The sequence below is a fragment of the Canis lupus genome, chromosome 21, assembly GCF_011100685.1.
Source record: "Canis lupus familiaris isolate Mischka breed German Shepherd chromosome 21, alternate assembly UU_Cfam_GSD_1.0, whole genome shotgun sequence".
Lineage (NCBI taxonomy): Eukaryota > Metazoa > Chordata > Mammalia > Carnivora > Canidae > Canis > Canis lupus.
Window position 1 is genome coordinate 16,900,942 of NC_049242.1, and position 72,089 is coordinate 16,973,030.

A 72,089-nucleotide genomic window follows, 5' to 3' on the forward strand; every position below is an offset into this window, starting at 1 on the left:
TAATGCAAACTTAAAAGCTTCTGCAATAACAAAGGAAACAACGGAGTGAAAAGACAGTGTATGGAATGGAAGAAAATATTTGTAAACCACATCAGATAAGGGGTTAATTTCCAAAAGGTGTAAGAAACTATTAAAACTCAAAAGAAAAGAAGACAAAAAAACAAAACAAAACAAAACACTAATAACCTGATTTAAAAATGGGCTAAAGACTTGAGTACACATTTATCCAAAGAAGGAATACAAATAGTGAACAGATATATTGGAAGGATGCTCAATCAGTACTCATCAGAGAAGTGCAAATCAAAATTTTATACCTGTCAAGATGGTGATCATCTATAAAACCCCGAATGTACAACAAAGTACAACTACTGTTGGTGAGGATTTGGGGAAATTGGGATTCTTAAATACTGTTAGGAAAGCAAAATGGTCCAGTCATGGTGGAAAACAATGACAGATTCCTCAAAATAGTAAAAATAGAACTACCATATTATTTGGGCTTTTTTAAACTAATATTTTTATTTTGAGATAATTACAGATTCATATGCAGTTGCACAAAATAATGCAGTTTTTATATACTCTTTACCCAATTTCTTCCAATGGTAACAGCTTGCAGAACTATATTATAACATCACAACCAATGTATTGTTAATGATGCAATAAAGAAACGGAATATTTTTACCACCATAAGGATTTCTCATTCTGTTGTTTTATGGCTACACTTATTTCTCTCCAGTCCTTCACACTTTCACATACTGGTAACAATTGTTCATCATTTCTGAAATTTTGTCTTTTCAATAATTATAGAATAATATGTAATACAATATATAACCTTTTGGGATTGGATTTTTCACTCAGCTTGATTCTTCCGGGTTGTGGGTGTCAGTAGTTTATTTTATTTTATTGCTGAATAGTATTCCATGGTGTGAATATACAACTGTTTAACACTCATTTGAATGAAGGATATCTGAATTGTTTCCAGTTTTGAGCAATTATGGATAAATATGCTAAAAACATTTATGTACAAGTTGTTGTGTGAAGGTAATTTTTTTTTGTATTGATGTGTAGTTGATGAATAATGTTACATTAGTTTCACTTGTACAGCATAGTGATTTGACAATTCTATACCTTATACTGTGCTCACCACAAGTGTAGCTACTGGAGATAATTCTTAATTTCTATGGAATGAATATGCAAGAGTATAATTTCTGAGTTACCTGGTAGTTACATATTTAGATTTTTAAGAAAATGTTAAACTGTTTTCAAGAGTGGCTGTACCATTTCATATTCTCAAAAGCAATGTCTTATTGGTCTAGTTTCTCTGCATCCTCACCAGTGTTGGTTGTTGACATTTTTTATTCTAGCTATTCTGACATTTACATAGTAACATCTCATTGTGGCTTTAATTTGCATTTCCCTAATTGCTAATCATGTTGCATATTTTTCATATGCTTCTTTACTACATATGTCCTCTCTATTGAAATGTCTATAGATATCTTTTGCCCATTCTCTAATCTTTTTTTGATAAGTTTTGAGTGTTATTTGTATATTCTAGACCCTACTCCTTTTTAAATATGTGATTTTCAAGTATTATCTCATAGTCTAAGCTTGTTTTTTAAGCTTTTAACAATCTTTCACAGAGCAGAAGTTTTTAACTTTTATGATGTACAGTTATCATTTCCTTTTATAGATTGTGCTTTTAGTGTCAAGTATAAGAATTCTTTGCCTAGTACTTAGCACTAGATTCTGAAGATATTCTCTTATTATTTTTTTCTAAAAGTCCTTCATTTTTACATTTTCTATTTGTGTTCATGACCCATTTCGAGTTAATTTTTGGATAAAGCTTGAGATTTATACAAAGGCCTATTTTATCTTCCCAAAAGTAGAACTTACACTCAGACTTTTGAGAATGTATGGACAGAGAAAAAGCAGATGAGAGTGCTTACTTAGGAAACACGTCATCATGCAGAAAATGTAAGATCTTGATTTTGAAGGGCATTATCTGTGTCTGATGACTTTAAGTTCAATGGTTAAAGTAAAATTCATATAAAATTCCTTACTTTGCTTTCTTTTTCAGGGTAATTTTGAGAATAAAATAATGTAATTGATGAAAGATTTGTAAATTGCAAATTCAGTGTTACTTAAAATTATTTTTTGATTGAGTGCAGCAGATCATAGGAAAGAAAGCTGCAATAGGTTAAGGAGTACAGATTTTATCGCAGTTACAGTTATGTTGCATACTTGCCCATCTGTCTATATTGCAGGAGTCTATGTTTCTCATTCCACCTAATATCTGGCTCTGTGTATATCTGAAAAAATACTGAGTAAAATTTTTTACGAAATTTTTTTATATCTTGATCTGGCAATGTCCTGATCTTTGACACCTAGAATATATTACATTACATGGCTAGGGAGTTGAAGGTTGCTAATCAGTTGACCTTAAGGTAAAGTGATTAGCTTGAAATGTTCAGGTGTGACCAATGTAATTGCAAACATCTTTTAAAGTGAAAGAAGGAACCGGAAGAAGAAGTGGATTCACAGAGACATTTATTTAAAGATGTTATATTGCTTGATGGATGAAGGAGCAATTAATGCAATGCAAGCAATGAAGATACTTCCAAAAAGGCAAGTAATAGATTCTCTCCTTGGATCTTGAGAAGAAATTCAGCCTTCCTAATGTGGGACCCAGGAAATTTAACAAAAATCCCCTACCCCTGGACAAGCAGAGCAGGACTAACTCCATTTTGTGCTGCACCCGCCACCTCCTGTATGACCCCCACATGACCTGCTTATTGCTTAAGGCGCTACCCCACCCTAGTCAAGCTGCTGGGCATACCCTTATCGGAAATCGGCTCATAATAATGTAACCCCGCCTTGTGCCCGCCAAAACTGCCCGCCAATTCTGACCAAAGTAATAGGCCAGCTCAAATGGATACTATAGGGTAAAATGTGATTCAATCGGCCACCTGCATGTGGAACGACTTGACTGCAACTTTCTGTGTATGTTACAATCCCATTGGCCACTGGCCCCTATAAAGCTGGTACGCCTCTTAGTCTCGGGGTCCAAGTCCCTGCTCCGCCGTTTGGGGTATACTTGGACCCAAGCTCGAGCTTGTAAATAAACCCTTGTGTGTTTGCATCGGTGTAGGCTCCTTGGTGGTTTCTCGGATTTGCAATCTTGGGCACAACACCTAACACCTTGATTTTAGCCCAGTGAGACCCATTTTTTACTTCTTACTGCCAGAACTATAAGATAATGAATGTGTGCTGCTTTATGTAACTATGTTCGTGGTAATTTTTTATGATAACAATAGGAAACCAACTCAGTGCTGAATTGTTACTTAACTAAATCAAGTTAATAGGTTATATTTTTTTATTTCCGTGAACTCCCAGAGTACTTTATCTATCCATGTTTCTATCTTTTGTCTCTTGTTTAATGCTGGGTCTCCAACACTTGGTAGGATGCATAGAACATAGTATGTGCTCAAAAGTATGTTGATTGAGTGTATAGATAAATGAACATCTTTCTCATCTTAATTAAGTTCAACATGTTTATTGGGTATCTATTATGTGCCAACCACTGCAGTTTGGGGGTACTGGAGGATTAGAACATGGAATAAGGTACATAACATTCTAGTAAGGGGGATGGATATCAATGACTCTATAATGCAGAGTGGTGAGAAATATGACCAGAACTTTGAAAAATATGTATTGGGTAAATTAAATAGCTGATGATATTTTTTGCTGTCCAGAAGAGAGGAGTTGTATGAAGTTTTCAAGTAGAAAGGACATATGAAATGAATCCTGAAGGATAATTATGTGGCTTTCATAAAGCAGCAGAGGCTTGTTTAGGTAGAGGACACAGCATTTGCAAAGGCACAAAGATGTGAAACTTCAAGGCATATTCAGGAAAGGGTTGGTTGTTCTATGTGGGAGTGTGCGTATATATGTGGGGGAGAAAGACACTATGAAAGAGTTTTGTAAATAAGGTTGAATGCCATTCTGCATAATTTTGATTTTATTCTGAAGACCGTATAGAGAAAGTAATTGCAACATCAAGAGTGATGTAGACAGATTATCATTTTAGAAATATACCACTGACCGCTATGTGGAGGATGAATTGGAGGGGGGACAAGAGGCAGTTAGGGGGCTGTCACGGCAGTCAGGACTCCATGTGATGATGGCTGAATTACAGCAGGTGCAAGATTGTCAGCGTTCTGCAAGTCCTTTTATTTTTTTATTTTTTTGCAAGTCCTTTTAGCAGTAAGTGTGAGAATTGAATTGAGGGCTGACTGGTTTGGGAGGAGGGTGGTGAGGGAAATGGAGATGTCAAATATGTTTTGAGTTGGGGTGGCTGGGCAGATAATAGAATTGTGATCTGTGATACACATAGTAGAAAGTATAGTTTAAAGGATCAGTAGAAATTAATGCTGGAGATATTGAGGTTAACAGCAAGACATGCAGATAAAATATGAAATAGCTATATCTTAGGAATGATATTAAATCTAGGAATATTGATATGAAAATCTCAGATGTTATTATATTATTGTCTTCTAAGTCCATGGTAGTATGTAGAAAGTAAATAGCCTCTGAAACTAGATAGACTCAAACTTAGATACCACATTTACCTCTCATTACTTGGATAAACATAGGCAAATCAACCAACATTTTTATCTATGGAATAAGTACAACAATACTTATTTCAAATAATTTTTTAAATTAAAGCATGTAACATACTACATCAAGTGTATTATATACTCAGATATACTTACTTACTTCTTTTATTTAAAGTGTATTATATACTCAGATATACTTATTTACTTCTTTTACTTAAAGTGTATTATATACTCAGATATACTTATTTACTTCATTTCTAACCCCTTATCTCTTTTACTTAATGTTGAAGTTCTCGTTTAATGGGGTTAATATTTTTATTAACCTTTATATAAGATGAATTGCAGGTGCTCAATAAATGACAGTTGGACTTAATTATTTAAAATATTTTAAACTGGAAAAATCCATATTCACGAAAAATATTTTAAAAATCGAATTGTAAAAATTAGAAGTTAAAGTTTCATCTTCTCTAATCCCACTTCCTATAGGTGAAAATTGTCAATATTTTAGTATAAAAGCGTGCAGATTTTTACTCTGTATATATAAATAGATAATAGATACTTGGATTAGTAAAATGATATTATATTAAAAGGTTTCATCAATTTGCTTTTGTCAGTTAACAATGTATGTATGGTAGAGTTCATGTCAGTATACGCCCCATTCTTTTCATGGCTGGATGTGTTTTACTGTTTGAACATACTATCATTTTTTTTAAAACTATTCCCCTTCTGATGGACATTTGCATTGTTTCTGATTTTTGGATATTACAATGTTGCAATGTGTGGTCTTAAATATATTTCTTTAAACATCTGTGAAAATATTTTTATAGAATATTTTGTCACTTGTACTTATATAACAGTACATGTTCATGGGGTATGCATATAATTTATTTTAATAGAGACTGCTCACATTTCAGGATGGTGATATGAATACTCATTCTTCAATCTTATAATATAGTGCCTAGCTTTCCTCTTTCTTGCCAACAGTTTTATTTAAGAATTGGCCAAAATGTGAGGGACAAACTTGTTCAAATGAAATTTTAATTTACATATTTAAGATACCAGTGAGATTGGGCCTACTTTTCTATTTATTGGCAATTTGAATTTTTTTTTAATCTCTGAGCTTTTTCTTTTAGTTCTTGGTCTGTAATTCATGATTTCATGTTTATTGCTTTCTTAATGTGGCATAAGAGAAAGATTGAGAACGTCTGAGTGTTTCTTTAAAAGAATAGCTTACAACTGTTCTATGTGAAAATGAGCAACCTACTTTGTGATGTCCCATGTCAAGACCCTGAAAATCACCATTAATAGTGGCATATGTGGCAGTCATTGGTCACTGCACAGAAAATAACCCTGTTGAGTTAAGAATATGCACTTGATTTCCGCTCTTTCTTCTTCACAAAATATTAAGACAAAAGGAAGAGTGATCTTACTGAGCAATTACTTAGTTCCATATTATTGTACACTTTATCTCATTAATATTCTCCTAACCTCATTATTCATAGCATTTTTTTCAGATGAATGGTCAGAGGTGCAGCAGGAGGTTAATTAAGTTTCTCAAATTCACGCATTTTTAATGGTATCTTTGAGCTTAAGTTCTAGGTATTGCCAAAGTCCATATTCTTTCCACCATGACATAGTGCTTCTTAATTAGACAAATTCTAATAATTCTTAGTAGCAATCTCCCTGTATATATATAGTATTGTGGAAACTGCTTAAAGGACAGTTTGATATTTAGCAAAATAAAGGCAGCATGTGGCAGTGAATGCTGCAAATAAGCAGTGCTGTTGTAGCTCAAAAGAGGAAGAGAAAGATTTTAGCAAAGTAGGGCTTTAGCTGAGCCTTGTTGTAGCTCAAAAGAGGAAGAGAAAGATTTTAGCAAAGGTAGGTCTTTAGCTGAGCCTTGGAGAAAGGGCAGGAGCTGGATATATGAAAAGGGGAGGCAAGGCCTTCTAGAGGGGAGTATTGGTTTAGGCAAATATGAGGTGGATCTTATATTATGGTTCCAGCAGTGGACAATGATGCTTTGCAGCTAGTTTTGACCAAAGAAAGCCATGGATGACAAGATCATTATTTTGTGGGTTTTCCTCAGGCATATGAGATATGTTGTGTGTTTAAGCATGCAGTGCTAGCTTTTACCTAGTTCTCAGAAATTCCCAGATGGTGATATTAAATATTACAAGTAGAAGGGGCATTACAAGTAAAACAAATAATTTTTCATGTAGTATCCAACAGAATGAAGAAAGGAAAAGATTTGCCCTACTGCTTTTTCATGTAACTGCCTGGAGGACAAACTTAAATATTTGACAGAAAAGCTGATGGGAAAAAAAAAGAAATTATTCAAAAGTAAATTGAGGACAATAAAACCAAGGTTGCTTCCTGTAGTCATTAGAAATGTGTGTAGAGAAAAGACTATTTCACAGAGATAAGAAAATGGCATTAATGTTTTCTGATACAGAGTCATCAAAATCTATTTAGTTTTTATGGCTAGATAAGTTTCTGACCTTTCAGGAGACTTCAAAGACAGATAAGTGGGTAGATAAAACACCCCAATGGAATTTAATTAAAACTATAATGAACATTGGTTTTGAGTTGTCTGGATGAATTCTCAGCCTCTTGCAGTTTGTGTAACATTGAGAGATTTTGCTTGAGGCAAGTTTGTACATTTGGCTGTGAGATATGTGCTGATTGTGTATTAAAGAAACAAAGTAAATATTCAGGTCTGTTTAGAAGTGAAGGCCCTCTATGTTCTTTGAGACCATAGTGGTAGAAAATGAACTAAAGACAAAGTTGACAGAGTTTCAAAGGTTAAAAATCATAAGATAGTAGTACTTTCATAATAGCTATAATTTTATTGTGTTTATTATGTGTCAGGGATATTATTTATATTCCTTAACTCATTTATCCTTCATAATAACATTATGAGGTAGATAGAGCTTATTATTAACTCTATTTTATAAATGGAGAAACTGAGGTCTAAAATAGTAAAAAGTTTATATAAGTAGTTCATATAAGTTCATATAAGTAGGTGGCCCTGCTGGGATTCCTTTCCAAGTTTGTGTGACTTTGTCATGTCACCCAAATCTTAACTACTTGCTATACTGGTCTTAAACTATGCTAGACATCATCTAGTTCCATTTGGTAGGAGCAGTGGTGTGGAAGATAGAGGACTGGACATAGAGTCATAAGACTTGCGTTTAAATTCTAGTTTGATACTTACTAGTTGTATAACTATCAGCCGAACTGGAATACATGTCCAAGATGATTCAAATATGTGTCTGGTGGTTGATACTGACTCTTAGCTAGGAACTCAACTAGAGCTTATTCATATAACTTTGAATTTAAACAGTTTGTTCCTGAAATGTCAATTACTTCTGTTTGCTTGACAAACTTCTTTTTTTCCCCCTTAAACCCTATATCCTAAGCCTTCATTCCAGAACTATCAGATTGACTTGATCTGATCATCCTTGTAGTCTTTGAATAAATTGTTCATCTCTCTGTTAGAATTCTCATTCTCTGATATTGTAGGTATTGAATTAGAAGTTAATCTATACCAATAGACTGCAATCCCAAGTGTTAAAGTCAAAACTTTCTATTTTTTTTTCTTCGGATAATAGACATTGTCTCCATAATAGGTGTCTGATGAGTGCTGATTTATTAGATCAATCTTCCACTACAGTATTACGAATGGTCAGAAGATTGTTTGTATAGCAGTTACCCTATTTATCCAAGTGAAATAACTGGGTGAAGTCAGAGGGTGAATCACAACATCACACAATTTCCTCATTAAAACAGGATAGAATTTTATACATCTCTATATTTTACTTTTTTCATTAAAGATACACTGACAATAACACTATTTGCTTGCATAAACTGTGAGGGCTTAAGAATTATTTCAAGTACACATTATTTGCTTTATCACACAGATGCAGCTCTATGAATAATGTAGGCAATTCAGTAGAATTTGCTATACCTAATATTGAATAGGAGGACTTCCAGGGAAAGTGGCAGGGTAAGAGGACATTAGGCTTACCTTGTCCCCCAGGTATGCCTAGATAATACCCACATCAGTGTAATATCAAATAGAAGTTGTAAGAATTATTATATCCAGCTAAGTATTTTAGAGGCTATAGTGTTCCTTTTTATGTCCCAAATATTTACTTAAATATACACCTAATGATTAATTCACCATTCATTCATCACAAAAATACCTGTTTAAGTACTCAATGTTTAGGTTAGAGATTAAAATTGAATAACACTATTTTAGAAAGCTCATTTGATAATAATTACCAAATAGGTAAACAGTATAAAAATAGGAGATAAGTGAAATAATGGAGGTAGCAGCATAAATAAAGTATATGACACACAGGTGGCATGATTCTGTTTGAATGTTTAAGGTGATGTGCCACAGAGGATGAGATAATTGAAGTGTGTTTTGAAAAATGAGAGCAAACTAGTAGAAAGAATGAGTTGGTGAGTGAAAAGAGCATTGCAAGCAGAGTAGACAGTAAGGACAGACATGGAGTCACAGACATCAGAGACAATCTACTCATGACGCCACTTCTTTAACTTGGGAAGCCATAGAAAGTTTGGGAGAAGGAGATTGCCATGATCAAAAGGTGATCTTGAAGGCAAACATAGATATATTATGGGAAAATGATGACAGGGAGGAGAAAGCAGGGGAAAGCGTTGGGAAGTTATTGCAACATTTTGGGCTGATGGAACTGGGGGAATGATGACATAAGTGTGGGTAATAGACACAGCAAAGCATAGGATTTGCTCTCAGATTGTAAAGTGAGATGAGAGGTACTGAGAGAAGAAGCACACTGTGCTAAACTATAGATCTTGGTGATTGAGCAGGTAATAGTAATATTAGCATAGATTAAATGGGAAGAACAGAGAGAAAGTTCCCTTTTAGAAAATACATTTGGAATACACATTCATACCCATGATTCTACTGCTGCCAGAGATGTTCCACAGCTTTGCTGAGAGGCCAAGGCTTCCTACCTCCAGCATGTAAGCAGGCAACATCTTTGGAAGCTGATCCATGAATTTTAGGTAAGCCCAGATGTTATGCCAGTAGGAGCATATTGCAATAGGAATTCACATTTTATCTTTAATTGACACACAATGGCAGCAAATAACATAATTTGCATTCTGGTAGTGAAGCCAAGCCAGTACTTGATTTGGAGACAATAGTTTGGGATCTCTATCTGGACATGCAGAGGCTCTTCGCCCATACAAATGAGCACAAATATAGCAGGCAATCTTTAGTGACTAATAATGTCTCCTTTCAGATTCTGAGCAGAGTTTGTTTGCTTGTTCATTGTTTGTTTCTTTTCTGATTTTGGCATGCTGTGTGGCATCACAACCCCTATTCTGCCTGGCTGCAAGAGAATCAAAGCACAGTTAATCAAGTAGAAAATTTACAGATTCACAAAATAAATCTAAATAGACAAACAAACAAAAACAGTGTCTTGTATATATACGGAGATTTGAAGAAAATGTTTTTCTTCTAGGCTGGAATAAAGTGGCATTGTCTTCTCTTAAGTTACTCTATTAAAAAGCGATCATAGCAACACTAACAGCCAAGCAAAACAAAACAAAAAAACATAACACTACAATGATATTTCTTAGTATTGTAGTTTTATGATTCAGTCTTATTTGTTGGAACTGATAATAGCTGTTATAATTAAAATGTATAAACATCTGTCCTTATGACACATTAGGAAAAGGCTGATGCTTTTCCCAGTGGTCCCCATCTGAAATCACGGGTAACTCTCCCTGAAGATCCAGCTTATATTGCTCTTGAAGTGGTCCTGATTAGTATGAAGTACTGTTTTAGTCTCTTAGAAGCCTTAGGCCATTCTTATGGTAGGATATGCAATTATCATCCTGCCCAGATTTTTGATAACCTGAGTTTCAAGGGATAAGGACAGAGTGACAAGGAAAGTTGGTTTTCCTAAATCACCTGATGAGTCCCTCTTCTGTCTCCTGCCCCATGTGTATTATTTCTATCTTAGCTTCTCTGCCTAGCATTCCTCAGTGTCTTCCCCACATGTGCATGTCTATGGCTATGGAAACCAGGGCTAAGCCCCAGAAGCTGCCATTGATTCACCTCCAGAATCAGCCCTGGGTTTCTCCCCACATTCTACTTTCAACTTCCTCTCATGTGGATCCCTATAACTACTGTTATAGGCCTGCCCTAGTTGGGATAATGGCTCAAATTTAGCCACCCTTGGAAGTGATGCCTGTCTCTTAACTCCAATATTGCTACCAAGGACACTCTCCTGACCTAGACACCACCTGGCCCGTTTGCTAATCATCACTCCCTGGTTTTCAAAAAGGAGGAGCATCTATATATTATCCCTCCTCTCAAAATCCAGACAGGATGCCTACCTTCCCCTTGAGATCTCTGTCCTTCAGGACCTTGGACTCTGCTTTCAAATCATGACCTCTCTCCCCCAAGTCTGAGTAAGGAATGTTCCATATCCTGTTAACAAGAGCATACTACCTATTTGACTTCCATCATCAGTTCTGGTTTTCTCTTTTTTTAAGTTTAATTTTAATTCTAATTAGTTAGAGCGTTACATTAATTTTAGGTATGCAATATAGTGATTCAACCCTTTCATACATCACCCTGTGCTCATCATAGTAATGTACTACTTAATTTGTCTCATCTATTTAACCTCTCCTCCCCATCACTCTCTCCTCTGGTAACCATCATTTTGTTCTCTATAATTAAGAGTCTCTTTCTTCATTTTTCTCTTTTTTCCCTTTATTCATTTGTTTTTGTCGCTGGAAAGTTTTACTTCTTCCTTACCTATTTATATGCCTTTTATTTCTTTTTATTGCTTGATTTGTGTGGTTAGGATTTCCAGTACTATGTTGAATAAAAGTGGTGAGAATGGACATCCTTGTGTTTTCCTGACCTTAGAGGAAAAGCTCTCAATTCTTTCCCATTGAAGATGATGTTAGCTGTGGATTTTTCATAGATGGCCTTTATTATGTTGAGGTATGTTCCCTCTAACCCTGCTTTGTTCAGGGGTTTTATCATTTTTTTGTACTTTCTGCATGTATTGAAAAGATACTATGGTTCTTATCCTTTCTTATTGATGTGTCACATTGATTTGCAAATATTGAACCGCCTTTGCATCCCAAGAATAAATGCCACTTATTCTTTATTTAAATAATAAATAAATAATGGTGCATGATTTTTTAAATGTATTGTTGAATTTGGTTTCTTAGTATTTTATTTTTAAAAAGATTTTTTATTTGACAGAAAGAGAGCAAGAGAAAGAGAGAACATGAGGCAGGGGAGGGTCAGGAGGAGGAGTAATGGGCTCCTGCTCAGTAGGTACAGAACTTGAACCCAGGAGCCTGAGAACATGATGTGAGCCTAAGGCAGACGCATAACCTACTGAGAGCCACACTGGTGCCTGGTTTGCTGATATTTTATTGAGAATTTTTGCATCTATATTCATCAGGATATTGGCGTGTAGGTTTTTTTTTTTTTAGTGTTTCTTTTTTTTGTAGATGTTTGTTTTATTGGAGTTCAATTTGCCAACATATAGCATAACACCCAGTGCTCACCCCGTCAAGTGCCCCCTCAATGCCCGTCACCCAGTCACCAAACCCCCTGCCCACTTCCCTTTCCACTACTCCTTGTTTGTTTCCCAGAGTTAGGAGTCTCTCATGTTCTGTCACCCTCACTGATATTTCCCACTCATTTTCTCTCCATTCCCCTTTATTCCCTTTCACTATTTTTTATATTCCCCAAATGAATGAGAACATATAATGTTTGTCCTTCTCCGATTTACTTATTTCACTCACCATAATACCATCTAGTTCTATCCACGTTGAAGCAAATAGTAGGTATTTGTCATTTCTAATAGCTGAGTAATATTCCTTTGTATACATAGACACAGCTTCTTTATCCATTCATCTTTTGATGGACACAGAGGCTCCTTCCACAATTTGGCTATTGTGGACATTGCTGCTATGAACATCGGGGTGCAGGTGTCCCGGCGTTTCACTGCATCTGTATCTTTGGGGTAAACCTCCAGCAGTGCAATTGCTGGGTCCTAGGGCAGATCTATTTTTAATTCTTTGAGGAACCTCCACACAGTTTTCCAGAGTGGCTGCACCAGTTCACATTCCCACCAACAGTGCAAGACGGTTCCCCTTTCTCCATATCGTCTCCAACAGTTTTTGTTTCCTGTCTTGTTAATTTTCCCCATTCTCACTGGTGTGAGGTGGTATCTCATTGTGGTTTTGATTTGTATTTCCCTGATGGCAAGTGAGGCGGAGCATTTTCTCATGTGCTTGTTGGCCATGTCTATGTCTTTCTCTGTGAAATTTCTGTTCATGTCTTTTGCCCATTTCATGATTGGATTGTTTGTTTCTTTGCTGTTGAGTTTAATAAGTGCTTTATAGATCTTGGGTACTAGCCCTTTCTCTGATGTGTCATTTGCAAATATCTTCTCCCATTCTATAAGTTGTCTTTTAGTTTGTTGACTGTTTCTTTTGCTGTGCAGAAGTTTTTTTTATCTTGATGAAGTCCCAATAAGTCTTTTCTGCTTTTGTTTCTCTTGCCTTCATGGATGTAACTTGCAAGAAGTTGCTGTGGCCAAGTTCAAAAAGGATGTTGTTGCCTGTTTTCTCTTCTAGTATTTTGATGGATTCTTGTCTCACATTGAGATCTTTCATCCATTTTGAGTTTATCTTTGTGTATGGTGTAAGAGAATGGTCTAGTTTCATTCTTCTGCACGTGGCTGTCCAATTTTCCCCACACCATTTATTGAAGAGAATGTCCTTTTTTTCCAGTGGATAGTCTTTCCTGCTTTGTCAAATATTAGTTGACCATAGAGTTGAGGGGCCATTTCTGGGTTCTCTATTCTGTTCCACTGATCTATGTGTCTGTTTGTGTGCCACTACCATACCATCTTGATGATCACAGCTTTGTAGTACAACTTGAAATCCGGCTCTGATGCCTTCATCTCTGGTTTTCTTTTTCAAATTTCCCATGGTTATTTGGGGTCTTTTCTGATTCCACACAAATCTTAAGATGATTTGTTCCAACTCTCTGAAGAAAGTCCATGGTATCTTGATAGGGATTGCATTAAATGTGTAAATTGCCTAGGTAGCATTGACATTTTCACAATATTAATTCCTCCAGTCCATGAGCTTCGAATATTTTTCCAGCTCCTTGTGTTTTCCTCAATTTCTTTCAAAAGTATTCTGTAGTTTTTAGTTTTAGTATTTAGTTTTAGATCCTTTACCTCTTTCGTTAGGTTTATCCCTAGGTATCTTATACTTTTGGGTGCAATTGTAAATGGGATTGACTCCTTAATCTCTTTCTTCAGTCTCATTGTTAGTGTATAGAAATGCCACTGATTTCTGGGCATTGATTTTGTATCCTGCCACACTGCCGAATTGCTATATAAGTTCTAGCAATCTTGGGGTGGAGTCTTTTGGGTTTTCTAAGTACAGTATCATGTCTTCTGTGAAGAGGGAGAGTTTGACTTCTTCTTTGTCAATTTGAATGCCTTTTATTTCTTTTTGTTGCCTGATTGCTGAGGTTAGGACTTCTAGTATTATGTTGAATAGCAGTGGTGAGAGTGGACATCCCTGTCGTGTTCCTGATTTTAGGGGAAAGGCTCCCAGAGTTTCCCCATTGAGAATGATATTTGCTGTGGGCTTTTCATAGATGGCTTTAAGCTGCTGAGGAAAATTCCCTCTATCCCTACACTCTTCAGAGTTTTGATCAGGAATGGATGCTGTATTTTGTCAAATGCTTTGTATGCATCTACTGAGAGGATCATATGGTTCTTTTCTTTTCTCTTGTTGATAGGATCTATCACATTGATTGCTTTATGAGTGTTGAACCAGCCTTGCATCCCGGGGATAAATCCCACTTGGTCATGGTGAATAATCTTGTTAATGTACTGTTGGATCCTATGGGTTAGTATCTTGTTGAGAATTTTTGCATCTGTGTTCATCAGGGACATTGGTCTATAATTCCCCTTTTTGGTGGTGTCTTTGCCTGGTTTTAGAATTAAGGTGATGCTGGCCTCATAGAACAAGTGTGGAAGTATTCCATCTCTTTCTGTCTTTCCGAACAGCTTTAGTAGAATAGGTATGGCTTCTTCTTTAAACATTTGATAGAATTCCCCTGGGAAGCCATCTGGCCCTGGACTTTTGTGTCTTGGGAGGTTTTTGATGACTGCTTCAATTTCCTCGCTGGTTATTGGCCTGTCCAGATTTTCTATTTCTTCCTGTTCCAGTTTTGGTAGTTTGTGATTTTCCAGAAATGTGTCCATTTCTTCTAGATTGCCTAATTTATTGGCATTTAGCTGCTCATAATAAGTTTTTAAAATCCTTTGTATTTCCTTAGTATTGGTTATGATCTTTCCTTTTTCATTCATGATTTTATTAATTTGAGTGTTTTCTCTTTTGTTTTTAATAAGGCTGGCTAATGGTTTATCTATCTTATTAATTTTTTCAAAGAACCAACTCCTGGTTTTGTTGATTTGTTCCACAGTCTTCTGGTCTCTATTTCATTAAGTTCTGCTCGAATCTTTATTAACTGTCTTTTCTGCTGGGTGTAGTTTTTATTTGCTGTTCTTTCTCCAGTCCCTTTAGGTGCAAGGTTAGCTTGTGTATTTGAGTTCTTTCCAGTTTTTTGAGGGATGCTTGTATTGCAATGTATTTCCCTCTTAGGACCACTTTTGCTGTATCCCAAAGATTTTGAACAGTTGTATCTTCATTCTCATTAGTTTCCACAAATCTTTTTAATTCTTCTCTAATTTTCTGATTGACCTTTTCATCTTTTAGCAGGATGTTCTTTAACCTCCACGTGTTTGAGTTTCTTTGGAATTTCTTCTTGTGATTTAGTTCTAGTTTCAAAGTATTGTGGCCTAAAAATATGCAGGGAACAATCCCAATCTTTTGGTATCCTATACGTTGAGACCTGATTTGTGATCCAGTATGTGGTCCATTGTCAAGAAAGTTCTTGAGAAGAATGTGTATTCAGTTGTGTTTGGATGTAAAGTTCTGTAAATACCTGTGAAATCCATCTGGTCTAGTGTATCACTTAAAGCTCCTGTTTCTTTGGAGATGTTGTGCTTAGCAAATCTGTCACTTGCAGAAAGCGCTGTGTTGAAGTCTCCCAGTATAAGTGTATTATTATCTAAGTATGTCTTTACTTTGGTTATTAATTGTTTTATATACTTGGCAGCTCCAACATTTGGAGCATAGATATTCATGATCATTAGATCCTCTTGTTGGATAGATCCTTTAAGTATGATATAGTATCCCTCTTCATCTCTTACTTCAGTCTTTGGGATAAACTTTAATTTATCTGATATGAGGATTGCTACCCCTCCTTTCTTTTGAGGACCATTTGAATGGTAGATGGTTCTCCAACCTTTTATTTTCAGGCTGGAGTTTCCTTAGGTTTAAAATTAGTCTCTTGTAGACAGCAAATAGATGGGTCTTGCTTTTTTATCCAGTCTGAATCCCTGTGCCTTTTGATGGGATCATTAAGCCCATTCATGTTCAGAGTTACGATGGAAAGATATGAATTTAGTGTATTCATGACACCTATTCAGTCCCTGTTTTAGTGGATTATTTCTTTGGGCTTCTTCTTTCTTTTACATGATCCCCCTTAATATTTCTTGCAGAGCTGGTTTGGTGGTCACATATTCTTTCAGTTTCTGTCTATCTTGGAAGCTCTTGATCTCTCCTTCTATTCTGAATGAGAGCCTTGCTAGATAAAGTATTCTTGGCTGCATGTTCTTCTCATTTAGGACCCTGAATATATCCTTCCAGCCCTTTCTGGCCTGCCAGGTCTCTGTAGAGAGGTCTGCTGTTAATCTTATTTTTTTTCCCCATATAAGTTAGGGATATCTTGTCTCTTGCTGCTTTAAGGATCTTCTCTTTATCTTTGGAATTTGCAAGTTTCACTATTAAATGTTGGGGTATTGAGTGGTTTTTATTGATTTTAGGGGGGACCTTTCTATCTCCTGGATCTGAATGCCTCTTTCCCTTCCCAAATTAGGGAAGTTCTCAGCTATGATTTGTTCAAATATGCTTTTTGGCCCTCTGTCTCTCTTGGCACCCTCTGGAACCCCAATTAAACATAGATTTTTCCTTTTGACGCTGTCATTTATTTCCCTTATCCTTTCCTCGTGATCTTTTAATTGTTTTTCTCTTTTATCCTCACCTTCCTTCCTTGCCATCAACTTGTCTTCTATGTCACTCAGTCTTTCTTCTACCTCATTAACTCTCATCATTTGGACCTCCAGTTTGGGTTACATCTCATTTAGTTGATTTTTAATTTTGTCCTGATTAGATCTAAATTCTGTAGTCATGAAGTCTTTTGAATCCTTTATGCTTTTTCCAGAGCCACCAGTATCTTTACAATTGTGTTTCTGAATTGGCTTTCTGACATAGAATTGTAATCCAAATTCTGTAACTCTGTGGGAGAGAGTATGTTTCCGATTCTTTCTTTTGTGGTGAGTTCTTCTTTCTAGTCATTTTGCTCAGTGCAGAGTGGCTGTATGAGTGGGCTGCATCAAGAATACCAACCACGAGCTAAAAAAATTTTACCCTAGATGATTCTGCCAAGGTCAGAGACCAGGAATTGAAAACAAACATCAGAATGAAATAAGACAAAAGTACCACTAAAGTGAACAACAAATTTTAAAACAAAGTAGTAAAAAAATAAAAGGCCTGGAATCCTAAAAAAGAGGGGAGAAAAAAAAGAAAAGAAAAAGAAAAAAGAAAAAGAAGAAGAAAAAAAGGGGGGATGGAGACTGGGAGATGGTGGTGGTGAAAAAGTTGTAGTGGAGGGAGAACGTAATCTACCTGAGGGGTCATAGAGGGTGATCTTCTTGTTTTTGAGTATATTAAATTCTGTATGTTAGAAGATGCTCAGTCTCAAATTTATATAAACCAGAAATACTTGTAGAAGGCCCCAACATTGACCACCATAACATAAATGAGATAAAAGAGGGGGACAGAATGGGAATGAGGAATCTCACAGAATGAACCAGCATGGTATACCACTTGGTTCTGGGTGCATACTGGTCATATTTTAGAAGGTATTAACTTCCACCATTGTAGAACAAAATGAGGCAGAGAAAACAAAAAACACAGAACAACAACAACAAAAACATATCTTGTATAGCTCCCAAAATTAAGTTGGGTATGTTGAAGGGAATCTAGAAGTAGAAAATATATCTAGAACCTCTAATTGTAGAAATATGAAAGTCCAAAAGGAAGAATCTTAAAAATGAAGAGGTGGTAAAATATTATAGTTAAGGTGGGAAAAGAAAAAAATTGGAAATTTACAGTCTGATATAAAAATGAGTTGTACTGGAAAAAGGAAGAAAAAAAAAAAGGAGTAGTACCCTCTGGTTCTATATACTGTTAATCCCTCGACTTCCCCTGGAGTTTTCCAGCACTGCTCGGTCCAGAACTTGTCCTTCCAGCTGGCCTTCTGGGGTAAGGGCCTGCTATGCTGATTCTCAGGTGTGTGCACTTCGGGGGGGCTGCCCCACCCCCTGCCAGGTTCACAGCTCAGTGGGCGCTGTTGACCTCAGTGGGAGCTGAGGCCTCTGTCCCCTGGCGGCCCGCCTCTCCCAGGCACAAGGTGGACACCAGGAGGAACAACCACACTGGTGGCAGCCAGGTCCCCAGCCCTGGAATCAGCTCCCACAGTAACTACCGCAGCTCCTAGTCCCGCAGGGGCCTGGATGCTCTGGGGGGCAGCGGGGGTACTGATCTGCACAGCTCGGGGGTGCCCAGTGGCGGGAGAATCCTCGCTGTCCTATGTCCTCCCGGCTTCCGCCTGTCTCCAGGGGGAGTGCAGGATCCTGGGCTGTGTCCCCCAGCGCCCTGGGCTCCGGGGCCAGCGCGGTTGGAATCGGCTCCCAGGCCACGCAGCCCCCTCCGCGTGGAGCCCCGCTGGGCGCGCTCCAGCCCTTTACTGAGCTCGGCCGGGGGTGTGGGGCCACCTCCTCTGTTAGTGACCCCGGGAACCTGGGGCTCCACTGCCCCTCCTGGGATCCTGCCCGAGGATGATTTGAAGGTTATCTAGGTAAGTTGTGGGGACAGGTGACTTGGGGACCCTACTCCTCCACCATCTTGCCTCGCCCCCCTTTTTAGTGGTTTCTTTATCTGGTTTTGGCATAAGTGTGATGCTGGCCTCATGGAACAAATTTGGAAGTTTCTTCCTTTTCTATTATTTGGAATAGTTTGAGAAGAATAGATATTAACTTCCTTTTAAATGTATAGTAGAATTTGGGTGTGAAGGCATCTGGTCCGGGACTTTTGTTTTTCTGGGACAATTTTTTGACTACAGATTCAATTTCTATGCTGGTTATCAGTGTGTTCAAATTTTCTATTTCTTCCTGTTTCAGTTTTGGTTACTTATATGTTTCTAGTAATTTGTCTATTTCTTCTAAGTTCTCCAATTTGTTGGCATATAGGTTTTCATAATATTCTCTTGTATTTCCTTGGTGTTGGTTGTTATTATCTATTATTTGTGATTTTATTTATGTGAGTCCTTTCCTTTTTTTCTTGACAAGTCTGGCTAGACTTTTATCACTTTTGCTGGTCATTTCAAAAAAACCAGCTTCTGGTTTCATTGATCTGTTCTATTGTTTTTAATTTCTGTGTCATTTATTTGTGTTCTATTCTTTGTTATATCCTTTTTTTTTTCTGCCAGTGTTTGGTTTGTTACTCTTTTTCTAGCTCTTCTAGGTGTAAGGTTTGGTTGTTTGAGATTTTTCTTGCTCTTGAGGTAGCTCTGTATTGCTATAAACTTCCCTCTTAGAACTGCTTTTGTTACATTCCAGAAATTTTGGACTGTTGTGTTGTCATTTTTATTTGTTTCCATGTACTTTTTATTTCTTCTTTTATTTCCTGGTTGACCCATTCATTATTTAGAAGCATGTTATTTAACCTCCATGTATTTGTGGTCTTTCCAGATTTTTTCTTGTGGTTGATTTACAGTTTCATAGTGTTGTAGTGAGAAAATATGCAGGGAAAGACTTTAATCTTCTTGAATTTGCTGAGAGTTGTTTTATGAACTAATATGTGATCTATTCTGGAGAATATTGTATATATGCACTTAAAAAGACTGTCTATTTTGTTGTTTTAGGATACAATGTTCTGCATATATCTGTTAAATCCGTATGTTTCAGTGTATCATTCAAAACCATTATTTCATTGTTAATTTTCCATTTAAAGGACCTGACTGGGGATCCCTGGGTGGCGCAGCAGTTTAGCGCCTGCCTTTGACCCAGGGCGCAATCCTGGAGACCCGGGATCGAATCCCACATCGGGCTCCCGGTGCATGGAGCCTGCTTCTCCCTCTGCTTGTCTTTCTCTCTCTCTCTCTCTCTCTGTTACTATCATAAATAAATAAAAATAAAAAAATAAAGGACCTGACTGACCATTGATGTAATCGGAGTGTTAAAATCTTCTACTATTATTGTATTATTATTGATTAGATACTTTATGTTATTAAATGTTTTTTGTATTTGAGTGCTACTAGGTTGGCTGCATCAATATTTACAATTGTGTATCTTCTTGTTGGATTGTCCCCTTTATTATTATACAGTGTCCTTCTTTGTCTCTTTTTATAGTTTTCATTTTAAAGCCTATTTTTTCTGGTGTATTACTACTCCAGCTTTCTTTTGACAATTATTTGCATCATAGATGTTTTTCCATCCCATTACTTTAAATCTGCAGGTGTATTTAGGTCTAAAATAAGTTTCTTGTAGGCATCTTATAGATGCTTTTTTATCCATTCTCTCACTCTATGTCTTTTGATTGGAGAATGTAGATCATTTACATTCAAAGTAATTATTGATAGATATGTATTTATTGTCATTTATTATTTTGTGGTCTTTCTGAAGATTTTTTTCTGATCCTTGTTTTTCTTTCATGATTTGCTGATTTTCTTTAGTATTATATTTGGATTTCCTTCTCTTTATTTTTTGCCTATTTATTAGTTGTTTGTGATATATAGTTACCATTAGGTTTGTATATAACCTCTTCTGCTTATAGCAGCCTCCATTAAGTTGATGTTTGCTTAAGTTGAACCCATTTGTTACCCCTATTCTCCCCACATTTTTTTAGGCATATACCATTATATTTTATGTTCTTTGTGTGTTTCTTTCTTGACTGATTTTCTTTTACATTCATTTGTAAAATGAATATTCATTTTCACTGCTTTCCTGTTTCCTACTTTTATGTTGTTACTTTTAGGTTTTCCTTTTCTTTTTTTTTTAATTTTTATTTATTTACGATAATCTCACACACACACACACACACACACACACACACACAGAGGCAGAGACATAGGCAGAGGGAGAAGCAGGCTCCATGTACCAGGAGCCTGACGTGGGATTCGATCCCGGGTCTCCAGGATCGCGCCCTAAGCCAAAGGCAGGCGCCAAACCACTGCACCACCCAGGGATTCCCCTAGGTTTTCCTTTTCACTTAAAGTGTCCCCTTTAATGTTTCTTGCAGGCCTGGTTTAGGGTCCTGGACTTCTTTAGTTTTTGTTTGGGAAGCTATCTCTCCTTTTATTCTGAATGATATTCTTGATGGATAGAGTATTCTTGGATGCAGATTTCTCCCATTTATCACTCTGAATATATTATACCATTCCTTTCTGGCTTGGAAGGTTTCTTGTGAGAAATCTCTTGCCAGTCTTATGGGTTTTCCCAGTAAGTTACTGCCTTTTTTCTTGCTGCTTTTAAAACATTTTACTTTATCACAGTATTTTGCCAATTTAATTACAATATGTTTTGTTATGGCTCTGCTTTTGTTAATTTTGTTTGGGAGTTCTCTGTGCCTCTCGGAAATAGATATTTGCTTCTTTACCCAGATTAGGGAAGTTTGCAGCTATTATGTCTTCAAAGAAATTCTCTGACTTTTTTTCTCTCTCTCTTCTTCTTCTTCTGGGACTTTTATAATACAAGTGTTATTATGGACTCAGTGATTTCTCTAAGTGTGTTCTCATTTTGCACAATTCTTTTTTTTTTCTCTTTCGTTCAGTTTGACTACTTTATATTACTCTATCTTCTAGATAATTAACTTGTTCTTCTGCTCCTTCCAGCCTATTATTCCTTCCATCAAGCATGTTTCTCATTTTGTTTATTATGCCCTTTAACACATTGCCTTGCAATGTTATTCCTTATCTCTGTCTTAAGGATCTTCCTAATGTATTCCACTCTTTTCTCAAGTTCACTGAGTATCTTTATGCTCATTAACTTAAATTCTCTATCAGGGATGTTATTTATAACTGGTTTGCTTAGATTTATGGCTGTGGCCTTGTCCTGTTTTGTTTTGTTTTGTTTCATTTGGCATAAATTTCTCCATCTTTTCATTTTGTCTAAATCTCTCTGCCTGTTTCTTTGTGCTAGGAAAGTCAGCTATGTCTGTTGTTCTTGAGTATAATATCTTTATAGAGAAGAGGTTTTGTAGTGCCCTCTAGTGTACCTTACTCCCCAGGGCCTGATGCTTTTGGAAGTGTCTCCAGTGTGTGGTGTGTATTCTCTGCTGTTTTGTCCTGGCTGCTTTATCCTTCAGACCAGTCATCTGCATAGGCTCTATAGAGCCTGTCCAGGATGGTATTTTGCCCCTGGCCTGAATATGGAGTGTTTTAACTAGATGTGCTCTGACCTTTTTGTGAAATGAGACTTTTTGTCACCACCCCTGGTACCAAAGCTCTGAAAAACTCCTGTGTCAGGAGACATGGTGTGAATAGGTTTTAGGGCTAGTCATCTGGGGGAGTGGGCCCCCTGTGATGGAACTGAGGCAAATGTGAATGGGATGGACAGTTCCAGTGGAGCATGGGGCCCTGAGGTTTGGTATAAGCAAGTTATATAGCAAGTGTTGCTGTGTTGCTTCTTGCAGATGGCCTTCTGCTTAGACTGGGGAAAGGGTGCCTGCTAGTTCTTTTGTTCCCAGAGAAACAACTCACTGCTGTCTCTCTGGGATGTCCTCTGAGATGAACAAATAATTTCTCCACTATGTGCTACAGGTACTCTTCAGAGTGCTGTTTTCATGTTGTATATTCTGGGACTATTTGCCCTGCTCTTTCTCCAAGATTAGTGAAATGCTTTCTGAACTCCCACAGAGTCAGCCATGCTGACCTTTAAAACTCCATTCTTTAAACATTGCTATTTGTAAGAACTCACAAAATTTGGCCCTCTCATTTTCCATACCAGTTGCTATGGGGATTAATTTTCCCTTTGCGCTCCTCTGTATACTAGTTTGTCTCTTGCCCTTCTTTGCAACCATAGCTCCCTCCCCACCACAGTGGCCCAAGATCCATTTCTCTTCCAAACCACTTCCTGTCCTCCTCAATATGGCCTCTCCTCTACCTTTAGTTACAGAATTTGTTCTGCCACACTTCAGGTCAATTCCTGGGATATTTAGGATGGTTTGGTAGTTATCTAGTGGTATTTGTGGGACAAGGACAGCCTAGGGTTCTCCTACTCTGCCACCATCTTCCCTCTCTCTCCCCCTGATTTTATTTCTCTACTCACTTAATTAGATATTATATAAAGAGCATGGATTTTGGAATCAGAAATACTAGGATGAAAGTCCCATAATTATATTACATGTTTTATTACATAAATGCTTGGAATATTTTTTTCTTGTCTGAGTAGCAGTTTCCTTATCTGTTAGGTGGAAAAATAGTGTTTCTTGAATAGACTAGCAAGTAGATTACTTTACCTGAATGATTGTGTCCTCTCCTGAATAGAATGAGTTTATAGATTACTTGGTACCATATTGTTCTACTCTTAATTCCCAGTTGTTTATGTATTTCTTTTTCAAATTAAAACAACAATCTTGGAAAACCTCACAATTGGAAAGACTTTTAAATGTCATTGCAATTCAAAATCACTTTGGTGTATAAGTATTAACCTATCCTCTCTATTCGGTGTCCATCAGCCACCATTTAAACACTCTCATCATCAGGAAACTCATTACTTAAAATTTGGAAGATTTTTTCTTCTTCTTTTTTAAAAAAGATTTTATTTATATATTTCAGAGAGTGAGTGAATGAAAGAGCCAGGGGTCAGGGAGAGGAGTAGAGGGAGAGGAAAAGCAGGCTACCTGCTGAACATGGAACCTGACTCAATCCCAGGACTCCAGGATCATGACCTGAGCTGAAGGCAGACAGTCTACTGAACTGCCTGGATGCTCCTGGAAAGTTTTTTCATATTGAGTCAAAATCTGCCTCCTGCTTATAAATTTTCCTTATTTTTATTTATATTGTATTGATTAGTTTGTTTGTTTATTTATTTATTTATGAGAGAGGGAGGGAGGGAAAGCACAAGCAGGGGGAGTGGTAGGCAGAGGGAGAGGGAGAGGGAGAAGAGGGCTCCCTGTGGAGCAGGGAGCTACATGAGCGGCTGGATCCCAGGACTCCAAGATCATAAGCAGAACAGAAAGCTCATGCTTAAAGGACTGAGCCACCCAGGCACCCCTGATTACTTTATTTTAACAACTTCTTTCCACCTAGTTTTCTACTTCTTTTTGTTCATTACCTGTGTATTATGCAAACTTAGATTGGAAATAGAGTCCCTCCAGAAATCATTGTAGATTGGTGAATTCGCTATTTGTATTTTTTACCTTCATAAGTATATGAACCATTTTCAGGGGAATGGGGAAAAAATCACCAAAAACTATGTTTTAAACATTCAATATACAAAGCCATTTGCTATATCCAGAAGAGACAGGATTGATGGACAGGACATGGGGAATTACTGTTTCATAAATGAAAAACAAAAGAGTGGACTTTCAATGAATAAATCACCTTTCCTACAAATTCCTGATAGTATCTAAGAAGTTTGTTTTGCCACAACTATGAGAGCTGAGGGATTTGTTAGGTGGTCATTGAAGTTGTCAGTCAAAATCTAATACAAATGGATGACCTTATGGAGAAGGAAAAGAAAGAGGATATATTAATAGAATCTTAAAACTCTAGAATATTATATCAAGTGGCAATTATTTCTAAGTTTAATTAATACATACATAAGCTTTAAAAACAAATCTTATTCTCTGGTTTTGAATACTTTCTCTGGCAGAGAGCTCATTCTCATATATATAGCAGATTTGCTGATGAATAACAGTTTTACTTCTATTTAATTGTCATGTGGCTTTCTCTACTTTCTGTTTTTAGGTCTCTTTATAAGTCATTCATCCATTCATTCATTCTTATGAACATGTTATTTTCTCCGAAAAAGGTATTTGTTGAGTGCCTATTTTATGCAAAGCCCTACCCTAGCTCTAAGGATGTAATAATAAACAAAATAGTACTGGTTGATGTGGTGATAGGATTTTGAATATAGTATGAAATCAGTAGTAACTGGAAAATAACATAAAATGCATAAATTAGTTTCAAACCATAATAAGAGCTATTATGTAAAACTACAGAGGTTTTATAAGCTCATAGAAGAGGCCAAACTGACCAGTTCTGATGGTGGTAGTATTCATAGATGTGATGGTGGTGAACAAAACACCTCATGAGGAAGTGACATTTAAAATGAGATCTGAAGAATGAGTCATTGTTAACCAAGCAAGAGTTGAGAGCAGGAATAATTAAGAACCCTTCTGGACAGGGAATTATCTGTGAGAAGAGCTTGAATTGGGCAAGACAAGAGCTGGATGTGGATAATCCTGCTCCCCCTAGGTAGAACACTGCTACTCTCTCTTAATCTTCTTAGTCTGTACATATTTATATCCTTCAGCTATTTCTGACATAACATGACTTACAGAAACTCTCTTTGCTCCTCTTCAGCTATGATCTCACTTGTATTTGTCTTCTTTACATGTGTTCCTAACAACATAGCAGCATGGCAGTCATGTGAATGTGTCAAGAGAAAGAGCAGTGCCTCTGGGTTTCAAACTGTGGATGGAGGAAGTTATAACTGAAGTCCTACCAAAAACATTGTTAGCCAATATTTATTGGAGTGACCCCAGGAACTCTACTGGGATGGCAAGGCAGATACAATACTCTAAACTTCTCTACCTACCCTTTTCATATCAGTAATACTTCAAAAGGCGAAAAAGAAGTAAAGCTGGTGGATTTGGAATCAGTCTTCAAAAGACTTTGGTCAACATAACTAGCATTTTGATGTAGGGCAAAAGAGAACAAAAGAGCTCTTTTATCTATTTCTACAAGCTCCACATTATAACAATATCTTTTTTGTATTTCATCTTTTTTTCTCTCAACCTGAAGTTCCTTGGGACCTGTTTCTCTTCATAAATAGTTCTCATTCTGGACTGGAAAATGTCACCATTGGCAAAGGATTGCTCTAGGTGGACAAAGTGCCAAGTGGCTCCTGAAGAGCCCCAGAGGCTTCAGCCTAAAGGATAAAAGGCAATATATGAAAGGGAGAAGGCTGATTCTGTAAATAAATTTGACTGGCATTAAGTATTTAACGTGGTGGCCTGGCTCCATGAGGGCAGTACATTAAATGCATAATGGCATAGCATCCATTTGGGCTTTACTGTAAATCTGACAAGCCCCAACCAGGCTGCATGGCATTAAATTCTAAGTGGCAAGTTCTGATAGAGCTGTCAGCTTGAGAAGGTTTACTTTAAAGCAAACAGAAGAGGCTGCAGTTTCTTTTATTAATAAAGTCATGCTCAGTTGGAGAAAAGAGGGAAGGCAGTGTGATATTGTCACAAGCATAGGGCTTTGGAATCAGCCTGGGGTTTGGATTAGTTGCCCTGTTACTTATTGCTGTGTAATCCTTGAGCAAATCACTTCACCTCTCTGAGTCTCCATTTCACTAATGAGTATAATGGCCATAATGTATATTTCAGGCTTGCCTTAGGTTTCTCCAGGAAACAAACTTGGGATAGAGATTTATGTTCAGGTAGTTTATTAGGGAGTAGTCTTGGGAAAAGTAGCTTCAGTGGAGTAAGGAAAGTACAATTTACAGAGAAGTTCTTCTCGTTGTTTAACCACTTATAGTAATAGCCATTTTACATTTATAGTTCAATACTTTTTTTAATCTGAAAAGAAGTTATTAAATGTATCTATAGCCTAGATTTCCTGAAATAGAACCTAAGATAAAGTTTTGAGTGCAAGTGGGTTATTGAGGAGTAGTTTCAGATATACTACCTATAAAAGAGTAAGGGAAGCAGCAGTGGTCAGAGCAACAGACTGATCTTCAGTATAGTTGCAGCAGAGACTCAGCTAATCCCACCGAATGATGTGACACAAGGATGGCATTTCATGGGTGTCTCACATTGAAGCAGAGAATCTGGGTCTTTGTTCACCTTCATCAATAGATCACTGGATGTAGACAGCCTTTGAGGATGGAATTTTGGGTGAGGCAGCTCTGTTGGGACAAGCAAGTTTCAGGGAGGGACTCAGTTCCCAAAAATTATAAGCAGACAACATGCCTGGCAGTTGGGAGTTAATCTCAGTTCTGAATAATCTACCACTTGGATCCGCTTGTTCCCTATAATAATAATATAAATAATAATAATAATAATAATAATAATAATTCACACCATCTACAGAGAGCTTTTTCTAGGTTCTATTTGTTCATTTGCTGGGGGTGTTCATACTCCTTACTAGAAGAAGATTGATGGGATGAAATCTCTTGCAGCATTTCCTGCTGCAGATGCTCTCCAGGCTACAAGTGATATTCATAATTTTCCTCCATTACTATCATTCTAGATTTTCCTGCCACTTAATTAGCATTTTTGCTAGTATCATCTCCAAGATTTTCATGCCTGAGGAATTTTGAGTTCCTATGTATCATGTCTTATTCAGATTATGGCTGCTTCATTTGCTGATAGGCTATCAAAATTGGGCAGAAGAATATCAAGAGGAACTCCACTTGATCACTTGGGCATCAAATGTATTACTTTTCCCCACACTGTTTAATAGCAACTTTACTTCCTTCTGATATCAGTATTAATTACCCTGGCTGGAATAGTAACTTCCCTTCTTTGACCTTTGGGGTTTTTTTTTAGCACAAGGAGTCCAAAATGACTGGGTGGTAGCTACACATAAACTTTAATAGGATGTATTCCCCTCTACAAAGAAACTACAATTGGAGGGACAATTAGTATATATTCATTAGTAGCTTATTGGAAATAGTAGTAAATATAACCAATTAGATTCTACCTTTGATCCAAGACTTATGTATTCCACATACTAGAAATATAATACCTGTATAATAAGTATTGATTTAGGGAATACTCTGCATCTGAAAGGATTGAATCCCATTATTTCAAAGCTATAAACCCAGATATGCCTTCAAAAGGCTATTATTATCTTTCTTTGTCACACTGGTAGCTTAGGGTATATGGCATATGATAGAATCAATGGATCCATTGGAAGTTAATTAGAGACCACTACCATGCTTTCTTTGATGTATCCCTTACTATGATGTGATATTACACAAAATTTTATTGTTGATGAGCCCTCAAATAGAAATGCTGGTTGAGACACTATAAGCAGGAAAGGCAAACTCATACTCCTAATATGGTTTGATTCCAGTTTCAGTGAATTTCGACCTACTCTAATTTGAAGGAGCCCAATATAGTCAATTTGTGACTAATTGGCTGGTGGGTCTCCTTGAGGAAGGTAGCGATACTGGTGACTCAATAATGATGTCAGTTGATAGAAGTTTGTATATTTAGTAAGGTCAGTTGCAAGATCAGCCTTGGTGACTGAGAGCCATATTCTTGGGTCAATGAATTTTCTTTTTCCTTGATATATGCCTACTGTAATCCTCACTCCATCAGTCCATAAAGACTAGCTGATGTCAACAGGCCATACTCATTCTACCAACTTGCATAAGGCATAAAGAAAGATCAGTGAATTTGACTTGGTGATAGATCAGTAGAAAAATATTTATTCTGAAGAATAAGAAAAAAATACTGAAAGAATTATTAGATTCAATACTAAGTAGTATATCAGACATATAAATTTGTGTAAGAAGAGACAAAGAATGGGGGCAGAAAATACTTGAAGAAATAATTATTTTTAAAAATTACTAAATAAGGTAAGAAAAATAACAAATCAAGAAGCTTAGGAAAGTATAAGCAGGATGAATTCAAATGAATCCCTCCTAGGTACGTCATAGTCATACTGCTAAAGCCAACAATAAAGAGAAATTCTTGAAAGCTGCTGTACAAAAATATTGTGTTACATATGGGAAACAATGATTGAAATGATACTGAATTCACCTCAGAAATGATGGGAACCAGAAGAAAATGGATGAATGTTTAAACGCTAAAAATTATGAGAATTGTTATTACTATTATTATTATTTTAAAGATTTAATTTATTTATTAATTAGATACACAAAGAGGCAAAGACATAGCCTCCCTGTGGGGAACCTGATAAGAGACTTGATCCTGGGACTCTGAGATCCTGGGATCACGCCCTGAGCCAAAGGCAGACACTCAACCACTGAGTTATCCAGGCACCCCTGAAATTATGAGAATTATAAACAATTTTCTATTCAGTGAAAATATCTTTCACATGAGAATGACATAAAAACATTTCAGATAAAAACAAAAGACTATTGCTAGCAGATTTTCACTGCAAGAAATGCTAAAGAAAGTTTCAGGATGAAATGTAGGTACCATATGGACTCTCCTCTTTATTAGAAGTAACAAAGAACCGTAGGTAAGAAAAAGTAAAATACATTTTTTAATTATTTAAAAGCATATCCTATTTAAAGCAAAAATTGTGAGTTTAAAAAATATAAATATTATATATATGTATATAAAAATATGTGCATATGTATATACATGTGGGTACATGTATTTTACAGCAGCACATAGGTGGAATAAATGTAACTAAAAGTCTTACATTCTATCTGAAGCAGAGCTAAATTAAGTAGACTGTGATTAGTTAGTGATGCATGTAGCTAGAAAGCTAACAGAGAAATTGAAATGAAAAACTGAAAATATTATATTAACAAAAAAGAAAGCCAGAAATGAGGACTACATGAAACAGAACAAAAAGAAAACAAATAGATCATACTAATAATTATATTAAATGTAAACAAACTTAAATTGGGATGCCCATCATCAAATCTGGTATATTTTTGTAGTGTCCATGGCTTAAGAGTGGATTTTGAAATTTTAAATAGTCAAAAATACGAAAAGAATAATATTTTTTGGCAAAAGGAAAATTTAACAAAATTTAAATGTTAATTTTTCATTGTTTATAACTAAAGTTTTATTGGAACACAGCTATACCCATTGTCTAGGACCACTTTCATGTTAAAATGGCAGAATTGAGTAATTATGAGAGAGAAATTGTATGGTATATAAAACATAAAATAGACAGGATACCTGGGTGGCTCAGTGGTTGAGCGTCTGCCTTTGGCTCAGGTCATGATCCCGGGGTCCTGGGATCAAGTCTCACATCGGGCTCCTGGCAGGGAGCTTGCTTTTCCCTCTGCCTGTGTCTCTGCCTCTCTCTCTCTCTCTCTCTCTCTGTCTCTCATGAACAAACAAACAAACAAATAAATAAATAACACAAAATATTTACTATTTAGCTGTTTGTAGAAAAGATTTGCTGATCCCTGGACCAAACAGTCAAATTAAAGAGGAGAGATTAACAGATTGGATTAAAAGAAAAACCCAACCATGTGCTATCTACCTTTGATAAAGAGAAATGGACTGAGATGAAAAGAATGGATGAAGAAATATCATACAAAAAGTAACCACAGGTAAGCTGCAGTAGCTGTATTCAAGTCAAACACAATAGACTTCAAGATAAGGAGTACTTAGATAGTAACAGTAATAATAACAACAACAATAATAATAAATATTATTTTTAGTGGAAATGCTGGGAAGATGAGTACATTTATTCATTCATTCATTCATTCATTCATTCAACAGAGAAAGAGGGAGCACAAGCAAGGGGAGTGGCAGGCAGAGGGAGAAGGAGAGGCAGGCTCCCCTCTGACAGGAAGCCAGATGTGGGGATTGATCCCTGGACTCTGGTCATGACCTGAGCCAAAGGCAGACACTTAACTGACTGAGCCACGCAGGTGTCCAATAAGGAGTACTTTTAAAAAGTGATATTCTGTAATAATAAGTTGGGTAGTCAATCAGAAATACCTAGCATAATAAATGTATATGCACCTAATAGTTTTTAAATACTAGAAGCAAAAATTTATATAATTTAAAGGGAGAAATAGACAAAAGTACACTAACAGTTGCTCTACTAGTAATTGAACATATATACTTGATAGAGCAACTATCAGATATACACTGATGATACAGAAAATCTAAGTAATCCTATCAAAAACTTAACCTAATTGACATTTATAGATGACTACATTTAAGGAAAGCAAACATATGTTCTTTTCAACTTTGCACAAAACCTTCACAAAAATAGACCATATAAAAGATTGTAAAATAAGTTTTAATGAATGCAAAGTTATTGAAAGCATATAAATGTTTCCTGAATACAAATGAATTAAGGTAGAAATCAGTAACAATTTGATACATTAAAACAGTGATACATTGGGGATCCCTGGGTGGCTCAGCGGTTTGGTTCCTGCCTTAGGCCCAGGGTATGATCCTGGAGTCCTGGGATTGGGTCCCGCATCGGGCTCCTTGCATGGAGCCTGCTTCTTCCTCTGCCTGTGTCTCTGCCTCTCTCTCTCTCTCTGTGCCTCTCATGAATGAGTAAATAAAATCTTTAGAAAAACAGTGATACATAAAACATCTAAATGTTTAAGATTAACAACATACTCATAAATAACATGGACTAAATTTAAAATCACAAAGGAAATTAAAAGATATTTTGATTCAAATGATTAGAGAAATGTAAAAATTATGGAGCATAGCCTAATTTGTGCTAAAAGGAAAATTTATAGCTTTAAATGTTTATATTAGAAATAAGAGGGACACTTGGGTGGCTCAGTGGTTGAGCATCTGCCTTGGGCTCAGGTCGTGATCATAGGATCAAGTCCCACAGGATCTAGGATCCTCTCAGGGAGCCTGCTTCTCCCTCTGCCTATGTCTCTGCTTTTCTCTCTGTTTCTCTCATAAATAAATAAAATCTTTAAAAAAATAGAAATAAGTCCTTAAACAAGCAATGATATAATTTTCCTCCTAAGAAAATAGGAAAATATTAGCTCAAAGTAAATAAAGAGAAATAAATAGAATAAAAATGAGAACAGAAATCAATTAAATAGAGAGACAAAGAAAAGTTATAAATTTAGTTCTTTGAAAAAATTAAAAATCAATAAAAAATCCTCACAAAGTGACCAGAAATGAAAGAGAAACATCATAAATTGGCAATATCAGTTACGAGGGAAAGAGTTACATGAGGGATTCTACCAATTTTAAAAGATAAAAACTTAGACAACTTTAATGAAATATTTACATTTCTTGAAAAATACAGTTCGTTAGAATTTATATAGGTAAAATACAAAATATGAATTAAAGAAATTACTTATCAAAAACCCATAACATAAAGAGGATTCCAGCTGCATAGGTCTTCTCCGGATGAATCTATACAACAAATAAAGAAAAAAATACCAAAATTACATGTATTCTTTCAGAAATAAAGTAGAAAGGAAAACTTCTCAACTTATTTTATAATGCCAAGATGATGCTGATACTAAAACTGGAAAATACATTAAAAGAAAAGATATTGGGGATCCCTGGGTGGCTCAGCAGTTTAGTGCCTGCCTTTGGCCTGGGGTGTGATGCTGGAGTCTCTGGATCAAATCCCACACCAGGCTCCCTACGTGGAGCCTGCTTCTCCCTCCGCCTGTGTCTCTGCCTCTCTCTCTTTCTCTCTCTCTCCCTCTGTGTGTGTGTGTGTCTCATGAATGAATAAATAAATCTTAAAAAAAAAGATATTGTATATGGATGAATGTGAGAAAAGAATCCCTCAAAATCCTAGAGAGGAACACAGGGTAGCAAGCTCTTCAACCTCAGCCACAGCAACTTCTTGCTAGATACATCTCCAAAGGCAAGGAAACAAAAGAAAAATAAACCATTGGGACTTCATCAATTAAAAAATTTTCTGCACAGCAAAGGAAACAGTCAATAAAACTGAAAGGCAACCTATGGATAGGCAGAAGATATTTGCACATGATCCTCCAGATAAAGAGCTAGTATCCAAGATCTATAAAGAACTAATCAAACTCAACACCCAGAAAAGAAAATCCAGTCAAGAAATGGGCAGAAGACATGAACAGACATTTCTCCAAAGAAGACATACAAATGGTCAATAGACATGTGAAAAAATGCTCTGCAACACTTGGCATCATGGAACTACAAATCAAAACCACAATGAGATATCACCTCACACCAGTCAGATGGGAAGCAACAAATGTTGGCAAGGAGGTGGAGAAAGGGGAACCCTCTTACAATATTGGTGGGAATGCAACTGGTACAGTCACTCTGGAAAAGAGCATGGAGTTTCCTCCAGAAGTGAAAAATAGAACTACCCTATGACCCAGCAATTGCACTACTAAGTATTTACCCCAAAGATACAAATATAATGACTCAAAGGGGCACCTGTGCCCCAATGTTTGTAGCAGCAATGTTCACAATAGCCAAACTGTGTAAAGACCCAAGATATTCATCAGAAGGTGAATGGATAAATATGTGGTGTGTATCATACACGCCCCCCCCCCCACACACACAGAGTAGAATATTGCTCAGCCATCAGAAAGGATGAAATCTTACCATTTACATTGATGTGGATGGAACTGGAGGGTATTAACTGAACAAAAACAAATCAATCAAAGAAAGAAAGACAATTATCCTATGGTTTCACTCATATGTGGAATATAAGAAACAGCATAGAAGATCATAGAGAAAGGGAGGGAAAACTGAATGGTAAGTCATCAGAGAGGGAGAAAAACCATCAGAAACTCTTAACTATAGGAAATAAACTGAGGGTTGCTGAAGGGGTGGTGGGTGGGTGGGTGGATGGAGTCCTTGAGTGATGGGCATGTGATTTAAGCACTGGGTGTTATATGCAACTGATAAATTATTAAACACTACATATGAAACTAATGATGTGCTATATATTGGCTAATTGAATGTAAATAAAAAGATTGAAATGCATCAAAAAATAAAAAATAATACCTCTTGTGAATATAGATGCAAAAAGTAGAATATTAATAATTTTCATCAAATGACCTCTAATGACCAAGGGAAATTTATCTTGGGGACACAAATGTGATTTTTTCATTTGGAAATAAATCAGCATAACATACTGCATTAACCAAAAAAGGGAGAAAAATATGATTTTCTCAATAGTTGCAGTAAGGTTATTTAACACAATTCAGTGCCCATTAGATGAAAACTCTACATAATCAAGGAACGCCAGAAAACTTTCTCAATCTAGTAAGAAGTATCTACAAGCAAAACAAAACAAAGGCTATTTGTTATACTCAGTGAAATATTGAACACTTTCTCCCAGAGATCTTTTCAAGACAAGAATGCCTGCTTTTACCATTCCTCTTCAACATTGTATTATGCTAGAAGGCCTAACCATTACAACAAAGCAAGATAAAAAGTCACAAATGTTGAAAAGGAAAACTCTCTATTTAAAAGTGACATAATGTTTTATGTAGAAAATCCCAAAGGAATACAAAAACAACCTACAAGTACTAAAATTTAAATTAAACAAGTTTTCAAAATACAAGGTTGATATTAAAAAATATTTCTTAAAAATATTTCTTTCTGTATACTTATAACAACAAATTGGCAAATATACATTTAAAAACCCATTTAACATAGCACTGACAATTTAAAAAATTGACTGACATTTACGTTGTTAATTGATTTTAAATAAAAGATTCAAACTATTGGGAAAAAATATCCACAGGTCGTGTAGAAACAACTGAAAAGCCATATGGGAAAAGAAAATCCTAGCTTACATGAATTAAAAAATTATTCAAGACTAAAACATAGAAGCTAAAACAATGAAATTTCCAGAAGAAAATACATGTACATATCTTTGGGACCTAAGATTAAAGAAATAATAACCATTAAAATGATGAATTATATTTTATCAAACATAAAAGCTTCTGCTTATTTAATTTAGTATTAGGGAAATGAATAGAAAAGCCACAGATAGGATAACTGCAAAACATATATCTCACAGAATACTTTGCAATTATGTGACAAACTCCTATAACTCAATATTAAAAACAATTCAATTATTTTTTTCTCCTTTTCCCTTCTTTTTTAGAGGGAGGGATACAGAAAGAGTTTTGTAGGGAGAGGCAGAGGCAGTGGGAGAAGGAGAGAATCTCCAGCAGGATCCCCAAGCAGGGAGCCTGACATGGTGCTTGATCTCACAATCCTGAGATCATGACCTAAGCCAAAATCAAGATTTGGTTGCCCACTTAACTGAGCCACTCAGGCACCCCAATCAATTCAATTATTAAAAATGGACTAAAGACTTCACATTTCACATAAGATGATCTACAAAAACACCAATAATCTAATTTAATAAAAGCTACTATCTTTAGTCATACAGGAAATACAAATTAAAACCACAAAGAAATACCTCAATATACTCACTAAAATGGCTAAAGTTAAAAAGACTTGTGATATAAATGTTAGTGAAGAGCAATGAAAACTTTCCTTTCTGTTATAGGCATATAAAATTATAAAATCACTTGAGATAAATGGCAGTCTAAAAAAAATAAATTTAAACACATGCTTATTCTTTGACCTAGCAATTCTGTTTCTAGGTGTTAACCAAGAGAAAGAAAAAAAGGAAAACTTAGCTCCAAAAGATTTTTACAAGAATATTCATAGCAACTTTATTAATAATACCCCAACCTGGAAACATGACTATCAAAAGGAAAACTGAAAAAAAAAAAAAAGTAGTATATTCACATCATGGAATAGTACATAGAAATTAAAAAGGAAGAAAAACACAAATAAAATCTCATAGGTGTTATGCTGAAGAAATCATATCACACATGAATGAGGATATACTCTATGCTTTCATTTACAAAGAACAAGAAGGAATAAGATAAAATGGAAAATAAATGTACAGAGTTGTGTCAGCAGTAGTAATGAACTCTTTTCCTTGCTTTATCACTTGTATTTGTATGAAATAGATGAAAAGAAGGCTGTACAAGGCAAAGTACTGGTAGTGTCCTGAAGCAATAGTGAGTTAGAACTTGTCTTACTTGATGTCTGTATGTTATTTCCTTTTATAGTAGTGTTTTTGGTTAATATTACAGAAATATTAATAAATTCTCACTTGTTTCAATTACAGGTGATTGGAATGACTTTGATAACATAGAGCCATGTGGATTCTAGGAGTAGTCAGATACTAAGAATTAGACTGAATAAAGAAATCTGAATGTGCAAATGTACTCATTAAATTTGATTACTTTCACTAAGTCACATTGCCTTCTAGGTAGGATAGACGTCTTTGATTATATCTTCCTCATTGTTGATATCATACTATGATAAATTAATTGAATTAAATTATGTGTTTTAAGCGGATGAAGAACTCTTTTACTTGGCAGAATATTAGTGTATATTAGGACTAGGTGAGGAAGAAAACAACTATGTGCCTTGTTCTCCAGTGTCTTCTCAAATTACTGTGTCCCATATAATTCCCACAACCACCTTGTGAAATGGAAAATTTCCCATATACTTTAACTTACACAGAAGAGCCTTTGAACTTTTTATAATAGCCTCAAGAATGTTTTATTTAAACTCACTTCCATCCATATCAAAAATCTTATTCCTCCTTCTCACCACTGCACTTACTCCATATTTTATTTTGTTCAGGCACTGTATGATATTTTTCTTTTCCTTACCATGGCATAGGTGCAGTGCTTAGCTGACCATATTTGTAAAAAGGCCTAATCTCATAAATTGGTTGAGTACTCATGAAGTACAAGATACAGATAGATGATGTTATTTTCCTTGGTTATTCTTCTTGGGTTTAAGAACATATTTTTACTTTGATGAACATGATCTCTCCTCTCTCTCTCTCTCTCTCTCTCTCTCTCTCTCTCGGCTCCAGTCTATTAATTGAACAACTCTTTTTTGAGTACCTATTCTGTGAGAGGCATTTTTTAAGTTCCCATTCTGTGGGATTTTAGTGATGAAGAAAAGACAAGACTCATGCTCTCATGTAGCTTGCATTCTATTGAGAGGATGCAGAAAATAAGTAAATAAACAAATGAACAAGATTTTAACTTCTGGAAAGTTTTAGGGAAAAAAATTGTAGGTGGCAAAAAAATAAAGTTGGAAATGGGGGAAGCTTCCTTAAAGTGGATGAATAAGCCTTTTTGAGGAGGTGAAACTTGAATTGAGGACTGAATAGTAAGTGTGACTGTTGGTGCAGAGATCTGGAGGAAAAAATTTCAGACTCTGGGAACAGCACACCCAAAAATCTCATATTATAAGTGAACGTTTGAAGAATCCTTTGAAGGGCAGTGTGGTTGGAATTCATTGAAATGGGAAAAATTGGTAAAAGACGAGTCTGGGAATATAAGAAATATACAGATCATTGATTGGAATTATTGGAGTGTTTTAAGTGTGTGGGTAACATTATCTGATTCATTATTGAAAAGCATGAGTATAGATAACAGGAGATTATTGACATAGCTCAAGTAGAAGTTAATGATGGCTCTAGCTAATATAGCAATCCAAAATAGGGAGAGTCTAACACACTTTAGGAGGCCAGTGCCTTATCCATTAGGTGGAGCTGACAAGTCTAACACATTGAAAGACAATGCTGACAAACAGTTGATGATGATTGGAACAAAGGCGAGTATATTTTCTAAATCATGGACCAGAATCATTTTATATGGTTTCTTTTAGTGATTCAAGGACCAGTCTGTATTTGACGTTTCCAGTTTGTGTTTGTATTATAGGAGTGAAAGTGACACAGCCCCTAACCTAAAGTTGCTGGACTTCACCTTAGGCTTACTTAATCTCATGCAGGAGCCTGGGAATCTGAATTTTAGCTCACATGAGCCACTAGTGTGCTAAATACACACCTCTTCTCTCAATGTAGAAGTGGTGGGGAGGAAAAATAGAAATGGAACTTGTGCAGTTCCAAGAAAATCAGAGAAGTTGGACTGGATCCTGCTTACACTGTATTGCAGTGAGAGTTCTGAAGGGGTAAAATAATTGAGAGAGAACAAGTAATTTATTTGTTGAATTATTCATTGGATTGCTGTAGGTGACTGTTAGAGGTAGGACAGTGACAGAGCCCTAATAAAAACAAACAACGCAACACAACAAAATTGAGAGGGAGAGTTTTTGTTTTGGGTAATAATAGTGTATCTTGTATCAGACTAACTTGCCTTCACCCAATAATTAGAATCTCTGGAATAATATCTATTCTAAAAAGCTATTATTTAGGGGGCATTGGAGAGCAATGCAAAGCAGGCTCTGATGGCTGTTATGATTATGATATTTGTGTGGAAATGCAAAAGAAAAGAAAAAGAAGCAACTTTCCCCAAACGAAAACTAAAATCGCTAAAATGAAAGACAACAAGCTAATGAAGTTACATTATCTAACTTTAAGACATGATGTGAAGCTACAGTAGGCAAGACAGCATCATAATGATATAAAATAGATATTTATATTAATGAAATAGATTTGAGTTTACAGAACATAGTCATCATAAGTTGTACAACTGATTTTTGTCAAATAGACCAAATCAATTGGACAAGGGAAAGAAAACTTTTTTCAACAGATGGTGAACAATTATATATATATATATATATATATATATATACATATATATATATTTGGCAATATATAATTATATATATGGCAATATGTAATTATATATATTATATATATGAGGCAAAAATGAACTTCATTCTCTCCCTACTGCCATATACAAATTAAAGTCTAAAAGAAAGACATAAAACTTATATGCAATTTACACCTCAATAAAGCTAGGGAGGGAGGGGGAAAAAACAGAAGAAATGTCAGCAAAATGGTGAAATAGTAGTTTTCAGCCCTCATCCACCCCCAGATGGTTTTTGAAAATCACTCACAGATGGGAGTACCTTTGTGGGAGCTCAGGAGTTCAGAATAGAGATTGTAGCACTCCATTGGAGCAAAAAATCTGAGAATAGACACATTGAAGGAGGTAGCAAGAACAATTTCACTTCATTTGCACCACTCTCCCTCCATAAGACTGAATAGCACAATGCTGAAAGAGAATTCTCAGTTTGAAATTTCTCCCATGGGAAAGTGAGAGCTTGGTGAGCTCCCTGCTTCCTAAGCTAGGTGGAAGTTAGCCCAGGAGGTCCACTTCCATCTCATCCCATCCCAATCATTGAGGAAATTGGTATATCTGAATAGTCTGGAGCAGCTAGGATCAAGGAAAATATACAGGGTTCAGAGCAACCAAGTCATAGAACTCAGATAAGGGCTGCATTTTCTACTAAATACCTTGTGACTCAATCAGTCTCTCACCTATTCCCCTGCAGATTCCTCAGCTAGCTTACACATGTCACTAGCACACCACTTACTCCTCTTCCTGGGAATCACTGCCCTTTATGAACCTCCATAGATGGCCAAACACCTGCAAATCATGCGCACACGCACACACACACACACACACACACACACACAGCTTGACTTTGATGGACTATGAAAAGGCACATGACCCTCAACACTTCATTGTACTGATGTAGGGAAAATAAATAGTAGCTGACTTTGTTAGATTAAGAGAAGTTGTACAAAGTTAAAACTTCCCCAATAAAAAGGCATACTAACTAACTTAAAACTCCCCCAACAAGTGGAATGGAGCATGTGCCTCCATAGAAAAGGTCTGTGAGGGATCCCTGGGTGGCTCAGCGGTTTGGAGCCTGCCTTCAGCCCAGGGCCTGATCCTGGAGTCCCAGGATCAAGTCCCACATCGGACTCCCTGCACAGAGCCTGCTTCTCCCTCTGCCTGTGTTTCTGTCTCTCTCTCTTTCTCTCTCTCTGTGTGTCTCTTGTGAATAAATAAATAAAATCTTAAAAAAAAGAAAAAAAAAAAAGAAAAGGTCTGTGCAACCCCCAGAATTCCTAGATGGCCCGAGTAATGAGGGTCTTTCTCTTTTGGAGCTAGTCTTTTGGAAGAGGTAACCTCTTCAAATGCAAAGAGAGCAGCAAGTCTTCAGGGAATGAAAAATCAGGGAAGTATGCCATCAGACAGTAATTTCCCAGTAATAGAAAAGAAAGAATTTGGGATCTATGAATTGCTTGATAAAAATCCAAGATAGTTTTTTTTTTTAGTTGCTCAGTGAGCTACCAGAGAATGCAGATAGAATCTATGAAACCAGGAGACAATACAGAAACAAGACAAGAAGTATAACAAAGATATAGAAATCATAAAAGAGAACCAAACATAAAAATCATAAGATCATAAAATAAAATGGTAAAAGTGAATTGGAGATGATGAATACAATAAATGAAATGAAAAAAATGCAACAGAGGGCTTCAACAACAGACTTTATCAGAAGAAAAAGAATCTATGAACTCAAAGATAGGTCATTTGGAAGTATCCAGTCAGAGGAGAGAAAAGAAAAAAAATATTAAAAAGAGTAAAGAAAGCCTATGTAATTTATAGGAAACCAATGAGAAAAATAACCAATACATTATAGAAGTTCCCAGAAGAGACCGAAAGAGGCATGCAGTTTATTAAAAGAAATACATACAAGAAATATTAAAGAGGAATCTGTGAGTGGAAAGAAAAGATCATAAAGAGGAGTAAGAAAATTAGGAAACACAAAAGCAGTAAAAATTAAGTATAGCTTTACAGATCAATCAAGGGATTTACAAAATATAAGGATGTAAATTATGATACCATGTTGTAGAGGTAGGTGGGGAGAGAAGTTAAGAATGGGTCCAACTTCATTGACCATATAGTTAATATAGATTATTCTACATGTAAAGGATTATATACAAACCTAATGATAACAACACATCAAAACTCAGTAATAGATAAGCAAAAAATAAGGAGAAAGGAATCTAAATTTGTCACTAAAGAAAGCCAGCAATCATGAGAGACAAGACCAAGAGAAGAAAGGAACAGAGAACAACTACAAAAACAACCATAAGACAAATAACAAAGTGGCAATAAAGATGTACCTATCAATAATTTCCTTGAATATAAGTGGACTAAATGCTCCAATCAAAAGACATAGAGCAATAGACTAGATAAAAAAGCAAGGCTCGGGATCCCTGGGTGGCGCAGCGGTTTAGTGCCTGCCTTTGGCCCAGGCCGCGATCCTGGAGACCCCGGATCGAGTCCCACATCGGGCTCCCGGTGCATGGAGCCTGCTTCTCCCTCTGCCTGTGTCTCTGCCTCTCTGTCTCTCTCTGTGACTATCATAAATAAATAAATTAAAAAAAAGAGAGAAAAAAAGCAAGGCTCATCTAAATGCTTCCTAGAAGAGACTCATTTCAGACCTAAAGGCATAAGCAGATGTAAAGTGAAAGGATGGATAAGAACTTATCATCCAAATAAAATGGAAAATAAAGCCAGGTTAGCAATACTTAAATCAGACAAAATGGACTTTAAAACAAGATTATAACAAAAGAAAAGACAGTAAATAATCCTAAAAGAAACAATCCAACAATAAGATATAACAATTGTAAATATTTATGCAACCAACCAACACAGGAGCACCTGATTATACAATGTAGTCAATAACAAACATAAAGGAAATAATCAATAGTAATACAATAATAGTAGGGAACTTTAACACCCCATTTATTTCATTGGATAAATCATCCAAAGAGAAAGCGAGGAAACAGTGGCTTTGAATAACACATTGGACCAGAAGTATCTTTTTTTTTTTTTTTATGATAGTCACACAAAGAGAGGCAGAGACACAGGCAGAGGGAGAAGCAGGCTCCATGTACCGGGAGCCCGACATGGGATTCGATCCCGGGTATCCAGGATCACGCCCTGGGCCAAAGGCAGGTGCTAAACCGCTGCGCTACCCAGGGATCCCAAGGACCAGAAGTATCTAATACAAATATATTCAGAACATTCCATCCTAAAGCAGCAAAATGTGCATTCTGTTTGAGTGCAAATGGAACATTCTCCAGAATAGATTACATATTATGCCACAAAGCAAGACTCAACAAATTAAAAAACACTGAAGTCATACCATGCATCCCTTCTGACCACAACACTCTGAAAGTAGAAATTAATCATGAAAAGATCTGGAAAGAACACAAATACTTGGAGATTATTAAATAATATGCTATTAAACAATGAATGAGACAACCAGAAATCAAAAAGGAAATAAAAAATATGGAAAGAATTTTGAAAATGAAAACACAATGGTCCAAAATTTTTGAGATGCAGCAAAAGCTGTTCTAAGACAAGTTTATTGGCATACCTCAAGAAGGAAGAAAAATCTCAAATAAACAACCTAACCTTACTCCTGAAGGAGATAGAAAAGAAGAACAAACATCAAAAACAGTAGAAGGAAGGAAATAATAAAGATTAGAATAGAAGTAAATAGAAACTAAAAAGCCAAATCAAAACAATAGAGCAGGAGATCAATGAAACAAAGAGCTGTTTCTTTGAAATCATCAATAAAGGGATGCCTGGGTGGCTCAGGGGTTGAGCATCTTCCTTTGGCTCAGGGCATGATGCCAGGGTCCTGGAATCGAGTCTCTCATTGGGCTCCCTGCAGGGAGTCTGCTTGTCCCTCTGCCTATGTCTCTGCCTCTCTCTGTATGTCTCTCATGAATAATAAATAAAGAGGCGGAGCAAGACCAGGAACACTAGGGTCCCCAAGTCACCGTCCCCCACCAACTTACCTAGATAACTTTCAAATCATCCTGAAAACCTACGAATTAGGCCTGAGATTTAAAGAGAGAACAGCTGGAATGCTACAGTGAGAAGAGTTCACGCTTCTATCAAGGTAGGAAGACAAAAAAAAAAAAAAAAATCAAGAAATAAAAAAGCATCCAAGGGGAAGGGGCCCCACGAGGAGCCAGGCTAAGGCCTGGGGCAAGTGCCCCAGGACAGGAAAGCCCAGTCCTGGAGAAGGAGGAGCTTCACCAATCTTCCCAGAGGGAAAGGCACTCACCTTGTGCCTGGGACTGAGCAGGGCCTAAAAGAGTAGGGGCCTCACAGGATAAGCAGCTCCTACTGAACCCTGCACCTGGCAGGGGGCGGGGCAGCTCCCCCAGGTACACACACCTGAGAATCAGCACAGCAGGCCCTCCCCTAGAAGATGAACTGGAAGGACAGGGGAAGAGCAAGTTCTTTTTTTATTATTTTTATTTTTAGAAATTTATTTTTTATTGGTGTTCAATTTGCCAACATATAGAATAACACCCAGTGCTCATCCCGTCAATTGCCCACCTCAGTGCCCGTCACCCAGTCACCCCCAACCCCCGCCCACCTCCCTTTCCACTACCCCTAGTTCGTTTCCCAGAATTAGGAGTCTCTCATATTCTGTCTCCCTTTCTGATTTTTTCTCATTTTTCTCCTTTCCCCTTTATTCCCTTTCACTATTTTTTATATTCCTCAAATGAATGAGACCGTATAATGTTTGTCCTTCTCCAGTTGACTTACTTCACTCAGCATAATACCCTCCAGGTCCATCCACGTGGAAGCAAATGGTGGGTATTTATCATTTCTAATGGCTGAGTAATATTCCATTGTACACATAGACCACATCTTCTTTATCCATTCATCTTTCGATGGACACCGAGGCTCCTTCCACAGTTTGGCTATTGTGGACATTGCTGCTAGAAACCTCGGGGTGCAGGTGTCCCAGCATTTCATTGCATCTGTATCTTTGGGGTAAATCCCCAGCAGTGCAATTGCTGGGTCGTAGGGCAGATCTATTTTTAATTCTTTGAGGAACCTCTACTATGGAAAGATATGAATTTAGTGTCACCATGATACCTATTCTATCCCTGTTTGGTGGATTATTTCCTTGGACTTCCTCTTCATTTGACAGAGTCCCCCTTAATATTTCTTGCAGAGCTAGTTTGGTGGTCACATATTCTTTCAGTTTCTGCCTATCTTGGAAGTTCTTGATCTCTCCTACTATTCTGAATGAGAGCCTTGCTGGATAAAGTATTCTTGGCTGCATGTTCTTCTCACTTAGGACCCTGACTATATCCTGCCAGCCCTTTCTGGCCTGCCAGGTCTCTGTGGAGAGGTCTGCTGTTAACCTAATACTTCTCTCCATAAAGTTTAAGGATCTCTTTTCTCTTGCCACTTTAAGGATCTTCTCTTTATCTTTGGAATTTGCAAGTTTCACTATTAAATGTCGGGGTGTTCAATGGTTTTTATTGATTTGGGGGGGGGGGGAATCTCTCTATCTCCTGGATCTGAATGCCTGTTTCCCTTCCCAAGTTAGGGAAGTTCTCAGCTATGATTTGTTCAAATACACTTTCTGGTGTCTGTCCCTTTTGGCGCCCTCTGGAACCCCAATTAAATGTAGATTTTTTCCTTCTGAGGCTGTCATTTGTTTCCCTAAACCTTTCCTCATGGTCTTTTAATTGTTTTTCTCTTTTTTCCTCAGCTTCCTTCCTTGCCATCAACTTGTCTTCTATGTCATTCAGTCTTTCTTCTATCTCATTAAGCCTCGTCATTAGGACTTCCAGTTTGGATTGCATGTCATTTAGTTGATTTTTAATTTCTGCCTGATTAGATCTAAATTCTGCAGTCATTAAGTCTCTTGAGTCCTTTATGCTTTTTTCTAAAGCCACCAGTAGCTTTATAAATGTGCTTCTGAATTGGCTTTCTGACACTGAATTGTAATCCAAATTTTGTAACTCTGTGGGAGAGATACTGTTTCTGATTCTTTCTTTTGTGGTGAGTTTTTCCTTCTAGTCATTTTGCTCAGTGCAGAGTGACTAAAAACAAGTTGTTTTGGAAAAAGGAGAAAAAGAGAGGAAAAATTAAAGGGGGGAAACAAACAGAAAACAAAAACAAGGAGGGGTGTCCTCTGATTGTATATACTGTAAGTCCCTAGACTTCCCCTGGAACTTTTCCTGACTGCTTGGTCAAGAACTTGCTCTTCCTGAGAGGGGGCAAGATGGTGGAAGAGTAGGGTCCCCAAGTCACCTGCCCCCACCAAATTACCTAGATAACCTTCAAATCATCCTGAAAACCTACGAATTAGGCCTGAGATTTAAAGAGAGAACAGCTGGAATGCTACAGTGAGAAGTGTTCATGCTTCTATCAAGGTAGGAAGATGGGGGAAAAAAGAAATAAAGAAACAAAAGGCATCCAAGGAGGAGGGGCCCCGTGAGGAGCCGGGCTAAGGCTGGGGCGAGTGTCCCCAGGACAGGAGAGCCCCGCCTGGAGAAGCAGGTATTTCACCAATCTCCCTGGAGGGAAAGGCGGTCTCAGGGAGTTGGAGCAGGATCCCAGGATGGGCGGGATGCCGTCAGGCTTCCTGGGACACTAAGAGAGGACATGCGCCCTGGGAGACAGTGCCCACCTCCCCCGGCCCAGCTCCCTAAAGGGCTGTAGGGCCCCCACGGCTGGACCCGGGAGCAGCTCAGAGGCGGCAGAGGCAGAGGTTCCACGCGTAGGGAGCTGCGCGGCCAGGAGCGGGATTCCAGCAGTGCAGGCCCAGGAGCACAGGGGGCCAGGGACACAGCCCAGGATCGAGTGCTCCCCCTGGGACAGGCAGAGGCTGTGTGCAGAGGCACAGGACAGCAAGGACACGCCTGCCGCAAGCTGAACTGATCAGCGCCCCGCCCCTGGAGCATCCAGGCCCCTGCAGACTGAGAGCTGGGTAGTTACTGCGCGAGCTGATTCCAGGGCTGGAGAGCTGGCCGCTGCCACTGATGTTGTTCCTCCAGGGGCCTCACAAGATTAACAACCCCCACTGAGCCTCACAGTGGCCTCACCAGATAAACAGCTTAAACATCTTTAACTGAGCCCTGCACCAGGCAGGGGGCTGAGCGGCTCCCCCAAGTGTTAACACCTGAAAATCAGCACAGCAGGCCCCTCCCCCAGAAGACCAGCTAGACGGACAGGGGAAAAGCAAATTATTGACCAAGCAGCACTGGAAAGTTCCAGGGGAAGTGGTCAGATTTACAGTATACAGAATCAGAGGATACTCTCCCTTGTTTTTTGATTTCTTTGCTTCCGCCCACCCGTTTTATTTCTTTTCTTCTCTTTTTTCCTTTTTTCTTTTACTTTTCTCCTTTCTCTTCTCTCTTTTTCTCCCTTTTCCCAATACAACTTGTTTTTGGACACTCTGCACTAAGCAAAATGTCTAGAAGGAAATCCTCAGCTCAAAAGAAAGAATCAGAAACAGTCCTCTCTCCCACAGAGTTACAAAATTTGGATTACAATTCAGTGTCAGAAAGCCAATTCAGAAGCACATTTATAAAGCTACTGGTGGCTTTAGAAAAAAGCATAAAGGACTCAAGAGACTTCATGACTGCAGAATTTAGATCTAATCAGGCAGAAATTAAAAATCAACTAAATGACATGCAATCCAAACTGGAAGTCCTAATGACGAGGCTTAATGAGATAGAAGAAAGACTGAATGACATAGAAGACAAGTTGATGGCAAGGAAGGAAGCTGAGGAAAAAAGAGAAAAAACAATTAAAAGACCATGAGGAAAGGTTTAGGGAAACAAATGACAGCCTCAGAAGGAAAAAATCTACATTTAATTGGGGTTCCAGAGGGTGCCAAAAGGGACAGACACCAGAAAGTGTATTTGAACAAATCATAGCTGAGAACTTCCCTAACTTGGGAAGGGAAACAGGCATTCAGATCCAGGAGATAGAGAGATTCCCCCCCCCCAAATCAATAAAAACCATTGAACACCCCGACATTTAATAGTGAAACTTGCAAATTCCAAAGATAAAGAGAAGATCCTTAAAGTGGCAAGAGAAAAGAGATCCTTAAACTTTATGGAGAGAAGTATTAGGTTAACAGCAGACTCTCCACAGAGACCTGGCAGGTCAGAAAGGGCTGGCAGGATATAATCAGGGTCCTAAGTGAGAAGAACATGCAGCCAAGAATACTTTATCCAGCAAGGCTCTCATTCAGAATAGTAGGAGAGATCAAGAACTTCCAAGATAGGCAGAAACTGAAAGAATATGTGACCACCAAACCAGCTCTGCAAGAAATATTAAGGGGGACTCTGTCAAATGAAGAGGAAGTTCAAGGAAATAATCCACAAAACAGGGATAGAATAGGTATCATGGTGACACTAAATTCATATCTTTTCAAAGTAACTCTGAACGTGAATGGGCTTAATGATCCCATCAAAAGGTGCAGGGGTTCAGACTGGATAAAAAAAAGCAAGACCCATCAATTTGCTGTCTACAAGAGACTGATTTTTAGATGTAAGGATACCTACAAGCCTGAAAATAAAAGGTTGGAGAACCATCTACCATTCAAATGGTCTTCAAAAGAAAGAATGGGCTAACCATCCTCATATCAGATAAAGTTTATCCCAAAGACTGAAGTAAGAGATGAAGAGGGATAATATATCATATTTAAAGTATCTATCCAACAAGAGGACCTAACAATCATGAATATTTATGCTCCGAATGCAGGAGCTGCCAAGTATATCAATCACTTAATAACCAAAGTTAAGACATACTTAGATAATAATACACTTATACATGGAGACTTGAATACGACACGTTCTACAATTGAGAGATCTTCTAAACACAACATCTCCAAAGAAACAAGAGCTTTAAATGATACACTGGACCAGATGGATTTCAGAGACATTTACAGAACATTAATCCAAACACAGCTGAATACACATTCTTCTCAAGTGCCCAAGGAACTTTCTCCAGAATAGGCCACATACTGGGTCACAAATCAGGTCTGACCCGATACCAAAAGATTGGGATCGTCCCCTGCATATTCTCAGACCATAATGCCTTGAAATTAGAACTAAATCACAACAAGAAGTTTGGAAGGACCTCAAACACGTGGAGGTTAAGGACCATCCTGCTAAAAGATGAAAAGGTCAACCAGGAAATTAAGGAAGAATTAAAAAGATTCATGGAAACTAATGAGAATGAAGATACAACCATTCAAAATCTTTGGGATGCAGCAAAAGCAGTCCTAAGGGGGAAATACATCGCAATACAAGCATCCATTCAAAAACTGGAAAGAACTCAAATACAAAAGCTAACCTTACACATAAAGGAGCTAGAGAAAAACCAGCAAATACATCCTACACCCAGCAGAAGAAGAGAGTTAATAAAAATTCGAGCAGAACTCAACGAAATCGAGACCAGAAGAACTGTGGAACAGATCAACAGAACCAGGAGTTGGTTCTTTGAAAGAATTAATAAGATAGATAAACCATTAGCCAACCTTATTAAAAAGAAGAGAGAGGAGACTCAAATTAATAAAATCATGAATGAGAAAGGAGAGATCACTACCAACACCAAGGAAATACAAACGATTTTAAAAACATATTATGAACAGCTATATGCCAATAAATTAGGCAATCTGGAAGAAATGGACGCATTCCTGGAAAGCCACAAACTACCAAAACTGGAACAGGAAGAAATAGAAAACCTGAACAGGCCAATAACCAGGGAGGAAATTGAAGCAGTCATCAACAACCTCCCCAGACACAAGAGTCCAGGGCCAGATGGCTTCCCAGGGGAATTCCATCAAACGTTTAAAGAAGAAACCATACCTATTCTCCTAAAGCTGTTTGGAAAGATAGAAAGAGATGGAGTACTTCCAATCGTTCTATGAGGCCAGCATCACATAATTCCAAAACCAGACAAAGACCCCACCAAAAAGGAGAATTACGGACCAATATCCCTGATGAACATGGATGCAAAAATTCTCAACAAGATACTGGCCAATAGGATCCAACAGTACATTAAGAAAATTATTCACTATGACCAAGTAGGATTTATCCCCGGGACACAAGGCTGGTTCAACACTCGTAAAACAATCAATTTGATTCATCATATCAGCAAGAGAAAAACCAAGAATTATATGATCCTCTCATTAGATGCAGAGAAAGTTTTTGACAAAATACAGCATCCATTCCTGATCAAAACTCTTCAGAATGTAGGGATAGAGGGAACATTCCTCGACATCTTAAAAGCCATCTACGAAAAGCCCACAGCAAATATCATTCTCAATGGGGAAGCACTGGGACCCTTTCCCCTAAGATCAGGAACAAGACAGGGATGTCCACTCTCACCACTGCTATTCCACATAGTACTGGAAGTCCTAGCCTCAGCAATCAGACAACAAAAAGACATTAAAGGCATTCCAATTGGCAAAGAAGAAGTCAAACTCTCCCTCTTCGCCGATGACATGATACTCTACATAGAAAACCCAAAAGACTCCACCCCAAGATTTCTAGAACTCATACAGCAATTCGGCAGTATGGCAGGATACAAAATCAATGCCCAGAAGTCAGTGGCATTTCTATACACTAACAATGAGACTGAAGAAAGAGAAATTAAGGAGTCAATCCCATTTACAATTCCAACCAAAAGCAAAAGATACCTAGGAATAAAACTGACCAAAGAGCTAAAAGGTCTATACCCTAAAAACTACAGAACACTTCTGAAAGAAATTGAGGAAGACACAAGGAGATGGTAAAATATTCCATGCTCATGGATTGGAAGAATTAATATTGTGAAAATGTGTATGTTACACAGGACAATTTACACATTTAATGCAATCCCTATCCAAATGCCATGGACTTTCTTCAGAGTTGGAACAAATCATCTTAAGATTTGTGTGGAATGAGAAAAGGCCCTGAATAACCAGGGAAATATTAAAAAAGAAAACCAGAGCTGGGGGCATCAAGACAGATTTCAGGTTGTACTACAAAGCTGTGGTCATCAAGACAGTGTGGTATTGGCACAAAAACAGACCATAGATCAATGGAACTGAATAGAGAATCCAGAAGTGGACCCTTAACTTTATGGTCAACTAATATTTGACAAAGCAGGAAAGACTATCCACTGGGAAAAAGTCTCTTCAATAAATGGTGCTGGGAAAATTGGACATCCACGGGCAGATGAATGAAACTAGACTATTCTCTTACACCATACACAAAGATAAACTCAAAATGGATGAAAGATCTCAATGTGAGACAAGATTCCATCCAAATCCTAGAGGAGAACACAGGCAACACCCTTTTTGAACTTGGCCACAGCAACTTCTTGCAAGATACATCTATGAAGGCAAGGGAAACAAAAGCAAAAATGAATTATTGGGACTTCATCAAGATAAAAATCTTCTGCAAATTTCACACATGAAGACTTAGACATGGCCAACAAGCAAATGAGAATATGCTCTGCATCTCTTGCCATCAGGGAAATAGAAATCAAAACCACAATGAGATACCTCCTCACACCAGTGAGAATGGGGAAAATTAACAAGGCAGGAAACCACAAATGTTGGATAGGATGCGGAGAAAAGGGAACCCTCTTGCACTGTTGGTGGGAATGTGAACTGGTGCAGCCACTCTGGAAAACTGTGTGGAGGTTCCTCAAAGAGTTACAAATAGATCTTCCCTACAACCCTGCAATTGCACTGCTGGAGATTTACCCCAAAGATACAGATGCAGTGAAACGCAGGGACACCTGCACCCCAAGGTTTCTAGCAGCAATGTCCACAATAGCCAAACTGTGGAAGGAGCCTCGGTGTCCATCGAAAGATGAATGGATAAAGAAGATGTGGTCTATGTATACAATGGAACATTACTCAGCCTTTAGAAACGACAAATACCCACTGTTTGCTTCGAGGTGGATGTACCTGGAGGGTTTTATGCTGAGTGAAATAAGCCAATCGGAAAAGGACAAACATTATATGGTCCTATTCATTTGCGCTATATAAAAATTAGTGAAGGAGAATAAAGGGAACGGAGAGAAAATGAGTGAAAATATCAGTGAGGGTGACAAAACATGAGAGACGCCTAACTCGGCAAAATGAACAAGGGGTAATGTAAAGGGGAGGTGGGTGGTAGGTTGGGGTAACAGGGTGATGGACACTGAGGGGGCACTTGGAGGGATGAGCACTGGGTCTTATGCTAAATGTTGGCTAACTGAACTCCAATAAAAATATTTTAGAAAATAGAAAAATAAATAAAATCTTAAAATCATAATAAAATTGATTTAGCCAGACTAAACAAAATCAGAAAGAAGAAAAACAAATGACACCATGGAAATACAAAGGATATTGAAAAATTATATTTCAAAAAATTGGACAGCCTAGAAACTAGAAATTCCTAAAACACATAACTTCAAAAAATTGAATTAGAAAGAAAAGGAAAATTTGAACAGACTGATTACCAACAGTGAAAATGAATCAGTAATCAAAACACTACCAGCCAACAAAAGTCCAGGACCAGTTGACTTCACAGGTTAATTCTACCAAATATATCAGGAGAATAAATACCATTCTTCTCAAAGTATTTCAAAAAATAGAAGAGGAAGGAAATCTTCCATTTTTGTTTTATGACGCCATCATTACCCTGATACCAAAAACAGAAAAAGATATCACAAAAAATATGAAAGAACCACAGGCAATATCTGTTATAAACTTATATACAGAAACCGTCAACAAAATAGTATCAAACTGAATCCAATACACTAAAAATAATCATTCACCACAACCAAGTAGGATTTAATCCAGGAAATCAAGGGTGGCTCAATATTCAAAAATCAATCACAGTGATACATCATATCTATGAGAGAAAGGATAAAAACCATATGAATGCTTCAGTAGATGCAGAAAATACATTTGATAAAGTACAATATCAATTCATGATAAAACTCCACTATAAAGTAGGTTCAGAGGGAATATAATAAAGGCCAAATATGAAAAATTCAGAGCTAGTCAGTAGTGAAAAACTGATCACTTTTCCCATAAGATCAAGAACAAGGCAAGGATGCCCCCTCTCACTACTTTTATTTAAGATAGTGTGGTGAGTTCTAGCCACCACAATCAGACAGCAAACAGAAATAAAAGGCATCCAGATAGAAGTAGAATTTTCACTCTTCAGAGACAATCTGATACTATATATAGAAAACCTGACAGACTCGACTGAAAAGCTGCTAGAATTGATATAGGAGTTCAGTAAGTTTGCAGGATACAAAATCAATGTATACCAATCCATCATATTTCTAGGCACTAACTATGAAGTAGCAGAAAGAGAAATTAAGAAAACTGTCCCATTTAGAATTGCACCAAAAATTGTAAGACCTAGGATAAATTTAATCAAAAGAAAGACCTGTACTCTGAAAACTATAAATATTGAAGATGACAGAAATCAGGGGAAAGATATTCAATGCTCATGGATTGGAAAAATAAATATTGCTAAACTGTCCATACTACCTAAAGCAATTACAGATTCAATGCAATGTCTGTCAAAATACCAAACATTGGTTTTTCAGAGAATTTAGAACAAAGTACCCTAAAATTTGTATGGAAACAAAAGGACCTAAAATACCCAAAACCATCTTTAAAAAGAGTAAAACTATAGGTATCAGAATCCCAGATTTCAAGTTATAATATAAAACTGTAGTAATCAAAACATATGGTACTGGCACAAAAATAGACATATAGATCAATGGAACAGAATAGAAAATTAGGGGAAAAAAAACACCTCATAGTTACATAGTCAACAAATGTTCCACAAAGGAATGAAGAATTTGCAATGGGAAGAAGAACATCTCTTCAATGAATGGTCTGGGGAAACTGAGCAGCTACATGAAAAGGAACCTGGACTACTTTCTTACACCATACAAAAACAAACTCAAATTTATTTGAAGGACCTAAAAATGAGACCTAAAACCATAAAAATCCTTGAGGAGAGCATAGGCAATAATTTCTCTGGCACTGGCTATAGCAACATTTTTCTAGATGTGTCTCCTAAGACAGGGAGCAAAAATAAACTATTGGGAGTACATCAGAGTAAAAAGCTTCTGCACAGCAAAGAAAATAATCAACAAAATGAAAAGACAACCTAATGGAATGAGAGAAGATATTTACAAATAACATATCCAGTAAAGGGTCAGTATCCAACATATATAAAGAACTTCTATGACTTAACACAAAAAATCCCAATAATCTAATTAAAAAATCGGCAGATGATATGAATGATATTTCTTCAAAGAACACAGATGCCAACAGACACACAATGGAAAGGGAAGGAAAAATAAAATAAGATGAAAATTGAGAGGGAGGCAAACCACAAAAGACACTGAACTCTATGAAAGAAACTGAAGGTTGCCGGAGGGGAAGTGAGGGTAGATGGGGTGAAGGAATAATTAGGTGATGAACATTAAGGAGAGCATTTGATGTAATGAGCACTAGGTGTTATATGCAACTGATGAATCACTAAATTCTCCCTCTGACCCTAAAACAAAAAATAAAAAAAAAGAAAAAAAACCCCTGAAAAGCTTATAGCCCAGGAGAAAGTGAAATGAGATATTTAAAAGTGCTGAGAAAAGAAAGAACAAAAACAAAAACAAAACAGAAAAAACCTCGTGACAAAGAATGCAATATATGGTGAAGCTGTCCTTTGGCAATGAAGAGATAAAGACTGTCCTAGAAAAACAAAAGATGAGGGAGTTCATCAGCGCTAGATCTATTTTATAAGAAAGAGTAAAGAGAGGTCTTTAAGTTGAAACAAAAGAACACTATTAAGTAACATGAAAACATATGAAAGTAAAATTACTGGTAAAAGAGGAATATGTCAATATTTTGAGTACAATAATATTCTAATGGTGGTATATAAATCACATTGAGCTGTAATATAAAAGTTTAAAACAGAAGAATTATAGAAGCTATAAAGAAGTATAGCTATTATAATTTTTGATGGATACAAAATATAAAAATATTTATATTTTGACATTAACATAAAATGTAGTAGGAGGTAATAGTGTACTTTTTGAAGAGTTTTTGTATGCAACTGAGGTTATCAGTTTAAAATACATTCTTATGTAAGCTTCGTGGTACCCACAAAGAACAAATCTCTAACAGCTACCCAAAAGATAAGAAAAGGAAATCAAAACAGAGCAATGGGAAAAAAAATTCAACCACAAAGGAAGACATATACAATGGAATATTACTGAGCCATTAGAAAGGATGAATACCTACCAATTGACCAGATGGAGCTGGGGGATATTATGCTAAGTGAAATAAGTCAATCAGAGAAAGACAATTATCATATGGTTTCAGTCATATGCAGAATATAAGAAATAGTGCTGAGGACCATAAGGGAAGGGAAGGAAAACTGAATGGGAAAAAAATCAGAGAGGGAGACAAACCATGAGAGACTCTTATGTCTGGGAAAAAAACTGAGAGTTGTTGAAGGGAAGGTGGGTAGAGGCGTGATGGGTGTGAAGGAGGCATGAATATGATGAGCATTGGGTGTTACAAGCAACTGATGAATTATTGAAAACTACATCTGAAACTAATTATGTACTATATGTTGGCTAATTGAATTTAAGTTAAGAAAAATAACACACAAAGGAAGACAAAGGAAGAAAGGAACTACAAACTGGAAAAAATGTAAATGGTGAAAGTATGTCCTTACCTATCAATAATCACTTTAATTTTAAATGGATTAATTAAATTAAATTCATAATTAGTTACATTCTCTAATCAAAGACAATGAGTGGTTGAATGGATTAAAAGAGAAAACCCAAAGCTATGCTGCCTACATGAGGTTCATTTTAGCTGCAAGGACACTAGTACTGGAAGTGAAGGTGTGGAAAAAGATATCCCATGCAAATAGCAACCAAAAGAGAACAGGGGTGCCTATAATTACATCAGAAAAAATAGACTTTGGTAAAAATCTCTCTCAAGAGATAAGGCTATTATAAAATCAAAGTGGGGTCAATTTATCAAGAAGATGTAGCAATTGTAAATACATATAACCATCAGCATATTGTCTGAATGTGTAAAACACATTGACAGAACTGAAGGAAGAGATAGACAGCAGTACTTTAAACCCTACTGTCTATAATGGATAGATCATCCAGACAGAAAATCAATAAGGAGACAGTGGCCTTGGATAACATTATGGATGAAATGGACATAACAGATACATGCAAAACATTTCATTAAATAGCAGAGTACACATTTTTTTTTTTCACACATTCTTCTTAAGCACTCATGAACACCCTTTAGGGTGGATCATATATTTGCCACAAAACAAGTCTTAACAAATTTAAGAAAAATGAAATGCCAAGTGTGTTTTCTGACCACAAAGATGTGAAACTAGAGACCAATAACAGAAAGAAAATTGGAAAATTCACAAATATATGGAAATTAAATAATACACTTTTAAACAAATAAAAATAAATATTTTGAGACCAATGAAAATGGAAATACAGCATGCCAAATTTTAAAAAGATTTTATTTATTTGAGAGAGAGCATTACATGAACAGCAGGAAGAAGGATAAGCAGGCTCCCTGCTGAAGAGGAAACCTGATGTGAGGCTTGATCCGAGTCAAAAGTAGACACTTAACTGACTGAGCCACCCAGGGATACAGCAAAAGCAGTTCTATAAGGGAAGTATATAGTGATAAATGTCTAAAATTAAAAAAAAAGAAATATTTCTAGTAAACAACCTAACTTTATCCTTTAAGTAACTGAAAAAGAACAAAACATACTCAAAATTAGCAGAAGAAAATAAATAAATGAAACAGAGACTAGGAAAACAGCAGTAAAGATCAACAAAACTGAGAGCTCATGTTTAGAAAAGATAAACAAAATTGACATACCTTTAGCTAGATGTACTAAGAAAAAATAGAGAAGAATCAAGTAAATAAAATTATAAATAAAACAAGATATTACAACTGAAATCAAAGAAATAAGGATTATAAATGACTACTATAAGCAATTATATTTCAATGTAGGATAGACTATGTATCTAGGATAACCTAGAAGAGAGACAAATTCCTAGAAAGATATAATCTACCAAGACTAAATCAGGAAGAAACAGAGATTCTGAACAGGCCAATAGCAAATAAGGAGAGTGAAGGAGTAATTATAAAACTCCCTCAAAAATAAAAGCCCAGAATCAATGGCTTTATTGGTGAATTCCACCAAACATCTAAAAAACAATTAATGTCAGTCCTTCTCAAACTCTTCCAAAATATTCGAAACAAGGGAAGACCTCCAAACTCATTTTATGAAACCAGCATATCTTGATACCAAAGCCAGAGAAAGGTACTATAAGAAAAAAATTAGAAGCTAATAATATGAATGAATATAGATGCAAAAATCTCCAACAAAATACCTGCAAAACAAATTCAGTAGCACATTAAACAGATCATAGGGATCCCTGGGTGGCCCAGTGGTTTAGCGCCTGCCTTTGGCCCAGGGTGCGATCCTGGAGACCCGGGATCGAATCCCACGTCGGGCTCCCGGAGCATGGAGCCTGCTTCTCCCTCTGCCTGTGTCTCTGCCCACCCCCCACTCTCTCTCTCTCTCTGTGTGAGTATCATAAATAAATTAATTAATTAAAAAAAAAAACTTTAAACAGATCATACACCATGATCAAGTGGGCTTTATCCTTAAGATGCAAGGGCTAGGCATTCACCATACGCAAATCAGTCAATGTGATATACCACATTAACAGAATGAAGATAAATTTCCAAGTTATCACGATAGATGAAGAAAAAATATCTGACAAAGTACACAGTCCTTTCATAAGAAAAATTTTAAATAGGTACAGAATTAATAATGGCCATATGACAAGCCTACCGGTAACATACTCAGTGGTGGAAGTTTGATAAAAGCTCTTTTTCTGATATCAGGAATAAGCAAGGATGCCTGTTCTCATCATTCCTATTCAACATGGTACTAAAGTCATAGCCAGATAAGTTAGGCAGGTAAAAGAAATAAAAGGCATCCAAATCATAAAGGAAGAAGAAAAATCGTCTGCTTGCTGATATCATAATACCATATACTGAAAACACTAAAGACTCCACCACAAAAGAATTAGAACAAACAAACCCAATAAAGTTGTGGGATACAAAATTAGCATGCAAAAATCAGTTATGTTTCTATACACTAACAATGAATTATTCAAAAAATGATAAAATAATTCCATTTACAATAGCAGCAAACCAATGAAATACTTAAGAAAAATTTAACCAAGGAGTTGAAAGCTCCTGTGCATCTGAAAACCATAAAATAATGATGAAAGAAATTTAAGAAGACACAGATAAATGGTAAGATATTACTTATTTATTGGACAGAGGAATTAATATTGTTAAAATGTTCATACTACTGAAAATTATCTACAGATTCAAAACAATACCTGCAAAAATTTAAGTGAAAATTTTCACAGAAATAGAAAGAATAATAAAATTCATATAGAACTGCAGAAGATCCTGAATAGCCAAATTAATTTTGAGCAAGAACAACAAAGTAGGAGACATCATACTATGTGATTTCAAAATGTGATACAGAGCTACTTTAATGGAAACAGTATGGTATGGCATAAAAACAGACATAAACCAATGAAACAGAATAGAAAGCCTAGAAATATAGTCAACTGATCTTCAACAAGATGTGAGTGTACACATATATATTTATATATAATATATACGTATATTTAATGTAATATTATTCAGCCATAAAAAAGAAAGAAATCCTGCCACTGTGATAGCATGGATGAACTTGGAAGACATTATGATAAGTGAAATAATCCAAACAAAGAAAGACAAATATTTCATCATTTCACTTAATATATGGAATCTAAAAATGTTGAACTCATAGAAGAGAATGGTGGGTACAAGAAACGTTGAGTGGGAGAAATGTTGATCAAAGAGTACAAGTTTCAGTTATGCAGATGAATAAGTACTGGAGACCTAATATATAGAACAATGACTATAATCATACCATATAGTATACTTCAAATTTGCTGAGACAGTAGGTCATAATTGTTCTCACTAAAAGAAAAACAAAAATCAGTAACTACATGAGGTGATAGATATGTTAATCAGTGAATTGTGGGAGTCATTTCACTACATATGTGTATATATATATTTGTATATGTATGTGTATATATATATAATCAAAACATCACCTTGTTCATTGTAAATATATGCAATTTTTGTGTCTCAGTTACAACTTAATACATTTCAAGAAGAATGAAAATTCAAATCTGAGACTATCAGGCTTTTGGGGGAAAAAGGAAAATGACTATAAACTGGAGGTATTAAAGGTTTCTTAAAAATTAGAAGAACTCCAATAACCATAAAAGAAGAAATTTATCAAGTGAATTCACTAATGTTACATACTTCTGCTCATGAAATACACCATTTGAAATGAATAGACAAGCCACAAAGTAGAACATAATCATGAACAATATATCTGGCAGAGGTCTTATGTTCAGAATACATAAGGAATTCCTATAACTCAGTAATAAAAAGACAAATAGTCCAGTTGAAAAGTGAGCATGTAACTTGAACAACCACCTTATAAATTACAATAGAAGATATATCAATTGCCAATAATTCTCTAAAAATTCTCATCATTAGTCATTAGGGTAATACAAATTAAAGTCACAATGTGATGTTACTTTACCCACTTGAATGGTTAAAATTAAAAAACAAAAGAATTCAAATTGTAACACCTATCAGTGGTAAATGTAGTTGAGACTATGGAGCAATTGGAACTTTCAGAAATTGCTCATGGGAGTATAAAATGGTACAACCATTTTGGAAAGTTCTTTGGCTTTTTTTAAATTAAATTTAATTTTTTTTTATTTCTATGAAGCCAAACACACAGAATGCTCCCAAGATTTCCAGAGTCAGATGTACATGTCCTATGAAGTTGAAATTCCTTCCCCTTAATTGTTATTAGGGTCTATGAATATAATGGAGAGTCACTCCTTTGATTAGGTTACTTCATATATGATTAGAATGAGATTCATCTATTGGCTTTTATAATTTTAGCTACATTGTCTTGAGTTGATGACGTGGCTAAGACCTATGAGCATCCTGTAGGAGTTAAAAGTAACCTCTTATTGACAGCCTCAAGAAAATGGGAACTTTAGTCTTAAAACTGCAAGGATTTGAATTCTGACAATAACCTGGATGATCTTAAAAGGACTCTCAAGCTTCAGATGTGAATACAGCCTCAGCCAACATCTTGATTTCTGTCTTGCCAGACCAAAGCAGAAAATGCAGTTGTGCTGTGCAGAATCAAACTTATAGAAATAGTAAGATAATAGCTGTGTATCATTTTATTTATTTTTATTTTTTATTTTATTTTTATTTTTTGTGTATCATTTTAAACTGCAATATTTGTAGGAATGTGTTAACCAGCCATAGAAAACTAATGCATATTTGAATTTCCATCTTTATCATCTTTCTCCCTGGCAATGTGATATTCAAATTGTAAAGCCTTGTTTGGTATATCTGTAAAGAAGGAGTGAGTGAAGTGGCCCATCAGATTGTAATTAATCCTGATCTCCACAGAGTCAAAATACCAGACTTACAAATCACAGCGTCCTTGTTCCAAAGTCCTGTATTTCTTATATATGTATGTCTAATTTGATTCACATCCCAAGCAAGACTTTGTAATTAATTTTTCTGGGTTCCCACCTCCACCAAAAATATGTTGTTCTGAATTATGTTTTTCCTGTTTCCTATTATCTCATATTGTTCTCGAACGTGGAAACTCATTTACCTATTCCTAACCCAGGGATCTAATTCCTCAGATCTCTTTCTTCTATTTCTCCGTTCTTGACGGTACATTAAAAAAAATGTAGGGCAAATTTAGAAACATTTCAAAGATTAGATTCATTAAAATGACCAAGCATTTTATTCATGAAAATTGGAATATGGGCAGATTGATTTTAGGCTAGGATCCAAAATATCTTACTCAAATATACAGATTAAATTAATATGCTTTTAAATTACTCCTCTGAGTTATTCAGCTTCCACTTCTCTGTCCGGGGCTTAGTGGATAACTGAATACCAATTTCCAACAGGAACAAAAGGTCATCAGTGAAAACTTTTTAGAAAAGTGCTATTATCACTACTTCTCCACTTTCAATTGAGACTTTTGCTCAGGATCGTCATTAAACAATACTTTCTGTTAAGCTATATTTCAGACAGATTAATGTGATTCTGTTCATATTCTATCCAATTTGGATCAGGGTTTTGGCTGGATTTTTGAGGTGTTGCATAATTCAATCACTGGTTTAGCTGAAAGGGTGCTGGAATAGATGCCAGAGATCTAGACTCTTACTTGATTCTCATTTTACTATGCATTTTTCCTTTGATAGGATTAGTCAGAATTGTAATTTATTGTTGCGTTGATTTATTAAATATCTAACAAAGTGAAGTTACACGAGGTCATGAATATGACTCCCTTGTTTGCAAGTGTGTTTCTAATAGACAGTATATTGCTATTTATCTGAATGGACATAGTCTAATTGTTGACATGAATTAAATAGCTGTTGACTTAATTAAAGCATTTCAGGCACCAAATTAGGTGTTCTTTTGTTATCTAATTTATTTCTCACAACACTTTATAGAATAAGGAATAAATATCCTATTCAAAGATTTCACAGAATTATTCCTTGATCATGTTGTGTTTGTAAACAAAATTCAAAACCAGATCTGTGGTGCCAGCTTGCCAAGGCTAGGAACATAGGCATTAACTTTGTTAAAGAATTTAGCCATGGGTCTAAGTGACATTCTTTTCTCTTTCAACAAGATCAGATGAGAATATGGAAAGTAGAATTTTATGATGGTCCTACAAGGTTTCTAATTAGTTCATGTGCCCACACTTTCTCCCAGTTATTCAACTGAACACTAATGTAAATAATTTCTGTGAAGGAATTTTGCAGAAATTATTAAGTCCCCAAATAACTTAACTTTAAAATAGGGAGATTATTCAGGTGAGCTTGACTTAATCTCATGAGCCCTAAAATCAGACTCTACTCTTCCTATGTGCAGAAATGAAAGTCCAAGAGATGTGCACCAGCTGGCCTTGAAGAAACCAAACATTTCTGTTGCAAACAGCCTATGGGGCTCTTATGACAGGGAACTATGGGCAGCCTCAAAGAGCTGAGTGAGCTAGGTGTTAGAATGTAAACAGTAACCTTTGTCCTATAGCTGCAGGGAAATCAGTTCTGTCAACAACCAGTGAGTCTAAGAGACAAACTATATGCCCATATGAGAACTTTAGTACTGGCCAATTCCTTGGTTTCAGCCCGATGAGACCATGAACAAAGTCCTAGTTTAATGTGCTTGGATTTCTGATAGAAAGAAATGTGAAACAATAAATGGGCATTGTGGGGTTTTTAAAAAGGTTTTATTTATTTATTCATGAGAGACAGAGAGAGAGGGAGGGAGAGAGAGAGAGAGAGAGAGAGAGGTAAAGACACAGGCAGAGGGAGAAGCAGGCTCCATGCAGGGAGCCAGATGTGGGACTGGACCCCAGGACTCTAGGATCACACCCTCAGCCGAAGGCAGATGCTGAACCGCTGGGCCACCCAGGGATCCCCATAAATGGGTATTGTTATAAGCCAGTACATCTGTGGTGATTTGTCATGAAGTAATAGAAAAGCAATAAATAGGGAATGCTTTCAACTTATTGAGAATTGTCCCGGGAGTTGTAAGCACTGATTTGTTTTCATGCCATATTAGAAAAATGGGCAATGAATGGTGCCAATGACATATAATGGAAATTTGCATCTTTAGATAGAACCATCTCAGATACTATTAAACAAATATTAGATACTCAATAAGTTTTATGAAATAGATGAGAGAATGTTAAGGATGAAGCCACTTTGAATTATATTCAAAAACAACAGGAACAATGATAACTTGCATTTTATTAAAAAATGAGAATATACCATTTTCATCACATCATATGTACTATTAACACTATCAGAATGACTTATCAAGATGTTAACCTCCATAGTGTGACTAATGTATAGCTTATTAGGTTTCTCTACTGTAAAATTACTGGATTTTTTTCTGGCTTTTCATATTGTACTTTTTTGGAAGGAAGTCACTCAGCAACGTACACTTAAGAGATGGAAAATTATGCTCTACCTTCTTGAGAGAAAGTATCATCATAAATCATCTCTGTGGTCTTCTATCTAAAAAACCCATAACTCTAGTCCAATCACCAGAATACCCCCCTTTCCAATCAATTTAAGGACATTTTATTAAATATCTGATCAGTACTCTTCAAGGCTATCAAGATCATTAAAAAAAAAGTTCAACAAGATGGTCATAGTCTAGAGGAAACTAAGGAGCTGTGAAAACTAAATTTAATGTGATATTGTGGATCACTAGAGCAGAAAAGAGAAGTTAGATAAAAACTAAAGAAATCTGAATAAAGCATGGATTTTTAGTTACTAAAAATGTATCAATATTGTTTAATTACGTATTACAAATGTTCTATATTAATAAAAGATATTAAAAGAAATTGGGTATAACATAAATGGGAGTCTGTGTACCATCTTTGCAATTTTATGTGTTGATAAAAAAACTATTCTAAAATGAAAGCTGATTATACTCAGTCTAATGAGAAGACAAGCCACTGTCTGGAAGAAAATATTTGCAAAAGACATGATAAAGTGTTGTTATACAAAATTTAGAAAGAACTCAAAACTCAGCAATGATAAAAAAACAACAACAACACCCTACCCACTTGAAAAGTGGTCCAAAGACCTTAATAGACACCTCATGAAAGAAAATATGCAAGGTGGCAAAAAGTATTGGAAACATACCACATCATGTGTCATCACAATGCAAATTAAATCGTGAAATGCAAATTAAAACAACAGTGAGATACCACCATATGTATTTAGTAGAATGGCCAAAATTCAAAACACTGACAAAATCAAATATTGATGAGGATATTCCCTTCATTTGGGGAATATAAAAATTAGTGAAAGAGAATAAAGGGAAAGGAGAGAAAATGAGTGAAAATATCAGTGAGGGTGACAAAACATGAGAGACCCCTAACTCTGGGAAATGAACAAGGGGTAGTGGAAGGAGAGGTGGGTGGGGGGTTGGGGTGACTGGGTGATGGGCACTAAGGGGGACACTTGGCAGGATGAGCACTGGGTGTTATGCTATATGCTGGCCTATTGAACTCCAATAAAAAATTAAAAAAGAATAAAAATAATTTAAAAAAAGATATGGAGCATCAAGAGCCCTCATTAATTGTTGGTGGGATGCAAAATGATACAGTAACTTTGGAAGATAATTCAGCAGTTCCTCATAAAACTAAACATACTCTTACCATCCTATCCAGTAATTATACTACTTGGTATTTGTCTACATGAATTGACAACTTATGTCCATACAAAAACCTGCACACACAATTGCCAAAATTTGGAAGCAGCCAAAATATCCTTTAGTAAGTGAATGGATTAAAAAAAAAATCTGTGGTACATCCAGACAATGGAATATTATTTAGCACTAAAAAGAAATCAGTTATTGAGCCATGAGAAGACGTTGTTAACTTAAATGCATATTACTAAGTGAAGCCAATCTGAAAAGTCTACATATTATATGAAATCAACTATATGACATTCTGGAAAAGGCAAAATTTTGGAGAAAGTAAAAAAGTCAGTGGCAACCCAAGCCTAGATGGAAGGAAGTGATGAATAGGTAGAGTACAGAGGATTTTTAGGGCAGTAAAAGTATTCTGTATGGTACTACAATGGTGCATACATGTCATTAAATATTTCTCAAAACCTATAGAATGTCCAACACCATAATGTAAACTATGGACTTTAAATGATAACAACATGTTAGTATTGGATCGATTGTAAGGAAAAAAAAACCACTGTTTCAGTGCAGGGTATTGATAGTGTGGGTGGTTGTATGTGTGTAGACAAGAATTATATGGGAAATTTCTATATTTTGCAGTCAATTTTTGCTGTGAGCCTAAGACTGCATCCCAAAATACAGTCTATGAAAAATAAAACAAAAGTGTATTAAACTAAAATTATCAAGAGAAAACCAGGAGTATGATTTAAGCCTGTAAAAGAGTGAGAGAGTATTGGGTCTCTGATTGTGAATTCCAGTAATGCCAATTACAGAGGTAGGGGAGGGAAGGGAGAGATGGTGTGGAGATGAGTGGCAGGGAGGGGAGGGGCGGTAAGGAGAAGGGACAGGGACGGACAGAGTAAAAAATGAGATGAGATTGGGAAGTAGAAAAAGTAGGGCTAACATTGGGAAAATTTTATACCCTCTCTTAGCTTCAGATTCCCCTTCTGTAAAATCCATATTCCAATGGATTAATAAATGATATTATATTCTTCTTTGTATTATTATTATTTTATACATTTCACATGAGAAAAACATTACAAAGACTTATAACAAGTAGAAGTTTTGTAATCTCACAAAACTATTTACATAGTGTACTTATTTCTTAATATTGGAATTAGGCTTAAACACAGATGTGTAAAGGTATAGAAATTTAGAGTTAGAATTAATACTGAATACATACCATTATGGGCCTAGATTATTTTAAAGAACATATAAACTGGGACAAGTAACCAGAATGCCTGACTGAATTTGGCTCAGAGAATAAATAAATCTGTCTCACATAATGATGAAAGCAGAGTAGTAGTTGGAGGGAGATCATGTCAGGACTCTGAGTCTACTTTTCGATGTTTCTTTTATGTTCATATGTTGAGCTCGGTAACAACTTGACTCCAGCAGTCCTGGTCATTAAATTTAAAATCATTATCCAGAGAAACAAAGACTGTCTGACGTTCCTGGATCTCATTTCTAGGAAGAAGAAACCTTTCCCAGCAATCACACAGCAGATTTGGAGCTCATGTCTATTTTTTCACTAATAACTGTCGAGGGCAACAGCTTTATCGTAATTGGCAAAGACTAATCCTCTGATGTCTCTGAGCTTTGGGGAGTCATGGTCTTACTATCTCTTTGACCACATGTTTGGGGGAGCAACAAACATAAAAAAATGAACTTACAGTGCAATAAATACAAATGCACAACGTAATAAGGGCAACAAACAATGCCCTTCCAAGTTTGGCCTTCTAAATATACTTAAAGGCAGGGTAGATACATAATATCTAGTTTATTTTGAGCAACTCAATTATTTTTTTTCTGAAAAAAAATACACATTTGTGAAAGAATGATGAGACAGAATATAGTAAGAAATGAGAGTCTTGTAGTAAGTCCTGGCCTCAAAGTTAATTTACTCAAGTGAAAAAAAATAGCAGCAAAGTATGCTAGAAAAGCTTTATCATCAGAAGTGGATAATTTGAGTGGCTGCACTTACTTTTAGTTACTTTCACCTTTATAAGCTGGAGTACTATCCATGTAAAACAGGGAAGCTTATTACAATTACAACTGAGCATTGCTGGAATAATCTAAGACATAATACATATGAAGGTATTTTTAAATACAAATGAGAGGAATCATTGCTAAAATTAGACTGTTTTCTTTTCCTATTTTGTTTTTATTGAATCAGCATTTTATTCCTCAGGTCAGTACATTTTATCCTGAAACAATTGTGTGAATAAAAGGCATAAATTGTCATACCAGTTAAAGGCATAATAGGCTTTTTGATTACATTGTTTTAGCACTTTTCATTTCAAATAACTACTATTTTGTTTTTATTCATCTTATCTAATAATAATAATTGATATATTCTTCAATTATTTTGAATAGACAGATTGTTGGGCATTCTAAGTTGATAAATGTCTCATTAATGAATGCAACTTGTGGGATCCCTGGGTGGCGCAGCGGTTTGGCGCCTGCCTTTGGCCCAGGGCGTGATCCTGGAGACCCGGGATCGAATCCCACGTCGGGCTCCCAGTGCATGGAGCCTGCTTCTCCCTCTGCCTATGTCTCTGCCTCTCTCTCTTTCTCTCTCTGTGACTATCATGGATAAATAAAAATTAAAAAAAAAATGAATGCAACTTGTTTTTACTTACTTTTAGTGCAATTTATGTAGAAAAAAGATTTCTCAGAATTTACAAGGGCAAAACAAATTGACTAATTTTTGATAAGTTAATCTAGTGAGTGATAATGGAATGAGCACAGTTTTAACTAATATTTTTTTGTTTTTGTTAAGAAGGACACATTGTAACTAATATCACCAGACCTTTCTATGATTTTTCCTTGATGCTTTTTAAAAATATCAATCTTCGAATTTATAACCAAGAGTTTAATAGATTCAGTGTTTTGGGGAACTGAATATATAACTATTATATGCCTTTTTCTAGTACTAATTCTAAAGCAATGCCAGATTCCCTAGCCATGTTGTACATGACTCCATAACTTTCTTTTTCCTACCAGTCTGTGCCTTTGAGGTCCTTAGCAAGCCTAGGAACTACCACCACAAGAAGAATGACCTAACAAGTTTAGAATTAGATAAACTGTGGTAGTAAGCAGAAGTATTAGCCATAATTACTTGTTCTTTTGGATAAAATGAGTCTTTTCAAAAGCCCTTTCCCATCCCCTTCTTTATTGCAAGTAGAAAATTTTCTATTTTCTAAGATATTCTATTTTATTCTAAGTATTTTATTCTAAGATATTTTATTCTGAGATATTTTATTCTGAGATATTTTATTCTTAGATATTTTATTCTGAGATATTTTATTCTAAGGTATTTTATTCTTAGATACTTTATTCTAAGATATTTATTCTTAGATATTTTATTCTAAGATATTTTATTTTATTCTAGATATCTAGAATATTCTAAGATATTCTAAGATTTTCTATTTTCTAAGATAAGCACCCCCATCCATCCTGCCCCTAAAAGTGCCCATGGAATTTCCTCCTGAACCATGATGATAATAATAATAATAATAATAATAATTTTTGATAATTTGTCATATTCCTTGTCACATTTCTTCTCTGTTACTTACACAGGAAGGTACTAGTCCTATATATAAATCTTATGATTGTGTTCTGTCTTTCACTTTTATTATGTTGCTCTTTCATTAGAATTTAAATTTCTACTTTGCACCAACTGTTACCCTAACAGTAGGACATAGAGATAAATGTAATCAGCCATTTGTGTTCAAGGAGCATCTATTGTATCAGTGGTGACTGAAATGAAATAGAAAACTGAAGTACTGTGTGATATATTCTGGAGCAATGATAATGAAATAAGCACTTTTACTACCTATAGAAATAATAGCGATATATTTCCCTTCATTTGGTGGAGAGAGAACCATGCTGGAGCCCAGTTCTTCTAGTTACACTAGAAGGGCAATTGGATGGTCATGCATGGAAGTAAAAATTCCAGTGGCCTCTGTGACACAGATGAAAAAGAAGGGAAAGCAGGGAGATTTGGATACATAAAGAGATCATTGGAAAGCTTAAGGGATAGAGAGTTTGGAAGTATTTTTAGCGTCCTTCTGATTTGTTTCACTCTAGCATGAAAGGGTAACTTTGGTAGTTAGCTTTGTCTGAAAATGTTCCCAACTTACCATCATAATTATTGTTTTTATTATTCCGTTTTCTGAACTTTACTTTTCTTCGTAGCCTTAGTACATTTCTAGATTTATTACTAGGTTGTTTTCATATCTTGGCTATTGTGAATAGTGCTTATACTTCTTTGAGATGTTGATTTCAATTTTTTTTAGATAAATACTTAGAATTGTCCATCAACAGATGAATGAATTAAAAATATAGTGTATACATACAATGAAACACCATTCATCCTTACAAAAGAAGGACATACTGCAGTATGTGGCAACATGGATAAACCTTGAGGACATTATACTAATGAAATCAGCCATTCCTAGAAAGGCAAATACTGCATGATTCATCTTTTTTTTTTTTTCTAGTGAATACCCAATTACTTTTATTATTATATTTTTAAGGACTAAAAATGAGTTTTAGAAAAGTGCTTTAGTGTCTTGCCTATACAGGTAAAATCTCAATTTAAAAAAAAAGTGTTGAGTTCTGAGTCTGAATGAATCCTTTCAAATAGCCTATCATTAGTTCTTGGAGTTTTACAAACTTTATAAATGAGGAAGAAAAAAACACAAAGTGATAAGAAAGTGGCTTTACTATTATTTTTATGTAGTATAGAAATCTAAGATGAAACTTTTTTTTAATAAATTTATTTTTTATTGGTGTTCAATTTACCAACATACAGAATAACACCCAGTGCTCATCCCGTCAAGTGCCCCCCTCAGTGCCCATCACCCCTCCACCCCCACACCCCGCCCTCCTCCCCTTCCACCGCCTCTAGTTCGTTTCCCAGAGTTAGGAGTCTTTATGTTCTGTCTCCCTTTCTGATATTTCCTACCCATTTCTTCTCCCTTCCCTTCTATTCTCTTTCACTATTATTTATATTCCCCAAATGAATGAGAACATATAATGTTTGTCCTTCTCTGATTGACTTACTTCACTCAGCATAATACCCTCCAGTTCCATCCACTTTGAAGCAAATGGTGGGTATTTGTCATTTCTAATAGCTGAGTAATATTCCATTGTATACATAAACCACATCTTCTTTATCCATTCATCTTTCGATGGACACCAAGGCTCCTTCCACAGTTTGGCTATTGTGGACATTGCTGCTATAAACATCGGGGTGCAGGTGTCCCGGCGTTTCATTGCATCTGAATCTTTGGGGTAAATCCCCAACAGTGCAATTGCTGGGTCATAGGGCAGGTCTATTTTTAACTCTTTGAGGAACCTCCACACAGTTTTCCAGAGTGGCTGCACCAGTTCACATTCCCACCAACAGTGTAAGAGGATTCCCTTTTCTCCGCATCCTCTCCAACATTTGTGGTTTCCTGCCTTGTTAATTTTCCCAATTCTCACTGGTGTGAGGTTGTATCACATTGTGGTTTTGATTTGTATTTCCCTGATGGCAAGTGATGCAGAGCATTTTCTCATGTGCTTGTTGGCCATGTCTATGTCTTCCTCTGTGAGATTTCTCTTCATGTCTTTTGCCCATTTCATGATTGGATTGTTTGTTTCTTTGGTGTTGAGTTTAAGAAGTTCTTTATAGATCTTGGAAACTAGCCCTTTATCTGATATGTCATTTGCAAATATCTTCTCCCATTCTGTAGGTTGTCTTTTAGTTTTGTTGACTGTATCCCTTGCTGTGCAAAAGCTTCTTATCTTGATGAAGTCCCAATAGTTCATTTTTGCTTTTGTTTCTTTTGCCTTCGTGGATGTGTCTTGCAAGAAATTACTGTGGCTGAGTTCAAAAAGCTTGTGGCCTGTGTTCTCCTCTAGGATTTTGATGGAATCTTGTCTCACATTTAGATCTTTCATCCATTGTGAGTTTATCTTTGTGTATGGTGAAAGAGAGTGGTCTAGTTTCATTCTTCTGCATGTGGATGTCCAATTTTCCCAGCACCATCTATTGAAGAGACTGTCTTTCTTCCAATGGATAGTCTTTTGTCCTTTATCGAATATTAGTTGACCATAAAGTTCAGGTCCACTTCTGGGTTCTCTATTCTGTTCCATTGATCTATGTGTCTGTTTTTGTGCCAGTACCACACTGTCTTGATGACCACGGCTTTGTAGTACAACCTGAAATCTGGCATTGTGATGCCCCCAGATATGGTTTTCTTTTTTAAAATTCCCCTGGCTATTCGGGGTCTTTTCTGATTCCACACAAATCTTAAAATAATTAGTTCTAACTCTCTGAAGAAAGTCCATGGTATTTTGATAGGGATTGCATCAAACGTGTAAATTGCCCTGGGTAACATTGACATTTTCACAATATTAATTCTGCCAATCCATGAGCATGGAATATTTTTCCATCTCTTTGTGTCTTCCTCAATTTCTTTCAGTAGTGTTCTATAGTTTTTAGGGTATAGATCCTTTACCTCTTTGGTTAGGTTTATTCCTAGATATCTTATGCTTTTCGGTGGAATTGTAAATGGGATTGACTCCTTAATTTCCCTTTCTTCAGTCTCATTGTTAGTGTATAGAAATGCCACTGACTTCTGGGCATTGATTTTGTATCCTGCCACGCTACCAAATTGCTGTATGAGTTCTAGCAATCTTGGGGTGGAGGCTTTTGGGTTTTCTATGTAGAGTATCATGTCATTGGCGAAGAGGGAGAGTTTGACTTCTTCTTTGCCAATTTGAATGCCTTTAATGTCGTTTTGTTGTCTGATTGCTGAGGCTAGGACTTCCAGTACTATGTTGAATAGCAGTGGTGAGAGTGGACATCCCTGTCTTGTTCCTGATCTTAGGGGAAAGGCTCCCAGTGCTTCCCCATTGAGAATGATATTTGCTGTGGGCTTTTCGTAGATGGCTTTTAAGATGTTGAGGAATGTTCCCTCTATCCCTACACTCTTCAGAGTTTTGATCAGGAATGGATGCTGTATTTTGTCAAATGCTTTCTCTACATCTAATGAGAGGATCATATAATTCTTGGTTTTTCTCTTGCTGATATGATGAATCACATTGATTGTTTTATGAGTGTTGAACCAGCCTTGTGTCCCGGGGATAAATCCTACTTGGTCATGGTGAATAGTTTTCTTAATGTACCGTTGGATCCTATTGGCTAGTATCTTGTTGAGAATTTTTGCATCCATGTTCATCAGGGATATTGGTCTGTAATTCTCCTTTTTGGTGGGGTCTTTGGTTTTGGAATTAAGGTGATGCTGGCTCATAGAACGAATTTGGAAGTACTCCATCTCTTTCTATCTTCCCAAACAGCTTTAGTGGAATAGGTATGGTTTCTTCTTTAAACGTTTGATAGAATTCCCCTGGGAAGCCATCTGGCCCTGGACTCTTGTGTCTGGGGAGGTTGTTGATGACTGCTTCAATTTCCTCCCTGGTTATTGGCCTGTTGAGGTTTTATATTTCTTCCTGTTCCAGTTTTGATAGTTTGTGGCTTTCCAGGAACGCGTCCTTTTCTTCTAGATTGCCTAATTTATTGGCATTTAGCTGTTCATAATATGTTTTTAAAATCATTTGTATTTCCTTGCTGTTGGTAGTGATCTCTCCTTTCTCATTCATGATTTATTAATTTGAGTCTTCTCTCTCTTCTTTTTAATAAGGCTGGCTAATGGTTTATCTATCTTATTAATTTTTTCAAAGAACCAACTCCTGTTTCTGTTGATCTGTTCCACAGTTTTTCTGGTCTCGATTTCGTTGAGTTCTGCTCAAATCTTTATTAACTCTCTTCTTCTGCTGGGTGTAGGATCTATTTGCTGGTTTTTCTCTAGCTCCTTTATGTGTAAGGTTAGCTTTTGTATTTGAGTTCTTTCCAGTTTTTGAATGGATGCTTGTATTGCGATGTATTTCCCCCTTAGGACTGCTTTTGCTGCATCCCAAAGATTTTGAACGGTTGTATCTTCATTCTCATTAGTTTCCATGAATCTTTTTAATTCTTCCTTAATTTCCTGGTTGACCTTTTCATCTTTTAGCTGGATGGTCCTTAACCTCCACGTGTTTGAGGTCCTTCTAAATTTCTTGTTGTGATTTACTTCTAATTTCAAGGCATTATGGTCTGAGAATATGCAGGGGACGATCCCAATCCTTTGGTATCGGTTCAGACCTGATTTGCGACCCAGTATGTGGTCTATTCTGGAGAAAGTTCCATGTGCACTTGAGAAGAATGTGTATTCAGTTGAGTTTGGATATAAAGTTCTGTAGATATCTGTGAAATCCATCTGGTCCAGTGTATCATTTAAAGCTCTTGTTTCTTTGGAGATGTTGTGCTTAGAAGACCTATCGAGTGTAGAAAGAGCTAGATTGAAGTCACCAAGTATAAGTGTATTATTATCTAAGTATTTCTTCACTTTGGTTATTAATTGATTTAAATATTTGGCAGCTCCCACATTCGGGGCATATATATTGAGGATTGTTAAGTCCTCTTGTTGGATAGATCCTTTAAGTATGAGATAGCGTCCCTCTTCATCTCTCACTACAGTCTTCGGGGTAAATTTTAGTTTATCTGATATAAGGATGGCTACCCCTGCTTTCTTTTGAGGACCATTCGAATGGTAAATGGTTCTCCAACCTTTTATTTTCAGGCTGTAGGTGTCCTTCTGTCTAAAATGAGTCTCTTGTAGACAGCAAATAGATGGGTCCTGCTTTTTATCCAGTCTGAAACCCTGCGCCTTTTGATGGGGTCATTAAGCCCGTTCATGTTCAGAGTTACTATCGAAAGATATGAGTTTAGTGTCATCATGATATCTATTCAGTCCTTGTTTTTGTGGATTGTTCCACTGAACTTTTTCTTAAAGGGGAATTTTAATAGTCCCCCTTAAAATTTCTTGCAGAGCTGGTTTGGAGGTCACATATTCTTTCAGTGCCTGCCTGTCTTGGAAGCTCTTTATCTCTCCTTCTATTCTGAATGAGAGCCTTGCTGGATAAAGTATTCTTGGTTGCATGTTCTTCTCATTGAGGACCCAGAATATATCCTGCCAGCCCTTTTTGGCCTGCCCGGTCTCTGTGGAGAGGTCTGCTGTTACCCTAATACTCCTCCCCATAAAAGTCAGGGATTTCTTGTCTCTTGCTGCTTTAAGGATCTACTCTTTATCTTTGGAATTTGCAAGC

At 36.4% G+C, this 72,089-nt stretch overlaps 1 long non-coding RNA gene across 1 annotated transcript; it reads left to right on the forward strand.

Annotated features, from left to right (window-relative positions):
* The first annotated feature begins 666 nt into the window (after positions 1–666).
* Positions 667–35,997, forward strand: LOC119864877. The gene is made up of 3 exons (XR_005375357.1): positions 667–755; positions 30,185–30,358; positions 35,905–35,997. It is a non-coding gene; the product is annotated as an uncharacterized LOC119864877 (long non-coding RNA).
* Positions 35,998–72,089: the final 36,092 nt, after the last annotated feature.